We start from the raw sequence: 72,089 nt of genomic DNA, 5'->3' as shown, positions 1-72,089 counted from the left end.
CCATGGACCGCTGAACGAGGAGAAGAACATTCGGTCGCCCATTGCTGTATATTGTAGTCATTTCATAAACTATTTTTCTGTTGTATAACAATGAACATATGGTAAAACAGCACTGTCTAATGCAAAAACCTTCACTTTATAAGTACTTTTTGGTCACCAAATTACCACCATGAGTCTTATTTAGTGCTAATCCAGTGGCACCCCTCTTCTCACGCTGGGGCTGAATCTCAAACAGCTCCTTGCTCCCTACATAGTGCACTACGTTGGAACTTCAATACCAGATCCTGCAGCCCAACAGTGCAAAATACAGCTAAGAAATGGTCATTTGGGACTCAGACACATCAACACTCAATAAATAATGCACTATTTGGCTGTAGAGGCTAGAATGTCTAAACTCTTATAGCTAGAACACTGTTTAGGGAGTATGGGGCTGTTTGGGATTCAGCCTGGGTTTGACGTGACTTCTGACTGAAACACGGACATTTGAAGCGTGTAGGCATTCAAGTGACATTTTCAGACTTTTATACTGCTGTTTTACAGTGAATCATACTGTAAATCAAGTTCAAGTACTTTAATTCAAGCCTGTGACATTAATGATGGAGTTATTTAGGCTGTTGACTCTTTTTCTAGCTGACCAGCCTAGTTCTAGTTAAGAAAGAGAAAATGGGTTCTTACTTCATCGTTATGCTTGGTGGTCCACGCGAGCAGCATGAGAGTCAATGATTAATCCATTAACAGCACAAGGTTTTTTCATGCCGTGGCGCGGTAAGACAGTTCTTGTGAAGTGGCCATAGGTGTGCGTATATCATGGATTTTACCAAGGCTTCAAACGTGGCTCAGCCAAGATTTTAGAACCGGAACAAACCGTTATTGTAATATACATAATTCTATGTATAATGATCTCTAATTGCCCATTTGCAACATTATAATTGACATGTCTCTGAGCCAGACCAGTTCTTTTGGAAAGAAAGAAATCTTTCTATGTGCTCCTCTGTGTGCTTCTACACCGATCAGGCATGACATTATGACCACCTCCTTGTTTCTACGCTCATTGTCCATTTTATCAGCTCCACTTACTATATAGGTGCACTTTGTAGTTCTACAGTTACAGACTGTAGTCCATCTGTTTCTCTGCATACTTTGTTAGCCCCCTTTTACCCTGTTCTTCAGTGGTCAGGACCACCATGGACCCTCACAGAGCAGGTACTCTATGGGTGGTGGATCATTCTCAGCACTGTACTAACACTGACGTGGTGGTGGTTGTGCTGGTACGAGTGGATCAGGCACAGCAGTGCTGTTGGAGTTTTTAAAGACTGTGTCCACTCACTGTCCACTCTATTAGACACTCCTACCTTGTCAGTCCACCTTGTAGATATAAAGGCAGAGACGATAGCTCATCTGCTGCTGCACAGTTTGTGTTGGTCATCCTCTAGTCCTTCATCAGTGGTCACAGGACGCTGCCCACAGGACGCTGTTGGCTGCATATTTTTGGTTGGTGGACTATTCTCAGTCCAGCTGTGACACTGAGGTGTTTAAAAACTCCAGCAGCACTGCTGTGTCTGATCCACTCAGACCAGCATAACACACACTAACACACCACCACCACATCAATGTTACTGCAGTGCTGCTCTGTGAGGGTCCATGGGGGTCCTGACCACTGAAGAACAGGGTAAAAGGGGGCTAACAAAGTATCAGAGAAACAGATGGACTACAGTCTGTAACTGTAGAACTACAAAGTGCACCTATATAGTAAGCGGAGCTGATAAAATGGACAATGAGCATAGAAACAAGGAGGTGGTCATAATGTTATGCCTGATCAGTGTAGATTTTCCTTTATCCTACTGAAGTATTTAGCATGTTAGCACACGTGCTACAGATGCAACTGGCTAAAAGTTTGATAGACGTAGCAACAGTAACTCAAGGTGGGACTTAACTGAATTTTGGCTTAATAGATATTATAAATTACAAGGTTATTAAGGAATCAAAACGAGAACATTATTAGCCTTATCCATGCTAATAGCACGCTAACATGGTTGTGCATTGAAATGTGAAAAATAACACTGATGATGTCTGGATTTAATGTTTGGAATCTGCTTGTTTAAATGAGCTGAAGGTGAGAAATATTCATTCATATAAAAGTGCATTTTTCATTATTACAGTTGATGCAGCTTTTCAGAGTAAGAAGATCCTTTGTATTCGTCTTCGTGCTCTTCGACTGACCCCTGCAGCGACTGTTCTTCCCTCTGAGCAGTAAGGTGCGTAAGGCTGGACACACTGGGGACCGACTGTGCTGAGGTCAGTCAGGCCGGCGTGTAAGTGATGTGGGAGCTGCTGACCCACACAGGGGGGCACTTAGTCTCTGCCCAGGGGGACCAGCTCAGCGCCCAAGGTCAACATCCAGAGCCTAGAGCTTTACATAGGAGAGCTGCAGAGTGCAGAGGAGACAGAGCAGCTCTGTGTATCCCTCACTCTCTCTCTCTCTCTCTCTCTCTCTCTCTCTTTCCCCCTCTCTCCTGTTATATAGTGTCCTCTTATATAGTGTCGCTGTGGTAGTGTTGCATTTCTCTCTTCTCTCTTCTCTGTTTTCTCCCTTTCATTTCTCACTCTTATCACTATGATTTCTCTCTCTCTCTCTCATTTCTCTCTCTCTCTCTGCTCTTCTCTATATTCTCTCTCTCTTATTTCTCTCATTTTTATTGCTATGGTTCTGTTTTTCGTTTCTCTCCCCTCATTTGTCTCTATCTCTCTTTCATTTCTTTCTATTTCTCTCATCTCTCTCTTATTTCTCTTTTATTTCTCTCTCCCTTTCTCTCTTGCATCTCTCTCTCATATCTCTCTTCTCTTCCTCTATTTTCTCTCTCTTGTATTTCTCTCATTTTTATCACCATGATCTCTCTCTCTCTCTTCCTCTCTCATTTCTTTCCTCCTATTTGTATCTATCTCTTTCTCATTTTCTTCTATTTCTCTCGCTCTCATTTCTCTTATTTCTCTCTGTCTCTTTCACTTCTCTCTTCTTTCTCATTTCTCTCTCATTTCCTTCTATTTTTTAATCTCTCTCTTTTCTCTCTCTCACTCTCACTCTTATTTCTCTCTCTTTCTCTTCTCTCATTTCCGTCTATTTCTCTGTTCTCTCTCTCATCTCTCCCTCTTTCTCATTTCTCTCCTTCTCTCATTTGTATCTCTCTCTCATTTCCTGCTATTTCCCTCACTTTTACTTCTCTCTCTTTCTGTCTCTTTCATTTCTCTCTTTCTCTCTCTCTCTTCCGTTTCTGCCTTCTCTTCTGTCTCTTCCATTTCTCTCTCATTTCCTTTTATTTCTCTCTTTCTTTTCTCTGTCTCTCACTCTCATTTCTCTGCTCTCTCCTTTCCTTCTATTTCAGTTCAGAATAGCTTGATTAGCATGACTGTGAGGTACAGTATTGCTAAAGCATCACAACAGTAGCAGTGAAGAACAAAAACAATAATGAAAACAGAATAAGATAAAAAGAACCAACATAAATAATAACCATATTAATTAATATAATCACAATATTACAACATTATTATTGTCACTGTAATTATAGTAATACTAATTCATAAACTAATGAAATTAGCAATTTTTAACACAAATAAGTTGTGTAATGTTGGGGTAAGTAGAGTGGGGTATGGAGGGTGGGGTAAGTAGAGTGGGGTATGGAGAGTGGGGTAAGTACAAATGGGGTATGGAGGGTGGGGTAAGTACAAATGGGGTATGGAGGTTGGGGTAAGTACAGTCGGGGAATAGAGGGTGGGGTAAGTAGAGTTGGGGAATAGAGGGTGGGGGTATGGAGGGTGGGGTAAATAGAGTTGGGGTATGGAGGGTAGGGGTAAGTAGAGTCGGGTATGGAGGGTGGGGTAAGTAGAGTCAGGGTATGGAGGGTGGGGTAGAGTTGGGGTATGGAGGGTGGGGTAAGTAGAGTCAGGGTATGGAGGATGGGGTAAGTAGAGTCGGAGTATGGAGGGTGGGGGTAAGTCGAGTCGGGGTATGGAGGGTGGGGGTAAGTAGAGTGGGGTATGGAGGGTGGGGTAAGTAGAGTGGGGTATGGAGGGTGGGGTAAGTAGAGTCGGAGTATGGAGGGTGGGGTAGAGTTGGGATATGGAGGATGGGGTAAGTAGAGTCAGGGTATGGAGGATGGGGTAAGTAGAGTCAGGGTATGGAGGATGGGGTAAGTAGAGTCGGAGTATGGAGGGTGGGGGTAAGTCGAGTCGGGGTATGGAGGGTGGGGGTAAGTAGAGTCGGGGTACGGAGGGTGGAGTAAGTAGTGTAGGGGTACAGAGGGTGGGGTAAGTAGAGTCGGGGTACAGAGGGTGGGGTAAGTAGAGTCGGTGTATGGAGGATGGTCTCTCTTTCTGTCTCTCTCTCTGCTTGACCTAATCACCTCCCTGTCCTGCTCCTGGCCTTCCTGGTCTCAGGTCAGTGTTAAAGGGTCCATATTCTACACTTTTGATGCATGTCCCCCTGCAGTCCCACTCTGATCTGCTCATGTCTCTTAATTTATCTCCGTTTTCCATCCTCACTTTGTCCCTTAGAATCACACAGGCTGTTTTAAAAGGCTTCTGCTTGCTATAATATCAATCTCTCAATCTTCTGTCTAAATAATGAACCAACATGGCTTCATACCCACATTTACTGAACTAGTTCAGTTACAGCATGTGTGTAAATGTGTTATAACACTTCAAACTGGCTGTTTTAGTTTCATGTGTGGGCTGTGTGGACTGGAGAATGACTGTGCTCTGAAATTTTAACAGTTTTTGCTCAATGCCTCTCTTTTATTTTAGAAAAGTAGGGGAAACTCATTTTTCCTTGATACGGGCCCTTTAATGACCGTCTCTCAGGCCGCGTTCAGGTCATTGAATGTAGCTTCACTGGGTTTGCTAGCTCTGCTCCACTTTCCACAGTCAGCAGGGCACTGAGCTCTGTCTGCTGCTCTACTTCCATCACTGCCCTTCTCTCGCTCCCTCCATCCCTCCCTCCTTCCCTTTCACTCGCCTCCTCACTCTGCCTGCTCAGCTTATCTTCTTTTCAGACATTTCTCCTCTCTCACTCTCTCTCTCTCTCTCTCTCTCTCTCTCTCTCTCTCTCTCTCTCTCTCTCTTTCTCAGTTCAGTTCAGTTCTCTCTCTGTCTTGTGTACGATGTTGCCAAAGCATATAAACTTCAAATTGAACATACTTTGTAGAATTAATAGCAGAGGTGTGGACTCAAGTCATATGACTTGGACTCGAGTCTGACTCGAGTCATGAATTTGAGTAGTCTATTTTAGTAGCCCTGTTCTTCAGTGGTCAGGACCCCCATGGACCCTCACAGAGCAGGTACTATTTGGGTGGTGGATCATTCTCAGCACTGCAGTAACACTGATGTGGTGGTGGTGTGTTAGTGTGTGTTGTGCTGGTACGAGTGGATCAGAAACAGCAGTGCTGCTGGAGTTTTTAAACACTGTGTCCAATCACTGTCCACTCCATTAGACACTCCTACCTTGTCAGTCCACCTTGTAGATGTAAAGTCAGAGACGATAGCTCATCTGCTGTGCGTCCTTCACCATTTGCCATTTTTCAGACTGTTTTAAAAAATCAAGAAATTTAATTTCAATTTTTCACAGGAAAAAGAGGAACCACAGTAAAGCAGGAACTGTGTGGTCACCGCTCTCACAGTGACCACTCAGTCTTCTCTCTCTGGGCTGCCAGGATTTTTTATATCTGCCCGTTTCTATGGCCAGACTGTGGTCACTGAGCCTGTACTTGGTCAGGATCTGACTCTGCCGTGTGTCTCTTATGGTGAAGAGATGCTCTGCCGATTTATTCTCTCTGTTCAGGGCCTGACGGCTCTGTAGTTCACTCTGAGTTCTGGTTCACTGTTCTAGTCAGAGCTCCTGATAGGACTTTTACTCTGTTTGGTCACTTGGTTTACTCTGATTGGACTTTGGTCAGCAGTGCTGGACTGAGGCTGCTGGGTGTTGGGGGTCAGTTAGTTAGTCTCATAAGCAGCTGACAGAGAAGATTTCCCTCTCTCTCTATCTCTCTCTCTCTCTATGTCTCTCTCTCTCTCTCTCTCTCTCCCTCTATGTCTCTAAATCTCTCTTTCTTTCTCTATGTCTTTCATTCTCTCTCTCTTTCTCTCTCTCTCTCATTCTTACTCTCTCTTTATCTTCTTATTCTCTTTCTCTTGATCCTTCTCTGTCTCTCTTTCTCTATCTCTCTGTTTCTGTCTCTCGCCTCTTTCTCTGTCTGTCTTTATCTCTCTCACTCTTTCTTTCTCTCTTGATCTGTGTCTCTCTATCTCTGTCTTTTTCTGTCACCTCTGTCTCTCTCTGTCTTTCTCTCCATCTCTCTCTTTCTCTCTGTTTCCTACTCTATCTCTCTCCTTCATGTTCTCATTCCTACACTCTCTCTTCTCTCTCTCTCTCTGTCTCTCTCTCTCTCTCTCTCTCTCTCTCTCTCTCTCTACCCCCTCTATCTCATTCTTACTTTCTCTTTATCCTCTTATTCTTTTTCTTTCGATCCTTCTCTCTTTCTTTCTCTGTATCTCTTTCTCTTTCTGTTTCTCTCTCTCTCTCTCTCTCTCTCTCTTTCTGTCTCTGTGTTTCTGTCTCTGCCTTTTTCTTTCTCTATTTCTTTCTCTCTCTCTGTCTCTCTCTCTCTCTCTTTCTGTCTCTCTCTCGCTGTCTCTCTCTGTGTCTCTCGCTGTCTCTCTCTGTGTCTCTCTCTACCTCTCTTTCTCTCTCTCTCTCTACCTGTACAGCCGTGGAGTCTCAGATAGCTCTATCTCTTTTTACACCAACCTGTCAGCTCCCGCCGTTGCCGAGGCAACGCACCATTGTCATGGCAACCCCAGCGGGTTGGGGGAGGACAGAGAGAGAGAGAAAAAGAGAGAATGTGAGAGAGAGAAAGAGAGTGAGAGAGAGAAAGAGAGAGGGGGTGTACTGAAGAGAAAGAAGAAAAATGAGAAAGGAAAGAGAGAGAGAGAGAGAGAGAGAGAGAGAAAGAGAGTTGCCCATCTTTTCTCATTAAGCGATAAAGAAGTCGCCGTGCCTCTAATCTTTGTTCCACGGCGAGTTTATCAGCGCTAAACATCGGCCGCCTTCCTCTCCGAGTAAATAACACAGGCCCAGTCCATTTGCCAGCATAATGACTGCCATTTATTAATAGTGATGCCGGTATTAACTCGGCCTCGGCCGCCACTCGCTCTGCTCCGCTTTTCTCCCCCTTCTTTCTTTCCTCTTTCTCTCTTTCTTTCTCCCCCAGCGTGCTGTCAGAGCGGGAGAGAGCGAAGGCCGAGGGGGGAGACGTGCAGGAAAAACACTCGTCACGTTTGGTTAGGGTTCTTTTAGGTCTTTTTTTCTCCCTCCCGTTAAAGAGCGTCGAGGGTTCCAATCGTTCTGTAACAAGCGAGACGGGATGCAGGTCAGCGGCTCTGAATAAATACATTTAACCCCATTACTGGCCAGCGTGTGAAGGCGAATACAGCCAGACTGATTCAGCAGGCGGAACACACTCCTCCCCGGGGAAAAGTCCACACAGACACTAATATATTTGATCAGAATCAGATTCAATTTATTGGCCAGCTAGACTTGCATGTATGAGGAATTGGCTGCGTAAATGGAAAATACAGAATTCAAATAATGAACAAATAAAATTTATGCTGAAAATCACTGATGTTTCCAAAAAATGTCTGTATTTTAACTTAGCAAGTCAGAATTGTTCACAGTGGTGATGATAGGAACCAGATGTCCACCTAGAAGCTCTCTCGCAGAAACATGAAATACTTACATTGAGACCTGAAACATTGTTTTATGGTAGCTTTCAGAAGGTTTTGGTCTGAAATATATGTGTTAATATACAGTGGTGCTTGGAAGTTTGTGCACCCTTTAGAATTTTCCATATTTCTGCATAAATGTGACCTAAAACTTCATCAGATTTCCTAAAAGTAGATAAAAAGAACCAAATTAAACAAATGAGACTAAATATTAGACTTGGTCATTTATTTATTGAGAAAAAATGTCCAGTATTACAGATCTGTGAGTGGTAAAAGTATGTGAACCTTTGCTTTCAGTATCTGCTGTGACCCCCTTGTGCAGCAATAACTGCAGCTAAACATTTACAGTAACTGTTGGTCAGTCCTTCACATCGGCTTGGTGGAATTTTAGCCCCTCTGTACAAAACAGCTTCAACTCTAATGTTGGTGGGTTTCCTTGCATGAACTGCTGCTTCAGGTCCTTTCACAAGCTTTCTATAGGACTAAGGTCAGGACTTTGACTTGGCCATTCCAAAACATTAACTTGATTCGTCTTTAACCATTCTTTGGTAGAACGACTTGTGTGCTTAGGGTCGTTGTCTCCCTGCATGACCCATGTTCTCTTGAGTTTCAGCTCACGGACAGATGTCCTGATGTTTTCCTTTAGAATTAGCTGATATAATTCAGAGTTCATTGTTCCATCAATGATGGCAAGCCATCCTGACCCAGATGCAGTAAAACAGGCCCAAACATTGACACTACCACCACCATGTTTCACAGATAAGATAAGGTTTTTATGCTGGAGTGCAGCGTTTTCCTTTCGCCAAACATAACACTTCTCATTGGAACCAAGAAGATCTATTTTGGTTTCATCCATCCACAAAACACTGTTTCAATAGCCTTCTGGGATCTTCATGGAATCTTTAGCAAACTGCAGATGGGCAGCAATGTTCTTTTTGGAGAGTAGCAGCTTTCTCCTTGCAGCTTTGCCATCTACACCACGGTTGTTCAGTGTTCTGCTGATGGTGGACTTATGAACATTAACATTAGCCACTGTGAGAGACTTTTAGTTGCTTAGAAGTTCCTCTGGGAAGTAAATACTGGACTTCAGAAATGGTCAAGCTAACTCACTCTTATACATCAAATTGTAATTCATTGTTTACTAATTTATTCACATTTCTTCTCACATCAGTTCATTTTCTGAATTAATAAACACAAATAAACACTGCCCAGATAAACGGTTTCACATATCAGATTTTTTCCAGAATACTGTATTTATTTTGTGTGTGCTGTATGTTTTATGGTAGTCAATGCATGCTCCCTCACCCTGCCAACTCACTAAAGTGTGATCCAGGCATGGAAAATCGATGTCAGATCAATTTTCCTTATTCCTTACAGCAGATGCAACATGCATGGCTCAGCGGCCCTCTCTCTCTCTCTCTCTCTCTCTCTCTGATGTAGGCCCTGTATGTTGAAATAGTGCTCTGATAGAAATGCATTAAATAGACTTCCGCACAACGCGTGGCTGTGGACTAAAAACAGATAAGCTATTACCGAGACTGATGGCTACACTCAGCAAACAAGTCTATTCAGTGGCTGTCCTGCGTCCGGTGACGCAAAACGCCCACAAAGCCTGTTTGCCTGTTCCCATCTGCTCTGAGAGCTCTTATAGCTTCCAGCATTTCTACACTTCGAATCCATGTATTGACCGTTACAGGTCAATATAGTCATAAATGAGTTATAGACATTTAATAAGCGCCACCAGCCAGAACATGTTCTGGTCAATTGTGTTGTTGTTTACTGTACAATCTACGCCAAAGCTCGGTACAGCATCCACTATTATGTCAGCATCGCTGCTGTGCTGAAAATGGTCCACTACCCAAATAATATCTGTTTGCGGTGGTCCTATGGTGGTCCATTTCTATTTAAGGCAGGTGGCCTAAAGTGTGTAACCGTAAACCCACAAACTATGTCTAAATCGAGTCAGTTCACTTTGTTTAGTATGCTGACCTGTATATTGAATCCAGGCCTGGGTCTCGATAGCCTCTTCTACTCTGGCCGTCATTCCAGAGTGTGCAATTAAAATCCTCATGTCCAACAAGGTCAGGCCCTGTGCTCCTTTTGATATGTTAACGAGGTCAGCTTGAAGGACAACAGGACACATCTGGCAGCTCAGTGTGGTGTTGCAAAAGCATGAGAAAGACTGAAAGATGCTCTCTGTGGGTTTCAATGGGTTATTGTGGGTATTTTGGCCAGATTCGAAGTGGTCATATGGTTTCCGGAATTGCCGGAGGATCCTCCACACGGGTCTGGTGAGTGGTGCTGTCAGAAGCACTGCTCAGCTGAGTGGTCAACGAGGGCCAGATGTATAAAGACTTTTCACCAGTTTCAGGTGTGAATAAGACACATTGTGCTGGTGTGTTATGTATGAAACTGGCTTACAAGCAGCACTATTGTAACATTATTACAACACAACGACAGTATAATAACACATGTAACGCTGTCACAACACATTTTCATTGCATAATAAGACAATTATGACAACATTACAACACAATAACACTACTGCAACACAATAAGATTATTACAACACAATGACAGTATTACAATACAACACCACTATTACACCATATTAACTCTTTCACCCTATTAACACTTTTGACACAATAAGTTTATTAATAAACCTCCCCTTCTGACATCTACGCAGCCAAAGCAGCAGCTCTACTAAAGATTAGCTGGACCACAAGTGATTTTTTTTGTGCTCATTGTGGCAAATTCCATTTAGATGAATATAATTTTACTATTACAACACTATTACAACACTGTTACAACACAATCATAACATTTCAACATAGCACAATTACTGCACAATAACAGTTACAACACTATAACACTATTACAACATAATAACATTACAATACAGCAACACTAACCTAAGATTATTACACTGTACAAAACACAACACTTATAAGATAACACTATTTCAAAACAATAATTACATACTGTAACAATATAATAATACTATTACAACATATTATCAGCATTACAACACAGTATCTAATAAAATACAGCACTTACAGCATAATAACAGCATTACAATACAATAACACTATTACAGTACAATAACACCATTACAATACAGTCAAATTATTACAATACAGTAACACTATTAAAATATAATAACACTATTATACTATAATAACAATATTATGACACAGGAAGACAATTACAATGTAGTAACTCAAAACATACTACATAATGTACTATTATGCCACAATAACACAAATATTACATAACACAATTGCATTATAACCCTATTACAGCATAATAACACAATACATCAGAATAACCCCACTGCAACACAATACTATAGCAACAAAATAACATCATCACAACACTGACAGTTTTACAGCAACAACAACATTATTACAAGATGATAACACTGCTACAACATAACACCACTGCAATACAATAACACCATTACAACACAAAAACATTAGGATAACATTATCACAACACAATGCCAATAATACTACACAATAACACTGTCATAATATAACATTATTATGGCATAATAACACAATTATGACATAACACAATTTCCCAACCAACACTATCGCAACACAATAACATTATTACAACACAATGAAAGTGTTATAACTCAATAACAGTCACAACACAACATTATTTTGGCATAATAACACAATTGTGACATAACATAATTACAACACAATGGCACTATTACAAGAGGATAACATTATTACAACACAGTGACAGTGTTATAACACAATAACATTGTCACAACATAAAACTATTATGATGTAATAACACAATTATGACATAACACAATTACAACACAATAACATTATTACAGCACAATGACAGTGTCATAACACAAAAACACTGTTATAACAACATTATTGTGACATAGTATCATAATTATGACGAAACACAATTACAGCACAATAACACCATTGTAACACAATAACAGCCACAACATGACAGTACACACAATAACATCACAATATAATAACACTATTACACCATAATAACACTATTACAACACAATAACCCTTTTAACACGATATGTTATGAGTAACCCTCCCTTCTGACATCTACACAGCCAAAGCAGTAGCTCTACCAAAGATGAGCTGGACCTTAAACTAAAATAAGTCACAAGTGAAATTCTTTCAAGTCTTTGACATGAAAACACCTTTTGTGCCAAATTCCATTAGATGAATAGAATTTTGCTTGCAAAATTTCACTTACAGGCCTAAACTAATGTCACTGGGCCTTAATAAGCATTTCAGAACAAGATATAATTGTTGAACGGGAAAGGAATGTGACGTTCGTGCTATCATGTCTTCAAAATGTATTCAAAGTCATTTTCTTTGGTGTAACACATTTGTTTTGGCTGCTGAGCCAATTTTAACCACTGTGTTTCAGACATGTCTGTTTTTATCATGGCACAGTGTTTACAGTTGCTTGTCATGGTAAAAACAAAGATCTATGATTGGTAGTTGTGTCAGTCAAACGATCCCTTTCTATCACAGCAGGCAGGTCTTGGTCACAGTGAGCGATGAAACCCACCAGCTAGAAATCGGACTTGCGAGACGGACCTTAAGCACGAAATAAGATTTGTGCCGCTTCAACCCTGTAATGTGAACACAGCCTAAGCGCATAGCATAGCGCATTCTTGCGGATAAGGTTCCGGCCTCTGCATGACCAGACACTCAAGCCGTCTTGCACCAGCAAGGTGGGAAAGCGCCGGCCGCGTGCGTGCAGAATCCGATTTGTTCTTGTATGTTTCCGCTCTCCCCTTGTGGACCGGCGCGCCTCCTTTCATTGGGGCTGGAAGTCGGAGGCCTCCCTGAACGGCGCGTTTGGAGTACAAGAGAGGATGAAAGGCTTTGGAGGTCAAGCGGAATGTTCACGCCGGCACTAACACTGCAGCGGCTTACGGTGATCCGCAGAGCGTGAAAAAACAAGCCAGAGAGAGGGAGCGAGGGATGAAGGGAGGAGGAGGAGAGTGTGGAGGAGAGCGAGAGAGCCCCGGCAGGGTTAATTTTTTGGGCCGCTGTCGCACGCTGCTTTCCGGTACACTCTGCCTTTTGATGTGTCTGTCATGAAAGACGGAGAGAGAAAAAAGCCCCACTGTACCAAACAGCTTTGAAGGAAAGTAATTATGCTCACATGCACAAACTGTAACGGCAGAAATCAACCAGAACCGTCCAGGGCCTCCTTACACACACAAAAACACAGGGTTGTGCACTCGCTGCCTACGTGTAGGAGTAGTAAAGGGCCATTTTCGTCGTTTTTTCCTTCTGTAGTGGAAAAATACTAAAGGTTATTGTTGTTTTTTTGATCCACACTGTTTTCCAGACCACTGGACCAGTGGCATATGGAAAAGTAGATTTTTGGGTAGGCCTGTGAAAAAGTGGGTAGGCCAACTTGGTAGATACAATGCCCAATGCAGTAATGTCCCACAACATCATATCATCCAGCTATAGGCTATTGCTGACAGCCATGCAGTCGTCACCCTAAAGGCCAATTTAAAGTCCAGACGACAACATCGCTCTACAAAAAATACTGTGGTGGACAGATGTTGCAGCGCTGCAATGCAAAAAAATAGTAACTCATCAAGTAAAATTTAAATTCTAAATTTAAATTTAAAATTTAAAAATCTAAATTCTAGTCAATATATCTAATACTTCTTATTTTGCGATGGTTGTGCACTTATTATAAGATTATCTTATTTCTAAAACATTTTTACCTGTTTTAAGTAATGTTATTAAGTAAAATTATCTCACTATACTGGCAGATAATTTAGCTTGTTTTGAGCCCATTTCTTAAAAAAAATATCTGCCAATATAATGAGATAATTTGGTAACACTTTCTATGAATGTCACCTTTGTAAGCATCTATAAACACATCCATAACATGTTATAATGCATTCATAAGACATTATAAACATAGCTATAAATATTTATAAAAATGCATTATATGTTATAGCCATGTTTATTATGCATTATGAATTGTTAACATAATACATTATAAGTACCGATCATAACAAATTATAAGAGCTCATACATCGTATTTGTCCGCTCTAAGTAAAGTGAAGCGTACTGTACTAAAGCCTCCTCCAGTGTTCAGAGTGAGGCTTCAAGTTGAAGTATTTACTGAAGGATTTACTGAAACACTAAAACATACATAATAAAGCACATTACAGGCTTCAAATGTCAGAGTTTAAACTAGAGCTGCCATCAGTGTTTTACCCAATGTGGGAAAGGTAATGTACACCACCGTTAGCTTGGTATTTGTCTTTACTTTACGCTCTCCAAGCTGGGACTGACTTCTTTGGCACGGACATTATAACATATTATTAACACTATTTATAATGCATTATTTTAACAATTCATAATGTATAATAAACGTGGCTATAAAGTGCAATTCAGTGTAATTCTTTTTTATAAATATTTATAACCATGTTTATAATGCCTTATGAATACATTATAACATGTTATAAATGTGTTTATAGATGCTTACAAAGGTGACATTCATAGAAAGTGTTACAGATAATTTTACTTAATAAAATCACTAAATGTTTGGAAATAAGTTCAATGAGCTTAAAATAAGCTTACAACAATATCACCAGGAGAAATATTGGACATATTGACTAGATTTAAGATCATTTTACTTGACAAGATACTATTTTCTGCATTAACAGTGGGATTTTAAGCTGCAGGGTTGCTACAGCAACCAGAAATACTCATGAGCTCTTTCTCCATGCAAGGTGGTGTATTATCACTTATGGCAGTTGTGACTTAAACATGAACATTTGAAAGGTTGTAAGACATTTAAACTTTACTGTGAATTCTAATGTAAACATTGCACCTTAAGCTTACTTTAATGAAGGGAACTGGATTCCTCTCTTTCACTGAATCACACAAAACCTACTTGATGGAAAAACAATCTAAGAAACTCTACTTAAGTGGAAGTACAATAACTTGTTAAAAGATTATAATTGAAAGTAGCAAAACAGAGCCAAAAATATAATTGAGCCAAATTAAAACCATATCAACATTAAAAAAGTCCCAGTGCTGGTCCTGTTATACATCTGTACCGGCATTTCTTCCAGGAAATTTTGGTGACATTTTGGTGCTGGACAGTTTCCCAGACAAATGGCTAAAATTCCGGTTACAGGACATTGATGATAACATACAAAAGCATTTTCAGTGTGGGCTGTACAAGAATTATAGTGTGAAGTAAAATGAATTATAAGTGTTACACAGTTTTGAACGTAGCCAACGTAAATAAACATATGACAAAACAATAAATCACGCCTTTGCTTTTGTTTCTCTTGGGTCCATTTTTGTTGATTTCACTAATCAACCGTAAAACACACACTACCAAAAAAACTGTTTGTGAATAGTCACTTTCCTGTCAAAGTAGGTGGTTCTTGGCAACATTAAGCAATGAAATATACATATATATATATATATATATATATAGCCTAAAATAAAACTCTCTGGTTATGAAAACATATTGCTTGACTTCTATGTGGCTGATAACAGAATTGTATTTTTTCTGTGTCTTCATTGCTGCCAACTTGCCAACTCAAATGAATCTCAAGAGGTTAGGACGACTAACATAGCACACAACAGCCAATCATAGCACACTGTATTAGTTTGGAAACAAACCGGATGTCGGCTCCATTTCCAAGAATTCCAAGTCCCAGAACTGCCCTGAAAAAGTTTGTCAGCTGTCCCAAATTCAAAATGAATGCTAATATTACAGAGGAATTCCCATTGATGAGCTAATAGAAATTAGCATTATGCTAGTGGTAGATATCTGATGAAGAATGTGACTTATAAAGTGAATTTAAAACAGTTTCTGGAACAAACATTGTAATATTCAGAGTGGATATTAACAGCCAGGATATATTACTGATTGTATGACCATATTTTATGGGCATTAAGTTAAATCGTCCGTGAAGTGTCCCAAAATGGTTCAAATATCGTCCCATTTTTATCATCCCTGGGACGATGGGATGGCATTACTCTGGAGCCTCATCATATTTATTACACATTATTATTAAGACATGCATTTCATAGATATGTATTTCATTTTTTTAACAACTTATATGTAGTTTGGATGAATTTCACCGACAAGATTTCAACTTGCCGGAGTTTTCATGTTTAAACACATTTAGTGGCTAATGAAAAACTCTGATCTGTGCATTTGCACTTCCTTGTCTGCCGGCTTTGCTTTCGAACATATGCCGACACTTCAGCTCCTTTGCATCCTCTTCTCCATTCCCTCATTTCCTCTGCTTTTTTTCTCCAGCATTGATGAAACACTGAGAGTACTTGCCCACCGTTACCGACCGGCCGGCTAATTAGAATAAATTAGGCCCGCTGATTTAATTAACCTTTTTGGAATTGGTTTGCTGGCAGTGTAGCGGGCGAGTTTTACATCCTGTCGACATCGGGCACGACAGCAGAGGACATCGGTCAGGGTTTGGAGGGTCATCCACTCGCGGCCTACATGTAGGGACAGCTTCTGTGGCAAAAGCACAGCAAATTAGCCGCATTTTCAGTCACATTCAGTTACCGTATAGAATTGAGTGCAAATGTATTTTGCCATTAGAACAGTTGGCTTTTTGTGTTTCCTGTAAACACTAAGCATTAATGTTGCACACTGTTATGTATCTATACTGTTATTGCTCATTGTTTCCTTGTCAAAAACACATTACCATTAGTGGCTTGCGCTATTAACATAAGCAAGCTCCTGATCCTGTTCCCACAGATTTGAAAGCAGGTGCTAACGGTGACAAATAACCGTACTTGGCACAGTTTGCTTTCAAATGCCATTCAAAACGGATGAGGCCTTGGGGGTCCCTCAGTTTGTCATGAAACCTGAATGAATGGAACTGTCCCGGTCCATCACTGAAACACCCCTCCACCATCTCCAGCTATAATATTTACTCATTTGCTGTGAGGGATGGCCATAAGACCTCCTCATTTGTTGGGCCTTGGGGGCTATGCATCTTCTAACAGAACCCCCCACCCCACCCCCTGACACCTTCCCCCACCGTTGCATGCCTGTGCACAGATGATCCATTTCAAACAGCATCAATTGCATATTACTTGAATGCTCGTGATGCATTGGGCCTCTTTAGCCAATCTCTTACATATTTATCACGACGCATACGTGTCATGTCGTAACCCCTCAAGTGCGCAGACGCACGGCCGATCAGGGTGATTGATTTTACGAGGCTATGTTAATTCGAGGTTGTGGAGTTTGCTGGTGTGTGCGGTGGGCTCGAATGGTCTAAAACATTTTAGCACAATGCTGACTTTTAAGAGCTGATGATATTGGCTGATATCATTTTAGATGGTCAAACAGACCCAGCAGGTTTCATCAAACAGTGCTTTACTGCAATATTGATTGATATGACTGTCAATTGTTAAATATTTTTGTCAATTTATAAAAAACTACTCATAATATCACATTTTTCAGCATTTTGAGTGTCCACCCTTTACCTTTATTACAGCCTCAATTCTTTTCAGGAGACCCACTTTCAGCTCTTCAAAGAAATCTGCAGGGATATTTTTCACACCTTCAAAGTTCAGTCTTAGAAGCTGGTTGATCATTTTCTGAAGTAATCAAACGCATTCAGTGATGTTGAGGTCTGGACTCAAGGTCTGGGTGGTCAGTCCATTGTTCAGCTTCTTTGTTTGATGTGTCCGTCTCCTTTTCTCAGTGAGTCTTCTTGATCTGAAGCAGCTTGATTTTCTCCTCTCTCTCAAATATGAAAGCTTTAAGTGCTGTTTACCTGGTGGTGGTAGTTTTTTTGTGGTCTACCAGGTCTTCCAGATGGTTGTTAGGAAACATTTTTTCTCTGTAGCTTTCAATTCAATTTTTTAATTTTTGGAAATGGCCTGTTTTTTCACTTATATTCCTTTGATTTTCCGCTTCCGTAATTAGGTGAATTATCATCTATTGAATCTCCTCAGAAATATCACCTGAAAAATGTATCATTTTAAACTTAAATGGTTCTTTTCATTGGAAATTAATTAAATAAATGAACAAAGGTGGTCTATGACTTTTGCACCATACAGTACATATAAAAACAAGTGTTCTCTTCGTGCCTATAGTACGTTGATTTGTTTAAAATAGCCTAACATCACATTTCTTTTTCTTAGACACCATTTAAAGAGGCACTATCACTGCTTTTTAAAGGAGATTTCTGCATATGCAAATAAATCCACGCAACACAGGCGGGTTTTATCAGCCAAATCGTATATCTTTTGCTGTGCGGGGGGTGTTGGGCGCTGCTGTTTCTGTCTGTTTGGAGGTGCTGTGGGTTTGCTGAAACTGAAAATGCCACAGAGCTACCCAATCTGCAGGGTTCCTCCGAGAACACAAAGCGTCTAATGGGCCTTATTGATCGCCCGACATGACCGAGTGACGGATGGCAAAATAAAACCCTCTCCATCTCCCCCTCCCAACCCGCTCTGCTAACCTCTGATCAGCCTGAGAGGCCATCCGGCGTGTCACCAGCAGCATTTTCAACCCCCTTATCACCTCCAACCATGAACCTCCACCTCCAACCCCCCACAAACAGAGCAGTCAGAGCGGTCCTAATTGGCAAACTGCTCCGATATGCATATATCACAACAATGTATGCTTAAGCAGGATGGTATTTAGTGGCACCTAAGCCTCTGAGCTTTAGTGTTGGAGATTTATGCTGGCTCCTCTGCAGGCTGCAGGAGAGAGAGTGTGTATCCATAAACGCACATAATGCATTAAAGCAATCTCACTTTAACGCCTTTAAAAAACTGTCGTTAACACAGGTTGTTTCTGACTCTGTGAATCATCCATCATTCAAGCTGCAAACTGAATGCATGCCACTCCAGCCTCTGAGTGAATCAGATTGTATTGGAAGTCACTCTATAGTCCTTGAATTGGTGAATAATGGAGAAAGACCTCCTGAATGGGAAGTTCTATTTGCAAACTTTGCTAGATGGCTCGCTCAACAAAACTAAGGCTGTGGTTAGTCACCGTTTATTTATCACCTACGATACCATATGCAAGCCAAGAAGACATCTAACACAACAGCGATAGCCCTGGTAATATGTGACACAGCACATTTGACCATGTTTGGTGGAAAACAATGGACACATCAACCTCTAGCAAATTAATGGCAGCAATTGCAAAATGGATGTCCACAGCATTCAGGCTGGTTTATATAGTAGAGGATGAAGATCTGCGTGACATAATCTGGACTGTCTAACAACTCAGGTCATGAGTTGGTCTTGAGATCCACAGTCGTCACTAGATACACACACATAACTTTACAGGAGAAGGAAAAAACATACTTTACGTTTAATGTAAGTAAATGGAACCTGATGTTTTTTCAGATTATTTTGGGCCGTTTCTTTTGGTCCATTCATCATGAAATTTACATACAATGTAAAGGGAAACAGACATTTTCAAATTATGTGGAAAACTGCAAAACAGCACAATTTACCTGATGGTGGTAGTATTGGTGGTCCACCAGTAGTTGTTAGGAATCCCATTTTCTCTGTAGCTTTTAATCATTTTTTGAAGTCTAGTTTTGGAAATGGTCTGTTGTTTCACTATATATATATATATATATATATATATATATATATATATCCTTTTATTCCACAAGCCCAGATTCAGCAATGTTGCAAATACACAGTACATTCACATTTTGGGGTAGGGGCTCCTAAGAAGGCACTGTATACCCACTATCCACTACCCCAAGCTCCTCCTGGTTCCTATCTCTCCTATCTCCATTCACCAAACTCCAGCCCAAGTTCTTATTGTTCCCCTTCAGTTATCCAATCTCTTTTTAGACTACCATCAAATATTGAGACTTGGTATGAACAACTAACATTTTCCCAAATCCTAAAAAGAGTGGTATATTATGATAAATCAGCCTCTACTGTATATGTATGTTTATATACTTCGCTACTACAAAATGAGTGGCTTAACAGCTCATTCTGGCCGATTGAGATATCGCAGTCGGTTCTGGAAAGTTCTCAGCATTGAAGGGCTATAAAGCCCCCAGCGTTGGGCTGTGAAGCAGTGGAACTGGTGTGATGGAGCTCCATCCAATACCTTTGAGATGAGTTCCAAGAGAGATCCATAACTAACCATCCAACATCAGTACCTGACCTCACTAACTCTCTTTTGGCTGATTGCAAACAAATCTTCACAGCAATGTTCCAACATCTAAAGCCTTCCCAGAAGAGTAGAGGCTGTTACTGCAGCAAAGGGTTGTAAACTCCATATTAATACCTTTAATTTCAGAAAAAAAACATTGGACAAGCAGGTGTCTACAAACTTTTGGACAGTCTAAGTCTAAGTCTAAGTCTAGGCCTATGTAAAATGCATAATGCATGCAGTTATAAAGGATGACTCATGCCAATAAAGCCATTCTGTATCTAATGCAGAGAGAGTGAGAGAGAGAGAGAGAGAGAGAGAGAGAGAGAGAGAGAGAGAGAGAGAGAGAGAGCATCATCACATACACCATTTGATGCAATATGTCCATAACGTTGCTGAATAGGCAGAGCTTGGTGGGGGAACCTCAGGTTTCATCATAAAAAGCATCAACAGTCACCTCTTGAAGCAGCCAGGTCACGCGTTGTCATGGCGACAGGGATGCGCTCTACCTTCATGCTACCCGTCTCTCGGTTGCCGCCGCTGCTGACAACAGCTTCATGACATTCAAAGCATGACTCAGGCACCGCCGCTCATATGGCGATAAGAAAGAAATACACATTCTGGATGAGCGAAAAGAGGGAGCGAGAGAGAGAGAGAGAGAGAGAGAGAGGAAGAGACAGAGAAGGGAGGAGAGAAAATTGCATTGTAATTGAGATGATGGCTGGAACAACAGCCCGCAAAAGCCATTATGTTTGTTGTTGTGGAATCAGGCTTAATGTTATCAGATGAGGGAACAGTGCCAATTATAAATGTAGCCTCTCTCTCTCTCTCTCTCTCTCTCTCTCTCTCTCTCTCTCTCTCTCTCTCTGTCTCTCGGCTTCTTGCTTCTTTCTCTCTTCTCTGCACTTGCTCTCTTTCTCTATTTCCCTTGGCTGCTGATGCCTTTAATTCGGAAATCAAATTAGCAGGGTGGTATTACACAAACACCTAAACACACACTCTCCCTCTCACTCTCTGTACATCTGTCTCTCTCGTTCTCTCCGTTTCCCCGAGTTCTCCACTCCTACCACACAGTTTAAGAAGTGTACCCTGCCTGTCAAAAGTTTGGGGACACTGCTGTTTCAAAATTGATATAGTGTAACAGATGAGGAGTTTGTTTCCACTGCATTGGTAGGCGGCGCTCTTGTGCTTGAGACTCTTGATATTTCAATTATATCTACAATGATACATATACTACTTCATAATCATTTGAATCTAAGATCCATATGGATCCTGTCAAACTATGACTGTACGATTTACAAACCTTTTATAACCATATTATACAACATTTGCACAACGGAATAGTATATCGTTGTACATTAAACTCTACTGTATATTATGTTTATGAACGTTGCTACTATGAGTGTAAGTGCCTTAACCCTTTAAAAGGCCTAGGTCTACCAGCAGGCCCAAAGTTTTATTACACACTTCTATAACCTAAGAATAGCTCAGCCATTTAGCATTGAAGTGCCTGTAATAAGCCTTAGTATGTAAACAGCTTGGGATTATAAGAGGTCAGCAGCGCACTGTTGTAAGATCAAGGTCATCTGTATCAGCTGACAGTCTGAATTCAGATACTGGAATTGGTATTGGGAGAGAAATCTGTATTGGATGTTGGATTGGTCCAAAAGGATCCAGATGCCTCTATTAATTAGTAAATTCAGCTACTTCAAGCTTTGGGGACACTTAGCTTAGAGCGGAAGCTGAGAGTTGGGCCGTGTGGTTGTGTGCTTCATTTCTAAGTGGCACATGATCCAGTGTATAGCACTTTTGCCCCTGGAAAGGTCAGAAGATGAATTTGCATCATATCATAACAAACGCCATGTGGGAAATCACAGCAAAGTCTGGCAAAGGACGGTAAAATTGAAATGTACTTTCTGAATTCACAAGTGCGAACTACAGCATTTTCTAATGACATTTTTATTGTGGATAGCTTACAATTGAGGTAAGAGCCACTCCATTTAAATGGGTTTCTCCACCTTTGCCATGATGTGAAAAGCAGTGAGCTGGCACAGGTAAAGTGTGTGCATCCAGTGAGTCCATAAAGTGGCTGCAGGAGGGTAAGATCATGAATGGGACTGGACAGAGCCAATCCAAACTGGGCAAATCACAGAGGGGAGACACTGCGACATTAGCATGGTTGATCTGAAAGTGAAGATTCAAATGTCCTGAATTTGGAATGTTAGTATCGATTATAATCAAATATAAGGATATTTTAATATATTATTATTATATCCCAAAATGTAATGTAGGCTACTATTGGCTCTCTCTTCCAGGTTTGGATTCTTCACTGTTTTCCTGTTTCTGTCTGTTTTATGTGGCATTGTCTCTCTCCAAAAGAACATTGCCAATGTTTGTGGGTTGGGTGTAGCTCTTGTTTTGATGATGTCTCTCATAGCACTAGCTGTTTCCTGATTGGCTAACACTTGTATTGCCTTCTGCTTAAAGCTGCATTATGTAAGATTTGGGGATTTGGAGACCTCTCTGGTTATAGGTAGTGCCTTGGACCCCTTCACCAAGTGGATGAATGTGATGATTGCAAGTGCTTTGAATAAGTATTCAAAGAGAACTCAGTCAAAACTTGGTGAATGATGTGTCTTTGTCAATGTAAGTGAATTATCTACTATTATCATCATATCTTTGTCAGCATAAGGTTGATTGTGCATTTGAGACCTAAACATCAAGCTGGACCTTATTTTTGAGCCTGTGCATGTGGCATTAACATGTCCTTAAAGCCTCTGACTTTTGAAATATTGTTTCAGGCTTTACAAGGCATCTCACAGCACAGATACCATATTTTACCATGATGCTACTTAATGAAAAATATATATTTATCTTTTTAAAGACTCTTTTTAGCCTTTTTTTCTTTTGTTTTGGGGGTAAGCTTTGGAAATAATAATGCATTTTATTGTCATTTTTCTTTGAGAATAGTTGGAAACTGTAGGTTAATTTTATTAATTTGGGGTTTGGTTTGTTTTTTTGGTGGGAAGCAACCCTACTGTTATTAAAACAGGATGTAAGATTAAAGAAAGACAATATAAAATATAAACAGCGCTTCTTGAAATTTTATCTACTTTGCTTTTGTCTCTATGTTGCTTTCTTTTTAGCTTGAATCATAACATAAACTGGGGGCTCATCCGGGATTTGAACACAGGCCCTCTTGTACCCCTAAATCCCAGACGAGCCCCCAGATAATAATATAATGATATACCTCAAGATCCTGGACGAGCCACCAATCATAACGAACAGTAGATGAATGTAATAACATTTTTGGCCTAAATAAAATTGTATAAAATAAAAAGTAAAATAAGCCTTGTTTGTCTATATACCACCACTGGGTAAGTATTTCCGCTTGTTGCATTCGATTTTTGAGCGTATTCTGAAGAATTCTGAATCGTGCCAAAATAATCAAATTAAAATCTAATCATTGTGACATTTGAGATTTCACAATACATTGAATCAATTCTTAAAAAAACCGTAATCAAATCGTGAGGCAAGAGATTTACACTGCTAGTTCTGCCCTTGACACATGTGCGCCCACAGCTGGCACTGCAATCACACAGTCCTGCGATGGCGGCCAGCAGATCTGTCCATTTATCCCCGTTCACCCCGAGCTCGCATGACATTAACTTCCTCCGGTTTCATGCTAATGAGGGATCCGGTTCCCACCTAATAGCTGCTCATGCTCCAGCCTGCGCCAAAAATCAATGTCCAGTCTTTTCCACAGGGCGCGTCTGCAGCAGGCTCTCTGGGAGGAGCGGCCACTGTGGTGTCAGAGGCAGAAATCCATTAGAGCCAGAGATGGAGATAAGAGTGGAGAAAGAGCGAGAGAAACAGAAAGAGGTGGCATTTATCACGCTAGCGAGGAGAGCACGGACAGAAAGCGGTGGTGGGACTGAAAGAAAGAAGAAAGGGGAGACTGAGAGGAGAGAAAAAGAGAGTGAACACGGGGCATTAATCAGCAGAACAGTCAGAGCGAGACTTGTGCAAAGGGACATAGAAATGAGTATGGAAAGAAACAAAAAGAGGGATCGATAATAAGGGGCCGAGTTAGGATGCAAGCAGTATTTGGAGTAGTTTGCGGGCAGAAATGGAAGAACTTGATTGATGAGAGACTCAGGGGGTGAAATCCAATAGAAAATCTGCGTACTTGTATGTTGCTGCATTCTTGTGGGCTTGCTGTTATCTTTTACTGCCAAGTTCGGTTCCAATACTGAAGAATGCGAATTTGCTATACTGTTTAAATAGGTATATAACTAAGTACATAGTTAGTTCTGTAAAGAATTACACTGACATTCAATTTGCTGTAGCGACAGGTTCGGGTCCATTTGTTTCGTATAATATACAAGGTCATTTCTCCTGGAAAACAAGATTGTATGCATTCTAAGATACCCTTCTCTGCTTGTTTCTGGTGAAAAATAATAAAAAAATCTACATCATGCTTCTGTTATCGCCAATGACGTCTGAAGATTAAAACACCTGGACGTTTTCTTGATTCCATGTATGTAGACAGGTATCAAATTGAAGGATTGGAGTGGTTCTCAAACCAGACCCCCAGACGGTCCAGATTTTAGCCCAACCAAACTTGTGACCCTTACAATAGAGCCAAAATGTGGACCTTCTGAGGGTCCCTGAGGACTGGTGGTGTACTGCATGATACAGTGACACACTTAACATCCCACTAAGCTCTGCAGCATATATACAAATGCTGAACAGGCCAAATTTGCGTCCAAGTTCATGAGGTTTTATTGTCATTTCAGCTATACAAGTATGCAGTGAAACAAAACAGTATTCCTCCAGGACCAACACAGGAACACAAGTGCAAAACAATACAATATACACAATGCAGACAATACTGTCCAAAAATACAATAGACTGAATCTGAAGACTTGTGGAAAGAAACTGTTGCACCATCTGGCTGTGAGGGTCCAAATGCTGTGGTACCATCTACAATGCTAGTGGCTTTTCGGATGCAGCATGTGGTGTAGATGTCCATGATGAAGGGAAGAGAGACCCTGATGATCTTTTCACCTGTCCTCACTACGACGGCGGTGCAATTCCTGAACCAGGCAGTAATGCAGCTGCTCAGGACGCTCTCTATAGTGCCTCTGTAGAAGGTGGTAAGGATGGTGGGATGGTTGTCTTCAAAATTGACCTCAATTTTGGAACAAGTCCTCAGTTCTCAGTGAATAGAAGTTTGCAATAATATCTGGATACATGTGGAGAAACAGTGACTAAAGTGGCATCACTGCACATTTAGATCTATGGCAAAGTCTTCAGTAAATAGGGCTGTAAATTGTGGTCAAAGGTGCACATTTAATGACCACAATGCTCATGTTTTAGCACGATATGTAAGGAAAGATGAAAGGAAAAGCAAATGTTCATCAGATGACTGAGAATGTCAGTGCAGGACGTGATCAGAGTGGCAGCAAGAACAGTCCATCAGCTACACAGAGAGGGATATTATAGCAGAGCTGCAGTGCATAAACCCCTCATTGCAAGGACGAATGCATCTTTGAGAGTTCAGTGGTCCAGAAACCATCTACTGGTCTACAGAGATGTGGAAAAATGTAATAGGTCAGATAAGTCATTCTCCACAAGTGGGCAAGTGCATGTGCAGTGTACATCAAGACAACGGTACAGGCCTGAATGGTTGACCCCTACAGTGAGGTAGTCCAGTGGCTTGGTTATGCTGTAAGGAGCTTTTTGCTGGCATGGTTTGGGTCTTTTTAGAGGAAAATCTCTCCAAAGTTATTCCGATGGATCACCTTTATCCTATCTTGATAAGAGTGGTCTCTTCTAGGATACCCCTCATCCACAGGGCACAAGCGGTCACTGAATGGTATAATTAGTATAAAAATGATCATTTGCTACAGCCACCAGATCTCAATCCAACTGAAAACCTATGGGTGATTTTGGGTGGACGTGTTAGCCCGCATTCTCCACCATCATCATCAGGCTACCAATCGAGGGAACATCTTTTAGAAGAACGCTGTTCCATCCCTCCAGTACAGTTCCAGACCCTTGTAGAATCGAAGGTAGATTGAAGATGTTCTGGTGTCACACTTTACCAACAAACTTTATGTTCTTTTATCATTTAGTCCCCCAACTGTATGTAGAGCATATATGTTTTGGCCTGCTCGAATGCAGAGTGCCAACTGTAAAGCTGGAGGAATTCAGCTCAGTGGGACTCACCTGGATAAATAAAGGAGAACCGAATTGTAGGGAGAGAGAGAGAGAGCGAGGGAAGCCACACTGAGAGCTTTCTTTCTCTGCCCAGTTCATACTGTTCAGAAGGCAAAGACCCAAAAACACAGTGCCGACTAGAAATGAAGACAGAGAAAGAAGCAGAACTAAGATTAGTGGTGACTGCAGCCAGGTTTCAGTGGTCAGAGATCACTGGGTTGACATGGCAGCGCAAAATGATCTCTTAAATAAATATGTAAAGGTGCGCTGAATGGCTAATGGTAAGAAATTTAAAATAGACCAGCTGGGAAACAATGAGTATTTAAAAAAAAGGAATGTGTGACACACGGAGGTGAAATAGTGGAACATGGAAAGTAATTGTCTACTGGGAACCATTTTCTGTCAGATTCAATTCCAGCTCAGGCTGAACTGATAGCAGCTCGTTGTCTCATATTAGGTGCTGAAGGGTAGCTAACTTTCACAGTTTCTAATGGGGGGATTTCTATGAGGCACCAATTGGAATTAATGACACAGTGGGAAATTTGTAAAATCATTTTGCCATATCAAAGTATCAATGAATCACTGAAATGAGTTGAGTGGTTCACCATGACGATCCCAAACCCACCTTAGAAGTACTTCACGTGCTAATTTTAGCTGGAAATGTCTAACTTGGTTCACTAAGCCATTTTTCCACTGCAGAAAGTGTCAGAGCCTTTAGCACCAGAAAACCAGAATTGTACATTTTCCGTTGGTAATTCGTCCACAGTACCAAAGGTTCCAGTATTATGGTTTTTGGTACCTGCTCAAGATTGGTACCAACAGGACCTAGTGGTGCTCATAGGTGTTCTGCTTTGTCTTTGGTAACACTTGCATCTGAAGCCAATAACATAAAGTCATCAACCTCTGTTACATCACCAATAAGTGCATCAGAATGTAAATCCGGAAGGTATATTAATGTGTCAATAACTATTTTTAGAATTATAACTTTTTAAAGCTCTGAGGTGACATACAGTAAGCTGGTTAGGAGGCTAACATTAAGGCCCAGTCCCATTTCTTATTTTTACCTAACCCTACTCCTTGTTTTTAAGTCACCTTGCCCCTTGGAACTGAGTTACAAGGGATAGTGATTGAAATCTTCCCCTGTAAAATGGGACCTTCAAATAACAAAAGAGCATTACTTCATTAACAGCTACTAGCACTGCTCTGTAGGCGACCCTGCCAGTCTGCAGTGACAGCAGAGGAGGGTAAAGTTCAGCTCCTCACTGCTGGGCTTTAGTTACATTTAGGGCATCATATGCCTTCAAAGAGGGGGGCAATTATTTATTATCACCCACCCCTAATTCTTCAGTGATATGAAGCTGAAGTCAGATATTCACCAGCTTCTTGTTTGAATTTTCCCAGAACTGCTGCACTATTTAAGGTGGAATGGGAAATTTAGCTAGCTAGCTATCGAGACATCTCCACAGTACTATTGATTTTTTATGCTTGTTATGAAAAAAAGGACCATAATACACTGAAACAACACTAAACTAAGATAATACAGTGGTTATCATAATTTTTAACAAAGAAAATTCTCACATTTGTGGGTTTCTCTGGTCTCTTGTTCAGCCATCTTGCTGTTCTTCTTTTTTTTCTCATATCACTCTGTTTGGAGTCTCTGAAAAACCTCCGTTTGGAGGGCCATGTAGCCCTAACACTTCACCCTACCCCTCTATCTCAACAAGAATCAGGACACCCTACCCCTAGGTGTGAATGCGCAAAACAGAAGGGTAGGGCTAAGTGGTAGGGTGAAATGGGATTGGGCCTTTAACCTTATGCTAACCTCCAAAGCACTAGTGTTTTTCCTCATAGTTAAAGGCCTCATAGTTAAAGGCCTCATAGTTAAAGGCCTCATAGTTAAAGGCCTCATAGGTAAAGGCCTCATAGTTAAAGGCCTCATAGGTAAAGGCCTCATAGGTAAAGGCCTCATAGTTAAAGGCCATATTCCTCACTAGTGTTTTCCTCATAGTTAAAGGCCTCATAGGTAAAGGCCTCATAGTTAAAGGCCTCATAGGTAAAGGCCTCATAGGTAAAGGCCTCATAGTTAAAGGCCTCATAGATAAAGGCCTCATAGATAAAGGCCTCATAGATAAAGGCCATATTCCTCACTAGTGTTTTTCCTCATAGTTAAAGGCCCAGTCCCATTTCTCACTTTAAAGAGAAAAATATAAGCTTTTCTGATTCTACAGATGATTCTGTTTAACTGTAGACATTGTGCCAGTGTGTGAGCACAGTGACCTTAGTGTTAAGCTGTAGTAAACAAGACAGCTAATGCATCGGTTCACTCTCAGCAGGGAAAAACTGAAGCTTTGCTTGGCTCTACATAAGAGTCTATATAAATGTAGGCAGTTTTGTTAATGCACAGGCATAACAGTGCTGTTTATCATTTCATATCAACCAATATGTTAAGCACTTAACTAATTAGCCAAATTAGATGCTTAAGAGAAGGATAAAATGACCAGAAAGGCTATGAAATTGTTAATCGTGGTTATTACTATGATTCTAGCCGTCTCTCAAGCAGGTGGAAAAGGAGCTACTACAAGAACCGTAGGTTCTGATGGTTTCTATAGGGATCAGTTCTTGTTTTTGAATGTACAGTAGAAGCTGTAGTGTGGAAGATCTAAATGGATACGTTTTCATTTTAATTTGCAGCTGTTGCTAAGCATCTTGAAGAAAGTGTCAAGGTCTGTTTTTTGTTTGAGGGAAAGAATCAACTCTGTATTATTCCATGAACATATTATCTAATGAATATGATATGATGTGTGATATAACGTCTTATATAATAACACATGTTCAAAAGTTTGTAGACACCTGCTCGTCCACATTTCTTCTGAAATGAAAGGTATCAAAAAGGAGTTTGTGCCCCTTTGCTGCAATAACAACCTCTACTCTTCTGGGAAGGCTTTACACTAGATGTTGGGACATTGCTGTGAAGATTTGATTGCATTAAGCCACAGGAGCCTTAGTGAGGTCAGATACTGATGTTGCATGGTTGGTTTGGAATCACTTCAACTCCAGAGAACGCAGAGTCACTGCCTTACAGCTCGATGCTGGGGTGCTTTAGACCCCTCTTGCCCACACTTGGCATTGGGCATGATGACGATAGGCTCATGTATGGCTGCAGAGCATCCCATTCTATTGGTCAATGCTTTTCTGATGTCTGATATCAGTGGGAGCACCTTAAAGTAGCTGAATTTACTATTTAAAAAGGGTGTCTGGAAACTTTTGGACATACCTTATACCTTAGGAGCAAAGCTTGCCCTCTACTGACAAAGATTTGATTACAATGCCCAAAGAATGTCTTTATCCCTCAGGGCTCATGAAATCCATGTCCCATATTACCATATAACACAATGTTTTAGGTATATGCCTCATGTGACCAATGCACTGGCCATTGTTTACATTATAATTCTTAATTTGGGTGATTCATAGACCTTTGGCCATTCATAGACCTTTGTCTCGTCCTTCGTAAAAGCAGGTTTACCTGTACAATTGTCACCAGGATGATGCTGTCGCAGAGAAGACTTGCAATTCATCAAAAAAGGCTATTTAATTATGCATTAAAAGTTTGCATATAGAGTGACCTGCATTGAAATGGATTAGCCCACTGACCTCAAGCTCACTTTGGACAATGAGCTCTAACCTCTCCTTCTTATTCATTTAACTAGAACTTTTTTGGGTCACACAGTTTCACTTTACAGCAAGAAAGTTATGGAAGCCCATGGTCAAATATTAAAATTGTCACTTAATTTTTTTAATTAATGTCCTTTTTTTCTAAAATACATAAAACATCAAAAAACTTACTTCTTCTTTCAACAAAATGATCAAAAAAGATTTTGAGTTATTAAGATGACATTCCAATTTACTTTGTCAAAATACTGAAATATTACATTTTATCAGAGTAATTAAGTAAGTAAAGTAATTAGTAAGTAATTTTGAGAAGTCAAACACATAGTATTCACTCAAAATTTGAAGAAAACATCATTATTTTGAGATACTAAATCATTATTTTGCCAGGGCAAGTGATTTTTTCCAGGAGAATTAGTCATTAGGATGGCGAGTCAATATTTATAATAAAATAAGTCATTAATTCAACATCATAAATCAACATTACAGAATAATATACACACATAAATAATTAATGAATTATTTGGAACTAATAAGTCATAATAATAACATAGTACGTCGATTTTTTTTAGAAAATAAGTAATAATTTCAACATAAGTCAACATTTTTAGAAAACAAGTCATAACTTCAGCATAGTAAGTTAACATTATGAAAAAGGAGGTCATTATTTTCACATAATTAGTCAATATTTGGAGCTAATACATCATAATATCAACATAATAAGCCAACATTTGTAGACAATAAGTCATAATATCAACATAGTAAGTCAACATCTTAAGAAAAGAGATTATTATTTTGACATAATTAGTCATTATTTGGAGCAAATAAGTTATAATATTAACACAGTAAGTATTTTTTTAGAAAATAAGTGATTAATTCAACATAGTAAGTCAACTTTTTGAGAAAGGAGGTCATTATTTTGACATAATTAGTCATTATTTGGAGCTAATGAGTCATAATATTAACACAGTAATCTACTTTTTTAGAAAAACAAGTCACAATTTTGACAGAGTAAGTCAACATTTTTAGAAAACAAGTCATAAATTCAACATAGTAAGTCAACATTTTGAGAAAGGAGGTCATTATTTTGACATAATTAGTTAATATGTAGAGCAGATAAGTCATAATATTGACATTTTTTAGACAATGTCATAATATTAACAAAGTAGGTCAAGTTTTTTAGAAAACAAGTCATAATATCAACATCCTAAGTCAACATTTTGAGAAATAAGTGAGTACTTTGAATATGGTGATTTTTTTTTAAAGAAAAAAGTGATTATTTTAAGATATGAAGCCAAAATATATGACATACTGCTTCCAGAAACCAAGAAGGGAATTTCAGAAAAACAGAAGCAGCGAGCAGAATGTGGTCATTTTATTGCATTGTAGGCCCATCGTCAGAAAATCCTTATTATACAATCTGACTTTAGATGTGCATAAGCATAACTGGTGTTGTACAGTCAGTTACAGAACTTTGAGTTTCATCTCTTCCAGTATGATGTAATAAATGTATAAGGTGGCTGTCACACTGTTTGCTGTGTGCTCTGTGCTGCCTTTGTTGTTGGATGCACTGCGATAGATTCTGAGTGACCATTCAGACGTTCAGAACACAATTCACACTGTTATATAATCACTTGGTTATGAATGAAAGAGAAAGGGAACAGACTGTCCTGCGTTACCTGTCCTATGATATCTGTGTACATTAAGAGTGTAGAACAGCCTCCTGCCTGTTAACACCAGTGCTGATGTGTTTGCTGGTTAGCAGCAGGCAGGGAGGAAATGGCACGGCAGGACACGTGTGATTGTGTGTGAATGCACACGCGTGTGCGCATGCGTGTGCCGGCGGAGGTTTGAGACAGCACTCAGGAGACCCTGTTACACAACAGTCACAGCCGAGCTCTCACAGCGTCAGTGCTGCCGGGGTCTGCGTGCTATCGACCCTGCTGGTTCCCAGCTCTCTCTCTCTCTCTAGTGAAGAAGGGATGGAGCTCGCTCGCTCACACACGGGCTTAATGTTAAATAGTGTCTTACTGCTGCTGCATTTTACAGCAGGGGTGATTGATTCAGAGGCTGCGTTAGAGCTTTAATTGGGCCTCAAATTTTGGTCAAAACACATAAAAAATCTGTTCGTATCCGACTCAACCCACAGCTTCAAGTTTTGAATCCGAACTTGACCTCAGTCAGGCAAATATTCTGTCTGCCACCAACCACAGACCAAAGAAAACTCCACATTGGTAATGATCTCTTAGCTTGTAGCATAGCAACAGTCTCAGCCATCGTCAGAGCATCATCAGGTTGTCTTATTAGCAGCTGTTAAAATTCCACTTTAACTAATGCAGAGCGAACTGAACCCAATCCAAGCCTGACAGATAGCAGAGCAGGGGCCTCAAACTCAAATAACCTGGGGGCTATCAGCCAGGTGGTCTTCTCCAAGGGGTGTCTAGAGTTAGGGTTCGGGTAAAGAACACCTCCTTTTATCTACAATTATTGTCCATTTTATCAGCTTTGTAATTCTACAGTTACAGACTGTAGTCCATCTGTTTCTCTGCATACTTTGTTACCCTGTTCTTCAGTGGTCAGGACCCCCACAGAGCAGGTATTATTTGGGTGGTGGATCATTCTCAGCACATTCTCAGTGTTGTGGAATTTTAAACACTTCAGTGTCACTGCTGGACTGAGAATAGTCCACCAAACAAAAATATCCAGCTCACAGCTGTGGGCAGCGTCCTGTGACCACGGATACCAGAGGATGACCAACACAAACTGTGCAGCAACAGAGCTACTGTCTCTGACTTTACATCTGCAAGATGGACCAACAAGGTAAGAGCGTCTAATAGAGTGGACAGTAAGCGGACACAGTGTTTAAAAACATTTATCGTGAGTGAAAATTTTGGCAAACTTACCGAGTCAGAACTGTTCACAGTGGTGGTGATAGGAACCAGACGTCCATCTCTAAAAGCTCCCTCACAGAAAGTTATTGACAAAAAGATTATAAATGTTTTACCTGATATGTGAGAAAAAAAAATTAATCCATTCATGCTGGACGGGAACCTGCAGGTCATTACAAGACAAAATAGTCCCTTAACAAACTTTTTTCCACTATTTTACCATCATCAAAACTATAAGGACTTGTAGGTTCACTGGTGGTTTTGGATGGTAAATAAAATGGCTATATTTGTGTTGCAGTCATCTCAACACCTGGTCCCTATCACCACCACTGTAAGTCAATAAGCTGTATATATGCAGCAGGTCAGTAGTTTGAGGCCCTTGTATTACAGAAATGATATTAAACCTGATGTAAACAGTCATGTCTCATCAAGTTCTGCCAAGTATTTCAAGCTATAGGCTACATTACAGAGATCAGAGCCTGAAGGCCTGCGTGGCCATCCAGCTCGGCTGTCAGGGCTTAGTGACGTGCCAGTAATCCTATTGTATACCATACACATCCTATTGAATACTGTAAGAGGCGTATGTGCATGTTCGCTCAAGGCTAAATCGACTTCATACCGCACTTTTTTGATATGCTTAATGATTTATTCCTGCACAGCCAGTTAACGATGATGACTTAATAACTTTGCAAGCATGAAATTATTGTGAGGTTCAGATTCATCACTTACTCAATCACAGAATATAGCGTGCGGCATCTACAAATGGCCTGTCAGTGAGTATGACAGATGTCTAGTCAGAAAGCTGGAGCGTACAACATCAATCTCATTATCTTATCCCCCCCTAATTACTTTAACCCTTTGAAGTCACAGTTATCGCTTGTGATAACATGGTGTAATTTCATATTATTTCATTATTTCTGAAGCGCAGCTCATTGAGGCAAGTGAGGACGTTCCAAAGTGTAGATTCTAAAATTTTAATCTATACCACGTTTGGTTTATTGAGTAGAAGATTCGATATTTTGTGGTGATTTGAATTTGATAAATATGCAGAAAGAAAGAAATCCAACTACCTAAGCCTAACAACACAGTCAAAAAGCATTGAATAATGTATTTGTAAAGCAATACTTGGGTATTCATAACTAGCTTATGCTATTAATCACAAGACGACAGAAGATGTTTTAAAGAGAGAAATGACAGTGTACTGATTTTAGGGGCCTTAAACGTAAAGTGGTGGACATTTGTTCTATTTATAACACTGTTATGAAGCTTCATTCCTGAGTAATGGGCCTTATAAGCAGAGGCTCCATATGTCAATATAATGTTATTCACTTCATAAAACATCTTATGTCATCTTGCGATCGCTAGCATGAGCGGTAACACTTTACTGTAGGGTGCTGCTCATAAGGCAACATGATACCTACATAAGCTTGTCATGACAACTGACATAACCCTGCATAACTGTTTATAAATGCTTGTTCCAATAAGCGACATTATTTATAAAGGTTACATTTGCCGATTTTGATCAAAGTCAGCTAAAGTAGCCTTTATGACAGATGACGCCTGTTGTAATAAGCATTTATAAACAGTTATGTAGGGTTATGTCAGTTGTAATGACAAGTTTATGTAGCCATATGAACACCACCACACAGTAAAGTGTTACCACATAAGCTCTTTAAATGGCCAGGACTCACTGGCGAGCCCAAAGTTTTATTATACACTTCTATAGCCTAAGAATAGCTCAGCCAGTTTGCATTGTAGTCCCTGTAGTTACTGAATAATAAGCCTTAGTATGTAATAAGCCTGGGATTATAAAGGGTTAAGTATCGCTTTATAAACACATCAGTCAATGTGTTATGAAAGCCCTGTGTAGATAGTCTTCAAAGAAAGTTTTCCTAAAAATCCTTTACACTGTTGTCATCAAAACTAACTGAAATAGTCAGAAATGTAGATTCAAACCTGTCATACTGAATAGAAAGTGAATATACACCAATGAGCCAAACGTTATGACCACTCACAGACCACTCATAGATGGGAAGTGAACAGTTAGTTCTCATAGATGACCTGATGAGTCGCAGGAGAAACTGGCAGATGTGAAGACCTGAGTGACTTTGACAAGGGTCAAATCATAAAGGCCAGTCAACTTGGATGGAGCATCACAAAAACGGCAAGGCTTTTGGGATGCCGTCAACAGTGGTGAGTACTTACCAACAGTGGTCTGAGGAGAGACCAGCCACAAACCAGCCATGGGGTTCATCCATGCCCCAGAGTAACGAAGATTAGCCTATCTGGTACTAACCAACAGAAGGTTGGTACCTACCAACAGTGGTTTGAGGAGAGATCAACCACAAACTGGCAACAGGGTTCATTGATGCGCAAGACCAACAAAGACTATCCCATTTGGTATGAACCAACAACGAGCACCGGAACTGGACCTTTGTGCAACAGGCGAAGGTCACTTGGTCCGATGAGTCCCATTTTGTTTTACATCTTATGGACGACCGGGTACTTGTGCGCCATTTACTTGGTGAAGTGATTGCAGGATACACTGTGGGTAGAAGATAAGCTGGTGGAGGGGGAGTGATGCTCTAGTCAATGGTCTGCTGGGAAACCTTGGGTCCAGGCATTCATGTGGACGTCAACTTAACACATGCCTTCTACCACATCATTGCAGACCGGGTACATCCCTTCATGGCAATTCTATTCCCCAATGCCAGACTCCACACATCGTTCAGGAATGGTTTGAGGAACATGACCAGGAGTTCAAGGTCTCCAAATTCCCTAGATCTCAATCTGGGTGAGCATCTGTGTGATGTGCTGGAGCAAGTCCTATCCAGGGTGGCTCCACTTCGCAACTTACAGGACTGCAAAGATCTTGGTACCAGATACCACAAGGCATCTTCAGAGGTCTTGTAGAGACCATATCTCAGTGGTTCAAAGCTGTTTTGGCAGATCAACAGCATATTAGGTCATAATGTTTTGGCTCATCTGTGTAAATGTAATTCATTAAGTAGCTAACTTTGTAATTACGTTTAAATACTTTAGCAAAACAACAGTAATAACTAGTTATGGTGTGAGATTGTTTAGTACACAGTTCACCTCTCTTTTGCTCAGCTATCAGCCTCCAACGAAAAAAAAAAAAACAAAAAAAAAACATGCAGGCTCCCAGAACCGCACCGCTAATAAAATGTCAGCCTCACCGCTTTGCCCTTTTCCTCTAACGCTAACACAAGCCTAACGACCTGCGCCCCCAGCTCCCAATCCACCTTCCACCAGCCCTCCATCCTCATTTAGAAGATGCGGGAAAAGGCCGAGTTGCTCCTTTCCTCTCAGCTACAGAGCTCAGTAGCCTCAGGCAGAGTAAATTTGCTGCCGAAACATCTTTCTCGCATCCTCTTCCACATTGTGGTCCAGGAGGACTGGCAGTAACGGAACGCTCGGCGAGTGGAAGCTGAAAGCCTCAGTAATGTGTCCATCACTGCAGCCTCGGTGTCCCATGGTGAACTCCTTCACTTACTCACTCAGTCTTTCTCTTCAGTCCACACCGCAGGGCTCCTGCCAAGGGGCCGCACTTTACCGTTGCCTCCTGCTGGGACCCTCGCTCTCAACACAACAGCAAGAACTGTTCAAATAGCCATTCAAAAGTTGGAAATCACAGTTTTCCAGAAGTAATATACACAGTTAATAAAAGTTAGTTCAACTTAAAATGACAAAGTAACTGATTACACAGCATTTTTGAGTTAACTCAACTTGAGGACACCCAGTTCAAACATCTAAGTCGAGTCAAAAGTTTTCTTAATGTTTTTTGTTCTTACTTAAAAAATATAGATTTTGTATTTGTTATTCAGTTTCTTCACTATCTTTTCATCACACAATCCTATTAAACATTTTCTACTCTTGGGTGTCCATTTACAGATGGCTATTGCATCACTGGGGATCAAATGCCATCTTCTATTGGGGTGAAGGCTTAGTGCATTGCACTACTTGGGAACACCTGAAGTTGCTCACATTTCTTGTCCATAAATGTTTAATGCTTTGTAGCATATTTGCTGTTTTAACTTTGAAAAGAAGCATGGTTGCCTGTGTTGCAGCTGTCTAATAATTTACCTAAACATCAGGAGATCGTGAGTTTGAAGCCCATTGATACAACAGCTGTCCATATCTGGAAACCTTATTATATTAATAGTAGTATGTATGATTTTCACTTTCCCATAAAACAGTTTTTAATTTAGTGTTTGAGATGTGAAGACATTCAGAATGGTTTGATGTCGAATGTTTTTTTGTAGAGATACTTACTGACTTCATTACAGTGGTGGTGATAGGAACCAGGGGTCACCATGTCTAAAAACAATTATGGTCAATTTATTTGCTTCCAAAACCACCTGTGAATCTACACTTCTGAGACAGTATATGAGACAGTGTAGCATTGCTGTCTCCAAAATGTCAAAAATTGTCTTAAACTTTTAATGTAAATTAATGTAGAAACATTTTATTCCAAGTAATATTGGATCATTTCTATTGGTGAAATTTGTACACATACTAAAAGGCAGCTGCTATGTTCAAATGATCTAGAAAAATAAAAATGGAAAAAAGGATATATATATATATATATATATATATAGTTTGTTTGTTTGTTTGGTTTAAGTAATGTTGACAGTGTCAAAATAGCAGTGAATCTGAAGTTCTTTTTGGGCTATTTTGCCTACAATGTCTTGCATGTGTCTCTCTGCCATGGATGGATTTTAAACATACATTTTAGGACAAAATCTGATCTCAAAACTATCATAAAAACAAAAAACATCAGGCAGCTTATTCACAACCATTTTATATAATAACTTTCTGTGAGGGAGCTTTTAGAGGTGGGTGTCTGGTTCCTATCAGCACCACTGTAAACAATTCTGACTAGAACAGGATTTCATATCAAACCACTCTGAATGACTTTGACATCTCAACCAGAAATTCTGAAATAATGTTGGGCAGTAAACACAAACAACAGTAGCAACAACAGAGGAGCTTCAAGGTTCTGGTTTGGCACGTTTGGTACCCTGGCAAGAAGTGTAACCAAAATCAGCATGGGGACTCATGTACGGTGTGGTTCACTTGGCAGAGGAAATGACCACAAAATGCCTAATCATGGATTTGTAACCGTACCATGCCTCACTGGAAGAACACCAATTGAGAATGGAGTTATAATAGCATCAACACATAAACAGACTTCCCAGTGATTTTTCTTATTGAAATTTTAAACAAAACAATATTTCAACAAAGTGGAGCCCTAAGCGCCTTCTAGGCCTCACAACAAGGCCTAGTGAGTTCTGTGATGTAATTACATGCTCATAATTTTTAGTTTATTTTTATCTAACATCATCACCATGCTTGTATTTAAATAATGTAATTATAAGAATACTCTTATTTTATTGTTAAGTTTTGGTCGGAAACAAACGTGTAAAATTCTTGAAATATCCAACGGAAAATGTCATAATCAGAGGTTTTTATCCCCCATGGTACCTAAGATATAGCCAAGCAAGCTCTCCCATTGGTTAGGACTTCAGAGCTGAACTGAAGGCCTTAAACATTAGATTAACTGCCAACAAAATAACAAGTAAAATTAGGAAGTGGAATCAACCAATCATACTTGGATTTCCAATAGGATTAAGAAGAAAAACATCACTCTAGGCTTTCTGGAAGTTACCGACTGTGAATTCAAGCCATAATCTGACCAGGTTTTAGGTAGATGTTACAAATGGAAAGCAGTGGCTCTATATCTGGGCTCTTTACTGAAACATGCAAGATAAATATATGTTGATTACAGATTCAGATAAAAAATATGGAAAGTCTTTTACAAGCTTCAAATATTCCTGTGTAATCCAGAACAAACAAAACTACTCAAGGAAATTGGCATCAGCTCAGTGCTCACATAGTACTGTAATCCCTTCAGTGTACTAGCAGCAAGTAGCATTTTTGTAGATTTGCTTTTTTCCTCATTTTTAACCAAGTTATGACATTACGGCCTGAGATGAAGGCCTAACTCTAATTGCCATGGTTATTATTTAATAAAATAGCAATCATTGTCATAAGTGATTCCAAACTTTTGAACCGTTTATACTTGGCTCCTATCACGCTTCTCCGTCTGGCAATCCGATGGACAAGTCTGGATTTGGCAGTTGCCAGGAGAACGGTACTTGTCTGACTGCATTGTGCCAAGTGTAAAGTTCAGTGGAGGGGGGATTATTATAGTGTGGGGTTGTTTTTCAGGAGTTGGGCTCGGCCCCTTAGTTCCAGTGAGAGGAACTCTTAATGCTTCAGCACCAAGAGATATTGGACAATTTCATGCTCCCAACTTTGTGGGAACAGTTTGGGGACGGCCCCTTCCTGTTCCAACATGACTGCGCACCAGTGCACAAAGCAAGGTCCATAAAGACATGGATGAGCGAGTTTGGTGTGGAAGAACTTGACTGGCCTGCACAGAGTCCTGACCTCAACCCGATAGAACACTGTTGGGATGAATTAGAGCGGAGACTGCGAGCCAGGCCTTCTCGTCCAACATCAGTGTCTGACCTCACAAATGCGCTTCTGGAAGAATGGTCAAAAATTCCCATAAACACTCCTAAACCTTGTGGAAAGCCTTCCCAGAAGAGCTGAAGCTGTCATAGCTGCAAAGGGTGGGCTGACATCATATTAAACCCTATGGATTAAGAATGGGATGTCACTCAAGTTCATATGCGTGTGAAGGCAGACGAGCGAATACCTTTGGCAATATAGTGTATATTATAACGGGGGTGATGCATTGCAGCGTGAGTGCTATCGGCGTAGCTATTCGTCTTCTGTAATCATCCCTCTATTGTAACCATGCTATGTTGTGTCAGTCCTGGAAAATGAGATTCAGGTCTTACCTTGTTCTAATGCCGTGTAATTGTGTTATAGCTTTATATGTAGCTGCATATATTGTAATCTCATAGCAGAGGTTCATAGATCAGCGTGAGCTGCACTGTCTCCCCATAGCTTCCGCAAGCGCTCTCCGCCCACACCTTAATGAGCGCATTAGCATGATTTCCACCAAAGACCCATTTCCCCATGACGAGCATGCTTACAGGAACAGGCCTCTTGTTCCATTACAGAAACATTAAAAAAGGACGCTTGGATATTCATGCCTCAAGATTCATGCCTCGGGAATTTCTCCCACCACATGAAACAGCCAGACAAAAGACATCTGGCTTCACAGGTGCCCCAAGGCCTATTATAGCATGTTCTATGCATGCGTTACTCAATAGCATTGGAAGAGCCCCATTAGATAGTTGAGTGGAAACTGTTGCACTTGAAACACTGGGCATGAATTCTTTATGTATTCCATAGAAACAGAACTCTAAACTGGGCATTTTGGCCTAAATCCAGCATTTAGTGTGTTATTTGTCATGCAATGTGGCACAGTCTTGCATCCTTCAGCCTCTCCAGTCTGTCAGAATTCCCAAATTTGGATGCTGTCTTCTCATCCGTCTCTCACTGCAATACCCAGCATGCATTATGCAACCGTTGGGAATCCCCGAGTGCTGATAAAGGCTAAAAAGGCTAAAAATACATGTGATATTCTGCTTTCTAGCTGTAAAATTAGCTCTCTGGCTTCCTTCTGCATTGGCCAGCAGAAAAGGAAAAAAAAATAGCCCACCCCAAAGTGCTTGCTGTTTCTCCTACCTTCAAGATACATCACCAGAAGGGGGATTTTCTGGTCTTTAAACAGGAAAAGCTCACTCTCGAGACCACTGCGGCACCACTTTAGTGGGTGAGTAAGCATTTTTTTAAATGATACAGCAACGGCTAAAGTTCTTCTGTTGGCTAGAGTTTCTCTTTACCCTTCCAATCCAGCGGCCACATGAGATCCAGCCTGTCACACAGTCGCAGCTACAGGACCGCAGAGATCTTAAGGGGAGCAGAATCTTCTCATTTACAGTCACAGGAAAAGGTTAAGTCTGTTTCCCTCATACATGCTGGCATTTGCATGCTCCCTCTAATCCATGGCCATCTGTATCAGCTTTGCACCAAGAACACAAGGCTGCATAGAAATAAAGCCATTAGAACACTGATTTGTAAAGATTTCCATCTGCTCGCGTTACAGCATGAAAAAGGTTTTGGGTTTAGTTTAGTAAAGCAGCGCATTTTTAATAAATGTACCAAAGTCGTTTTGTATTGTATTTTGGAAGGGCTATAAAATGCATAAGCACTGTGTGGTGTGGATCCTTATTATTCTATATATTCTATTTATTCTATATTTATATCTATATATATTCACTTCAAGAATAAAGGCTCCTACATCGTACTTATATGGAAGCCCATTCCTGTTGGTCAAAAGGAAAAAAAAAATGTACCTACATTTTTTTCTCTTTTTCTGTTTCTGGCAGAAAAACAGATCCCATGAATATTTTGATTTACTATGTTGAAATAATGACTTATTTTCTCAAAGCATGACTTATTATCTTAGAAAAATGATTTATGTTCTGTACATTTTGACACAGTTTCTCATAATGTTAACTTAGTGTGTCGATATAATGACATTTTTAGTAAGTAATTACTTTTGTTCTCACAGTTTTGACTTAATATCTTGAAATAATGTTTTATTTTCTTCAGCCTTTGACTCAGCATCTCCAAATATTTCTCTGAATATTTGATTTAAAATATGATCTCATAAAATAAAAATATGACCTTGAAAAAATGATTTCTCAAAATTTTGATGGAGAAAATGATAATGATTTATTTTCTTGAAAATTTTGGTTAGTATCTCGAAGTGATTACTTATCTAAATTTTGACAGTACCTTGGAATAATGACATTCTCTGAATTTTTAATTGGTATCACAAAATAAAGACTTATGTTTTGAGTACTTTGACGTAATGTCTCAAAATAATTTATGTTCTCAAAATTTTGACAGTATATTGGAATAATGACTTATTTTTCTCAAAATGTTTACTTAGCATCTCAAAATATTGATTTTTTTCAAAAACCTTTGATACAAAATTATTTGTTACCCTAAAACAATTACTTACTTTTTTATTTAATAAATCATAGTATGTTCGTATATTAGTATTAGTATGTTAGTATATAAAAGTATATACATTTGAAAACAGTCATTATTTTGACTTATTAAGTAAAATATTTGGGAAAATGAGTCATTATTTCGAGATACTAATCCAAAAATAACAGACTGCTGCCAAAAACAGTGAAGATTTCCTTTTTTTACCTCTACCTGGCTGGAATGGGCTTCCATATTGTTGGCTTGGACAACAAAAACTCACAGTTGATACAGAACCTTGACATTATGTGGTTCTAAAAGGTTCTTCACCCTCTCACATCTCATTTAAAAAAGAGTTCTTTAAAGAAGCATTCACTGAAAGGTTTCTTTAGGGAGCCTTGAGTAGTTCTTCTACGGCATTGCTTCGAAGAGAGTGTGGGCTGCTTTCATACAGGTGATGTGAAGAACCGTCTAGGAATGGTTCCATCTGGCACTAAACCAGCAGAGGGATCACCTTTTCATCTCAACTCAGAGACATGCTTCATTCAGGAATGTGACGACAGAGCGTGATGGATATCAGGGCCTGCAGGTCCGGGACATCTAATCTCGTTTCTTTGATGTGCCATGAAGGGATTCAAACCTGCAACTTTGTGAGGCACCTGCCATTTGGTCAATACAGCGTCCAGAATTGCGTCCATTGTTATGGGTATTGTTTTCCAGACTGTGAGGAACCCTTGGGCCTTTTATAGCATTCTCATCAGTTCATTCTCATCACTCTCATAAAGGGCTGATGTTCTAATGGTGCATCTGTTTTATGATAAGTCATTATAGAGTGAGTGTTATGAGTCATAATAGGTGTTTATATATAAGTTTATGTATAAGTTTTTATAAGAGATTAAATTCATTCAGTCTGTTCTATGAACTCAGATTAAGACCTGATTAGATTAGATTAGATTAGATTAGATTAGATTCAACTTTATTGTCACTGTGCAGAGTACAAGTACAGAGCCAATGAAAGGCAGTTAGTGCAAAATACAGTATTATTTATATACACCGGTCAGGCATAACATTACGACCACCTCCTTGTTTCTGCGCTCATTGTCCATTTTATCAGCTCCACTTACTATATAGGTGCACTTTGTAGTTCTACAGTTACAGACTGTAGTCCATCTGTTTCTCTGCATACTTTGTTAGCCCCCTTTTACCCTGTTCTTCAGTGGTCAGGACCCCCATGGACCCTCACAGAGCAGGTGCTATTTGAGTGCTGGATCATTCTCAGCACTGCAGTAACACTGACGTGGTGGTGGTGTGTTAGTGTGTGTTGTGCTGGTCTGAGTGGATCAGACACAGCAGTGCTGCTGGAGTTTTTAAACACTGTGTCCACTCACTGTCCACTCTATTAGACACTCCTACCTTGTCAGTCCACCTTGTAGATGTAAAGTCAGAGACAGTAGCTCATCTGCTGCTGCACAGTTTGTGTTGGTCATCCTCTAGTCCTTCATCAGTGGTCACAGGACGCTGCCCACAGGACGCTGTTGGCTGGATATTTTTGGTTGGTGGACTATTCTCAGTCCAGCAGTGACACTGAGGTGTTTAAAAACTCCAGCAGCACTGCTGTGTCTGATCCACTCAGACCAGCGCAACACACACTAACACACCACCACCACGTCAGTGTTACTGCAGTGCTGAGAATGATCCACCACCCAAATAGTCGTGGGGGTCCTGACCACTGCAGAACAGGGTAAAAGGGGGCTAACAAAGTATGCAGAGAAACAGATGGACTACAGTCTGTAACTGTAGAACTACAAAGTGCACCTATATAGTAAGTGGAGCTGATAAAATGGACAATGAGCGTAGAAACAAGGAGGTGGTCATAATGTTATGCCTGATCGGTGTATAAAGTGCTGGAAGTAACCATGGAAGTGATGACAGAATGGTAAAACAAATATAAATATGCAAGTATAAATATAACATATATATATATATATATATATATATATATATATATATATATATATATATATATATATATATATATATACAGAGTGAATGCAAATGTAGGTAGCATGTTCTGTGAGAGCAGCACGTAAAATAATACGTATGCAGAGTAAAAACGTCTGCAGAAAATATGAATAGTGCAATAATACTTAGACATAAAGTACAGATCAAAGCATAATCACATTGTAAAGTGTCAATTGACATTGTAAAGTAATTAGTGATGCACCAATCCAATAAACTGGATCAGTATTGGCAATGAAACTAATCTTATTAAACGGATCAGATATCGGTAAGACAAGATTGATCTACATATTGGTCAGTATGGTTACTAATACTAATTTTATTAAAAGAGTGGGATATTATTCACATTTGTTACAAAATAAAACTGTAACAGTTCGATTTTTATAAACCTAATAGGACATTATCATTTGAAAACTTGCACAATCCTAAAAAGTTGATGTATGTATATCTCCTCTATGGTATATTGGCCTCTACTGGATATACCTGCATCTACTTTACTACTACAAAACGCTTTAAACTGACGCTGTGGCCAAAATAAACATGTACCCATTGCTATATCTATTGTAAACATGCCTAGTGGTCTCCTACAGTTGTGCCACTGAAGTCTATAGAGTGAGAGTTTCTGGTTTAAAGACTAGAAAAACTGTTTTGATGAAAATCTGGGAGAGAATTTTGGAAAACTACAACAACTTCAGAGTGGATTTTTGTTTAAATGTTTTTGGCAATACATAAAGAAGGCAGATAACTAATATAACGGCTAGGAAGGCAAATATTCTCCTGTCGTTTTACTGCAGTAACTGCCTTCAAGTCTTTATTCCAATACAAAGAATGGATTCCGTAAATGCCAGAAATGATTCATCAAATGAGGAGGACGAGAAGCTAAAGCTAATGTTAGCAAGGTAGCTGGTTCTGTTTTCGATCTGAAAGGGTAAAAAACTTGTATCTGGCTTAAGAACTCACCCACTTATACTTTCCACATCCAGCCATAGTGCACTTCGCAGATGTAGTATCACAAAATAACTTATATATAAAATAAATTTTGACTTAACATCTCCAAATAGTAACTTATTTTCTCAAAATTAAAACTTAGTATCTCAAAATATTGACTTATTTCCTAAACATTTTGACACAAAATTATTTGTTACCCTCAATTACTTTTTTATTAAGTCACAACATGTAGACACTGCATTTTAATAAGTCAGTTTTTTTGAGAACACATTTGAGGATAGTCATTATTTTGACATATTAATTCAAATTGGTTGTGAAAATAAGTCATTATTTTGAGATACTAAGCCAAAACAATTACTGACAGCTGCCAAAAACAAAGAGGATGAAAGGGGAAAAAAAAATTAATTAATCTAATTTATTTTTTCTACATCCAGTAGTACAAATACGTACTTTCCACCTGGAAAAACGTATTTAAGGTGCAGAATTGAACCTTAAAACCACTGTTGTACCTTTGAGGGAACATTTACACTGTTTGTACCTTGATGAACGAGAAACGTACCTGCACAGAACCTTCATTTCTAACAGTGTACGTGTTACACTAATGCTAGCTTGGCTGTATTTATTAGCCTACAGTTCTGTGGCAATCAATTACGATTGGTTGACACCACAGGGATTCTCATTGGTTGTACAATATATTTGTGCTGGGTACTAAACACTGTCAGAAGGTTCTGTTGGTACATTTCCCATTCATCAAGGTATAAACAGTGTAAATATTCCCTCAAAAGGTACAACAGTGGTCTTAAGGTCTGATTGTGAACCTTAAATAAGTTTTTCCAGGTGAAAAGTTCGTATTTGTACCTTTTCATAACCAAACATTTTAAAACAGAGCAATAAAATAAAAGCCTGGAGACGAGACGGGGTGTGTGGAGTCAGTACAGCTTAGAACATATCATTTCAATGGTTTATGGTTCAGTTATGTTCCCTGACTAAAGGTACTGAGATGTACCTTTGAGGGTCCCACCCCCGTGACAAGAGGGGCACTGCCCCAGCGACAGTTTCAGACCTTTATTTCTGAGAGTGCAGTGAGAGAACATGGACAAATGAAAACATGGAGATCCAGAGAAAATGGGACTCCTAACATCTGTGCAAGACCTGGCTGACCACCAAAACTACCACCATCAGGTAAGCAGTACATACAGATTTCATCTTTGAGAGAGAGGAGAACATCAAGCTTTTGCTTTTGAAAAGAATCCACAGTTCATCCATTCATCGTGAGAAGACCACTTAACAATATGTAAAATAAATGAGGGGTGGTCTCGGACTTTTGCACAGCTTTGTGTGTGCACACAGGTGCGGAACGTGGAACATTACCCACGACTGAAAAGGCTCAGGCTACAGCTGACGCAGTATTTCTGAGGAGCGAATAAAACGAGCCAACCAATCTTGGCCCGAACTCGCCGGAGTAATTCCCAGTAGCATGATGTGGCCGTATCTGCTCTTCAGCGCAGGCTGACTAACTGTGGCTTCGGCAGTTTACTTGCAGAGGGAGACGGGTGTGAAGCGGGCCATGTGGTGACCTTGGGACGCTCTCCTCCACATGCCTCCCATTCTGTCCACACCTGCCTCCGTCCCGCTTTTCAAACGCCATTGTTTTATGAGGCTTTGTTGAATTTGCAATTCAATTATCTCGGAGCATAACTCGGGGATGGAGGATTCAGTTTGGGGAGACCTTGACGGCATTCAAGATCCTGCTCTTCATATATGTTTGAATAGAGACACAAACCCTTACAATGCAGAAACAACCTTGGGCGCGCGGAGAGCCTTGTTCCTTATTGATAAAGACATTCGAATGGCGCATTTTTCATACCTTTGTGTTTCAGATTGAAGCGCTGAAGTACAACCTCTTGGTTGAAAGAAACAGAGAGAGACAGAGAGAGAGAGAGAGAGAGACAGAGAGAGATTAAACGACTTAAGAGGTAGATATTACTTCATTTCAACACTTTTCACACATTGTGTTTTCCAACAGCGCCACCAAATGGCCGTTGATGGCAATACATATGCATTATGTAAAACATTATATTCCTTAAAGTTGTGCACATCATGTCATATATGTAAAAAGTTATTCTCCCACATTGATTCCTGTAACGATGCCATATATTTCACACCATATATCAGCTCTGTATATCTTTCCTATAGCGCCAATGCCGCATTCTATTCTGTGCAGTGCAGCAGTGCCATCTGCAGGCCGGACAGGGAACAGCGCCAGGCCTTAATAAAACAATTTACAGTCTATATTTCTGCTTTTATCACGCCAGCAAAACGTTTACAGCCGTACATATTACGTTGGGGAAATCTCAGCAACATCCCACATCAGTTCCCGGCCTGATAAATCCAGCTGCTGCTGTTTTGCGGAGACAGAGATTTATCCCGGTGATGAGCACTAAAACCCTCCTCAGTATGAGCGGAAAGGGCATTTTAAAATGAGTTCATAAACACCACTGAAGGCTCTCTTAAAGTTCACTCGAGTGTGATTTACACAAAAACAGGCCGATTTTTAAGATTTTCATTAAATGTGATGTATTTTGACACCGTTTTATACATGAGTCATTCTATGGAAACGTCTATTTCTGTGTCCCTAGCATTTACAGATATATTACACTTAAAAAACATGTTAGGGTTACAATTTATTTATATTTTAAAATAAAACAATATGTTATTTTATACATACAGTTACACCTTCTTGAGCCTCAATTTAGCAATACTGGTTTTAAATCAATCATTTAGGATTCCAAGCACCACAGAAGAGCTCGTCCCCACAGTCATGCGTAAAAGGTGAGGCTGTATTTTGAGGGGTTTTTCTACAATTTTAACTGAAGTAATCAGTGAATAGCTCTCCAGGACCAGATTTGGAGACCACTGCACTGCACTATCCCAACCAGCATCATCCCTTTGTCAAAGATAGTGATTCAGCAGGGCAACTTGTTGGATGGATATTTTATGTAGACTGTCAGAGAAAATGTGAAGTTATTTCTCTGGTTTGAAGGCTTTATTTGCTCAAAAACAACGCGAATGTCAAAATAAATACAAAAACAAATAAACAATGCATTGGGATTCGATGTGTTGGTGTGTTAGCTTAACCATTTACAAATCTCTCCTCAAGGAAGGCCAGTATTTACAGTTCTTACCAAGTTGATCTAATCAATCCTTCATCCAACTATAAACAATGACTGGAACTGCATCGAGGGGAAGAGGAAAGATATAATAACGTTATTGTGAACGTTAATATTGTAACAAGAAATTAGTCCGATTTTGTACTATATATATATGTGTGTGTGTGTGTGTGTGTGTGTGTGTGTGTGTGTGTGTGTGTTTATTTGTATTTATTCTAATGTTATACAGCATTTTAACAAGCAAAACACAGGGCATAAGCGATTAATTTAAATATTTTTTTTAAATATTTGTGCAAAACTGATCTTTTTTTTATTCAAGCAACCCTCTCCACCACAAACCAGCAGAACAAGTCGTGAATAATGTTGCAACTTGTTACTAACTGTGGGGTTAATTGTGACAAACTGAAAGCTTTGTTGTAATATTCACTGTAAAAAAACAAAAACAGAAAAAAATGTTTGAAAGTTTGTGCACCCCTGTGTTAAATGTCTATTTTCTGAGTGAAAATAAGTTAACATACCCTCTCCAGTGAATACATTTCTGCACATTTCAATGCAAAGTTACTATTTATTAGCAGAAATTTTAAAAATGTGACCTGTGCACAAGTTGCATTTTTTTTCTGATATGTTAAATTCAGCAAAACAAATAAAAGCTGTGCAGTAAAATTTGCAGAAATATGTCATACTCATGTTTTGCTGCCTGTAGAGTAAGTGTTAACTTATTCTCAATTAGAAAATCAACAATGTCATCCAACCAGGGGTGCCTAGACTTTAGCACAAGGCTGAGTGTAACGAGTACAATGCAGGAAACTCACATCTGTTCATCCATTTTTACAAATAAAAAAAACACAGAAATGAAATTACACTAAATAACAAATAAAACTCAGGTTAGTTTCTTGACTGTACATCACAATAACATTAGCGCTCAGGCTCCTCAGCCGAAGTTGACAGTAGAGTAGATGGTCGAGTCACTGGTACCTGGTGTCTGTGTAAATGAGAGAGGAGATTAAGGCACCAGGAAACATGGACAGAATTGATTATTCTACCTACCAGACACCTGTCATCTCAGTATTAAAGCAGTATTATTAGTACAGATTAGATTTCCATGCAGCTCATGTAAGAATACTCATGCTCATGAGCCGCTGTGCCGGTCATAAAATCTAAAATCTAATGTACGTACGTTCTTTCTGGAATTCCCTCTGGCTCCTGAAAAAGATTGTAATGCCATTTAGAACGTCACTGCGGGACCTACAGTAGCGACTGTATTGCTTATTATGTAAAACAGTACAAAGACCCACTGACAGGAGCAGAAAAGAGTAATCCACTCTAATCCGATCTCCAGGCTTACCATCACAGACTCCCCTAACAGTGACAGAGGCATAGTGAAGCTCCTCTTCTTCCTCCTCTGCTTTTGCCATGGCAACGTGACCACCATCTAGAGGTAGAATGACCGCTAGTATGAGGTGCAACAATGTTTAGACCTAGATTACTACACAAAGTTTGGAATCAATGTTTTTAATGTTTCAGCCGGCCCTTTGTCAGGATGACCTACCTTCTGTTTTCACTCACTGACCATTTTACTTGAACACCTACTTTGTGTTTCCACTCACTGGCCACTTTATTAGAAACACGTACCTTGGTTTCCACTCACTGGCCACTTTATTAGTAACACCTACCTTGTGTTTCCACTCACTAGCCACTTTATTAGAAATGTACCTTGTGTTTCCACTCACTGGCCACTTTGTTAGAAACACCTACCTTGTGTTTCCACTCACTGGCCACTTTATTAGAAACGTACCTTGATTCCCACTCACTGGCCACTTTATTAGTAACACCTACTTTCTGTTTCCACTCACTGGCCACTTTATTAGAAACGTACCTTGGTTCCCACTCACTGGCCACTTTGTTAGAAACACCTACCTTGTGTTTCCACTCACTGGCCACTTTATTAGAAATGTACCTTGTGTTTCCACTCACTGGCCACTTTATTGGAAACACCGATCCTTGTGTTTCCACTCACTCGCCACTTTATTAGAAACACCTACCTTGTGTTTCCACTCACGTGCCACTTTATTAGAAACACCCACCTTTTGCTTCCACTCCTTGGTCACTTTATTAGAAACACTTACCTTGTAGTTCCATTCCCTTGTACTGGCCAAAAGGAATTTTATTTGTTTTACTCAATATTTCAAGAATTCAGTGAATAAAAACTTATTAAATGATGAATAATGTACTGTAAATACAAACTTGGGATAATAATGTACCAAAAATATAAAATTGGGACATTTTGTAAAATGCAATATAAACAAGAATCTTTGATCTGTTAATTCTCTTGAATCTTTATTTATTTAACTGACAAAAGTACAAAGAAATTACTTTTGATGTTTTGGCTGACCAACGTGATCGAAACATTCTGCAATAAGCAGGTGAATTGGTAACAGGTGAGGGTATCATGACCGGGTATAAAAGGAGCATCAACCAAAGGCTTTACAAGCACAGATGGGTCGTGGCTCAGCACATTGTGCCAAACTTTGTGGGAATATTGTCAAACAGTTCAAAAAGAACATTTCTCAACACAACGTTGAAAAGAATTTAGGTCTTTCACCATCTACTGTACATCACACTGTGAAAAGATTTAGAGAATCCAGAGAAATCTCAGTCCATGAAGGGCAAAGATGGAAACCACTGTTGAATATGCATGACCTTCGAGCTCTCAGACGGCACTGCATGAAAAACCATCACACTACTGTGTTAAATGTAGCTACATGGGCTCGGGAGTACTTCAGAAAAACACTGTTACCTGACACAGCCTACTGCTACATCAAGAAATGCAACCTGAAACTCTATTTCACAAGAAGAAAGCCATACATCAATTCTATACAGAAACGCCGCCGAGTTCTCTGGGCCCAAGCTCATCTCAGATGCTTTAAAAGACAGTAAAAATACATGCTGTGGTCAGACGAGTCCATGTTTCAGCTTGTTTTGGGGGAAAACAGACGTGGAGTTCTCTGTGGCAAAGATGAAATGGACCATCCAGACTTTCATCAGCGAAAGATGCAAAAGCCAATATCGTCACAGTATAGGGGTGCATCAGTACCCATGGTATGACTGACTTGCATATGTGTGAAGGTACAATTGATGCAGAGGCATGTATTGGGATTTTAAAGAGACATATGCTGCCATCCAGACAACATCTTTTCTGAGGAAGTCCATTGTCATTTCAGCAAGAAAAAACAGGCCTCATTATGCACAACGTGATGTGTCCCAACATTTTTTTGAGTGTGCTGCAGGCATCAAATTCTAAATGTGTTTACAAAATACAATGAAGTTAAACCATTGGAAATCTTTTCTTCGTACTTTTGTCAGATACATAAAGGTTAAAGAGAATTAACAAATGACAGATTCCTGTTTTTTGTTGCATTTTACCAAACTTCCCAACTTTTTCCAGAAATTGGGTTTGTATGAATTAACATTTATGATTCCGACTGCATCTTCTCTTTTGAAATATGATGAAGACTGTATGATGAACTTAATTCTCAATACAATACAGCATTCTCAGTCAATTCTACAGCTCTGTTCATCATTCTGGACACATTTGTTCATTTTTATTCATAACTAATGTCCAACTACACTGCAAAAAAGAGTATCTTGTCAAGTGAAATTATTATAATTCTAGTCAATATATTGAATATTTCTTATCTTAGATAGATATAATCTTATTATAAGATTATTCAGGTTATTTCCAAGCATTATTTACTTGTTTTAAGTCATTTTATTAAGTCAAATTTAGAAACAAGCCAAATTATCTGCCAGTGTAGTGAGATAATATTACTTAATAAAATGTTTGAAAATAAGTTAAATAATCTTAAAATAAGCTTAGCACAATCTCAACAGGAGAAATATTAAGTATATCGACTAGATTTAAGATAATCTTACTTGACAAGATACTATTTTTGCAGTGTAAAGGTTTGATATCTGTGAAGTTAATCTGGGTAAGGATATTAGAATCACTTTATACATGTATCTGCAACTACATTCGTTTTATATTACTGAAAACACTGATTCCAAACTTCCAAAATCCATTGGTTCCAAACGGCATGTGTAGCACATATCCATTCTGTGTACACCAACACTGTAAGTAAGTGATACCTCTGTTCACGTAAGTAAGAGCTGAATCAGAAAGGCATGGATCTGCTCCGGGTTTTATCTCAGTCCTTGGTTGCCCACCTACAGTGAATACACAGAAAAGTGACACCGAGATATTAGCAACATTCAGACCACTGGTTTGCAAATGATGTTGTTTCATAATTTGATGCTGAATGTTCTGATAGAAATGATGGCAAGTTTTATTTTTTTAAGTTACTTTTTTTCTGAAGATGGGGTTTTGATATGACAGTGACGATATGCAGCTATAAACTATGGCTTGTTTTCTTTTGGTAACAGCAGCACTATCAAGAGCAGGTGAGCTTACCAGCTGCTGACTTTCTCTGAAAGTAAAACAGCAGAGCTCCCAGCAAGATGACCACACACGCGGCCACAGCACCCGCCGTGATGATCACCACGCTGCTCTCCACTACACCGTCTCCTGCAGAGATACAGTACAGCCAGCCAATGCAACGACACGAGTCAGCATATTAGTGTAACCACAAACATTTTCAAGCTTTTCCTGTTATCTTCTTGTGAAAGGAAACAGGAAGTGCTTTACTGAGCCAGTATGAACAGTATGTTTGAAGAACGTCACCCTGTTTTGTGAGAGTGTAACGATAATACTATTCATGCATCGACACTACATGGCCAAAAGTATGTGGACACCAGGCCATCACTTTCTGTGATATCTATTTGTTAGGTTTCACCTTCAGCACACTTGATTTAACATAATGAAGCACGGGTTAGTCCAGGGGTCGGCAACCCAAACGTTAAGAACCATTTTGTCCCGTTTCAACAAAAATCAAACCGCCATGGGAGCCACATTTTTATGTCCATTTTATTGAAGTAATGTTTCACTTTTTTTCATCTTGGCTGTAAATATGTCTCAGTATGTGCTGATGTCTTAGTATAGGATAAAAATAATAATATATTTACTTTGCTCTGCTTTAAGCTTTAGCTCAGCTATAGCTGTTTTTCTCACATCTCTGGCAGGAAACTTTTCCTCAAAAGTAGAAGTGTTGGTCAGTTTCTCGTTGCAGATTAAACGTATCAGGAAACCAGCTGGAGTGATTATAAATGCAAATAAGTCCATTCGTCTCTAAATTATCGATGTTCGTTTTAAATCTTTCTCTTTGCCTTTTCATTAGCTACTAGCTAGGCGAGATCGTTGTCTGTGTTGCTATTGCTGTGTTGCAGTCTGCGTGCCGACCTTCAGGGTTAAAGGGTGAATTAGCAGTTCTACATTAACTCCAGCATTTAAGAACATTTATTGTTAAACTGTGTTGAACGATCAGCAGAGCTTTATTTTACTGCAAAGGATTATTATTTTATTTTTACCTACAAATCTAATTCTGCTGTGGAGCCAAAACAGGGCAGTGAAAGAGCCACATGCGTCTCCAGAGCCACATGTTGCCGACCCCTGGGTTAGTCAAACCAAGTATTGGAAGATAACTGCAGTTAATACTGGGCTTCCTTAAGTTGTTTTCATTAAAATAGTAAGGTTTTCTGAGCAAATAACTATGAAAATGAATTGAAAATTGTTACGATGTCAACACAGATCAGACGCTCGCAGATAAAAGGACAAGGTTGAAGTTTACTTGAGGTTTTGATGGATGTACAGAGGGCATAGTCAAAACAGGCGAGGGTCAGAACCAGAGAGCTAGAAAACCAAAACAAACGGGACATCCAGGGAGTAGTCAAAACCAGTCCGAGTTCCAAAACCAAAATCTCATACAAATCCAGCGAACACACCGAAAAAGGGCAAAGGACAGGTCATACACAAAAGAACTTGCAAACAAAGAACGCTCAGTACGCAACAAGGGTTGGCAATACTTCGCAAAGTTCAGAGCTGAAGCCCAGGCTTTATATACAAACTGGCTAATAAGCTGTGATGAAAAACAGGTGTGACAGTTTAGAATTCTGGTGAGGCTGAACGCTGAAAGGATTGCTCATTGGTTGATGGCGGTGGAGTAGGAGTCACGTGGTCTCCCACTGATTCATGGGAGTTGTAGTCCTCTGGGCCGTTCAATGACTCAAGGGATCTGAGCAAAAACGAACAGGTGGAGGAGGCGTCCTCGGCAGAAGGCGTGACAGAAATAAGTTAACACATTTGCTACTGGGAACAAACCAAATATGGCATTTTTCTGAAAATTTCAATGCACAATTTCTATAAATTTTCTGAATTTGAAATATAAATCGTGCCATATATTTTGCACATTTGATTCGTGCTCCTCTATGTTAAATTCAGCAAATAAACAGTAAGTGTGCATTAAAATGTGTTCTCTGTAGAGGATGTGTTCACTTATTTCCATGTAGAATATCAGCAAAATGTAATTTGAGCAGGGGTGCCCAGACTTTTGCTTATGACTGTATGTAGTTATATGCAGTGCTTTTTAAATGTAAGAAATTTTATTCAGGGTCAAAATGCAGCAAATAAGGCATTTTATTGCAACCAACTACACAAAACAATGCAAATTAATTGAGATGGATCACAATCAACAACACAAAATAATGTGATTAATCTCGATCAATAAAATTTAGTTTTTGACAGCCTTAGTAGTTTATTATGTCAGTAGATTTGGGACACTTAATACATAAAATATCGAGAATCAAATTGAATCTTGACCTTAGAATTAAAAAATATATCACCCCTGAAAATACATATATAGTGGGCTGGTAACACCTCTACGCTGTAGACTGGGGTTCAATGCCCCACCTGGGCAGGCAGCCTACACTAAACCAATAAGAGTCCTTGGGCAAGACTCCTAACACTACCTTCGCTTACCTGCGTAGAGGCGGAGTTTTATCGGGGCCACTGCTCGGAGTGTGCTCTCAGTGAACAGGGCACACTGCCACAGGAGCTGCCCCTCAGAGAGGCTCTTCAGAGTCACACTGAGGGTCCTCTTGCTGCCTGTCAGGACATCCTGTTTGACCCACGCTGCCCTGTTCCCCTCCATCCTCAGCCAGGCCAGGGTCGCTCGGTCAGCCCCCCTGGACACCTCACAGGTCAGAACCACTGACTGATTCCTGAACACACCATCAGGAGGATCTGCAGAGACTGAAGTCACCAGATCCAGAACATAAGAACAAGACTCCGACAAGAACTGGTCGATTAAACGTGAATGGACAGGTTAAGTACCTCTTACAGTGTGGAGTGTTATGGTTGAATAGGTGGTTTGATCATCCCCAACACATTTATATATTCCACTGTAGTTGAACCTCACAGGTGAGACGTGAAAGATGAATTCACGTCCATTGTAGGATGTGGACGTATGTGTCCCTGGTTCAATTGGTCCATTAACTATAGGTTTTTGTCCCTTTTCTGCAGCGATCATTATCAGTTCTGGATGGTGTAGCTGCCACCTTATCCTGTTGTAAGTCTTCTCTGACTTGCAGATGAGTGTTAAATCACTGCTGTTGGAGGTCTCTCTGTACAGAGGAAAACTCTTTTTAGAGTACGTATCTAGAAAGACATCAATAACAGAAGGTATGTTAATTTTATCAGTGGTAATATAAGCAATCTTGGAGTAAATCGCTGCTGTCAGAACAAAACCTTGCATCTCCAAAATAGTAACTTTACATGAGATAGAAAAAAACATACTTTACTTTTAATGTAAGTCAATGGAACCAGACTTTTTTCCAAGTCATTTTGGCTCATTTCTTTTGGACCATTCATCATGAAATTTACACACAATGTAAAGGCCAACAGGCATTTACAACTTATGAAAATCAAAACAAAAGGGAAAATCTGCAAAAATGGAGAGACAAGGTTTTGTTCTGATAGCAGCAATTTAAGGATGTGTATTCTAGTATATATAAGAGTTCATGAATAGATACTGGTTTAAAAAAAATAAACTGCTATGAACGTATCGTGTAGTCTTATGCAAAAGTTTGGACACCCTTGGTCAAGTGTTTTATTGCTTTTTTAAGTGAACAAAAGACATTCACTACAGGAAACAAACTTATACATAGTATGTTTTGCCACGATTCCATAAAATATTGGAAAAACATAAAATCTAAAAAATTTTGCACAGGCCACATTTCGTGTTTTAGGTTTTCCCCGATATATTGCAGGTAGGAAGCGACTCTGCTAGAAAATCACCAACAAAACCAGCATATCGGTGTTGTTGGAACAAAACCTTGGACCTCTAAAATACTAACTCTCCAGCAGAAGGAAAAAAGCTTGAATGAAGGTTAATGGAACAGGATTTTTTCTACATTAAACCCACCTTAAATTCACTGCTACCTTAAATCCCATGCTACCTTAAAGTCACTCATACCTTAAATGCACTGTCACCTTAAATTTACTGATACCTTTAATCCACTGCCACCTTACATCTCCTGCTACCTGAAATTTGTTGCTACCTTAAATATTCTGCTACCTTAAAACCACTGCTCCCTTATATCCAATGCAAAACAAAACACAAGATACAATACAAGACGAAAACAATAAAATTTAACCATTGCTACAGCTTTTGTAAACATGCTTACTCACTGGTGGTCAGAGGGTTCAAAAATCTAGGAAAACCTCCTTTTAATGATGAATCTTGAAGGTGGGAAAGACTTTCGAAAAACTACAAGTGACAGATACATGAAGATGGGCTGTTTTCAATTGGCTGTAATGCCTGGAAATGCAAAAGGGATGCAAAATTGTGATTCTATCAAATCAGTGAGGCTGTAACATGCAATGCTGCTCTGTTAAATGCTAGTTTTAGGCTGGAATGCCCCCTTTAAGGTGTTTTTTGTTTTGAAGTGGCAAAGTATAATTATATATTTTATTAATAGATCATTAAAGGGAGCATGTTATCACAAATAACATCACAGCTGTGATGATCTACAAGCCCCTTCCCATTTATCTCAAAATGAATAGTGTCCTTTTGATGAGCTCTAATAATGCTTAATATGCTGCTGTGTAAAACCTGTTAAACTTAACTGTCCCTGGAGGGCAGGCAAGGTTTGGTTGCATCTGCAATTGTATAAAACGGCTTTAAAGCAGCCTGATTATAAAGTGCTGCTCTTTCTCTGTCCAAACTGTTTTTGCTTGCTGATTTCAGTGTATGTCATGTGGCAGCATCAGCACCAACTTCAAAACACACAGTAATGTCAGCTTAAATTTCACAATGCACCAGACTATGAGGTATTTCACTCACTAGAGGCTCAGGAATGGGGGGAGGGGGTTAAGCCTGTACTAGGGCCCAAAATGTCTGTTTGTCATGAACTTTTAGAGTAGGAACAGCCAGAAAATGCATCAAAAATGGCTATTTAGACAAATTGGCACATAGTATATCTGTCTCTTTGTAGTTTGTATGAAGCACAGAGCTAGTATGACTTAAATTCTATGTTTATCCACTTACAACAGGTACAGATCAAGCAAAGGTACTGAAGTCAAGTAATGCTCTCTCGGCCCTCTTAGATAAGATTCAAGGCCCTAAATATGTTATTCAAAAACATATTTAGTTCAGTCTCAGTTAGTCCAATCAGAAAGAGTGTGATTTTGTTCTGTAGGCAGGTTTATAAGCTGGGTGACAGAATTTTATAGTCATAGTGACAAATATTACATTTTCCCAGTTAAGATCAATGAAATTCAGTATTAATTTTCACTGAAAGTTTGAATAGCTTTCTCTCAGTCTCCTTCAGCTTCTTTCTCTCTCTCCAGAGACTAGAGACCCTCCCCAGTGTCTCATATTTGTGGCAAGTAGTTATGATGTCCGATATGCTTAACTTACAACTTACTTCTGATATGATTGGTCGAGCTGGGGGTTCCACTTTTAACCTTTCATGTCCACTTTACATTAGTAAATCTCTGGTAGCACAGCAGAGGTAGTGCTGCATTAGAGCATCAGCAGCACCTCCCCCAGTGAATGAGAGTAAACTAAAGTAGATGATTTGAACTAGTAACATATATTTATTTGGGAATTAAATAAATTGGGAATAGAGGAGATAAAGTCCCCAAAAATGGCCTAGCAACACCTATGCATCACCCTTATTTGGCAATAAATATATGTCATAACAAAATGTCAACATTATAGACGCAATGTAAGATGACACTAGTATCAAGAAGACGTGCTTCAAGAGTCGAGATTTGTCTAAAACTGACAAAGCTTTGTGGCATTTTAAGTCCTTTACATGGCGAATTTGGATAAAGTAAAGTAATTCGAGCATATGTATAACTGATGAAATTTTGCATGCCAAACGTGAATTTTTGGCAACATTATTTTATTCGCTACTTAAGGCCATTATACACCAAACATGACACAAAAACAACACAAAAAAATGAAAAATATTTATAGATAATTTTTTTCACATCAAAACTATTTGTAAAACTGAATTCAGCACAATTTTTATTTTTTGGAATTTTACCTTTTTTTTTGCACAAGAGTGGTAGAATGTCTATTATAAGGTCCTTTGCTTTTCATGAAATGGCAAACTGTGACACTGGCCCACATTTATCAAACATCTCAGATTAAAAATGCTGGTCTGGTGTCAATTTCTGCCTTTGTAGCAGTGAATAGAACTACATGGACTGATGAGGCCTGATCTTAGACCAGTGTTCTCACACTGGGGTGCTTGATAAACAGGTTCCAGTGAGCAAGATGCAAGAGTTTCTCCACTTCATTTCAGGAGCTGACACTTTAGAACTCTTTCACTCACAACTTGGATCTCAGTAACTCAGTTTAAGATGATTTTGAAGATGTAGCTCCCCAAAAGACAAAGTACAAACCAAATGGGTAGAATGTCTTCAAGTGCTAATAAGACCTCCTTCACTCCTCACAGAGCGAGCAAACAGTGAAATTGGGCTACTGTCCATTTTGGAAAAGCGAAAGAAAAGAGTTTCCGAAACTGAAACTCTGAGGGCCTTCATGCAGACTAGAACACCTCTCAAGCAATCAGATTGTGCAGTCACAACTAACTGTTGTATAATATTATGTTATGATAAATGTTGGTGCTTAACATTATACTCACGTTCCGACACACTCACTGTTCGGTTCCAACACATCTGCACCTTTCCGTTCTGCTTCAGTTTGCAGGTGTATGTTCCCTGGCTCTGCTGGTCGACGCTGTGTAGGATGATGTAGGCGGTGTTGTTGAGGAACAGGGTGGTGTTAGATGTGGGAGCTCCTTCTCTCTCCCATTGCAGAGTGGAGGATTCTGGGAGACTGGCCACTTCACAGCTCAGTGTGACATCAGTTCCATGCTGGGCTTTAGGCATATGTCCTGAATGTCACGTGTATAAATACATGGTTTTTGCACGTTACTTGTCACATACATGTACAAAAGAAATGTGAATTACACATGATAGTATAAAACATATGTGGCTTTTTCTGCAGGAGATATTTCAACGTATTTGCTAACATGGACAAAAGTACAGGATGGCTGCTACCACTGTTTTTAGCTACCCAACACGCTTTGGTCCATGTTTGTAGGTTAAAGTATGTCATATAGTGTTAGAAACCGCATTATCTCAGTCTATTTGAGATTACATAACAACCGGACACGATTTGAGTCACGTTTGTGATGATTTAGGCATGAAGTTAGCAATATGCTAATGGGTAAAGTGGGGTTATTTGTTACTTGTTAGCTAGTCTCACGTGGCTAAATGTGATCTCATAACAAGAAAAACTGAATATAAAATTTCGAAACCAATTCTGTGCTTCATGAAGGTGGAACTTGAAGTAGGGGGTGATGGTATGATCATCAACACTGTCTGTCGGACAACCATGTCATTAGCCCATGGATGTAATGCAAGTTAGCGTGGCTGTAAAGTCCCCAAAAATCTCTAATTAAGCATGTAGATTTATCACATGTGAGGAGAACATATTAGATATGGTAAATATAAACATTAACTCTGACAATGAAAAACGTTTCCATTATGATGGTGTTGTGCTAGGTAGCACGTTTTGCTAGGTAGCTTGTTTGAGAACCACCTCTTTATGAACTAGGAAAAAGCAGGCCAAGCAATAAAAATGGACTTTACGATAATAACTAAAGATAAGTTATGTAGATTTGATGATCATTTTTTGCTACATTATGAGGCAAAAAATCATACAGTTGGGTGGGTCAATCAGGCTCTGTTTTGGTCATTTTAGAGAAAATTAGAGAGGAGTATATATTATGCATTATTACCATGAGCAATTACCAGCTAATCATTACACTGAGAGGGAAAATTTTAATGTGATCAAATTATTCAATAGTTAATAAAATAATTAAATATCTATATTAAGATTAACTATTGCTTTATGCCCATACTGGAATAAATTTGATTTACTATTTACAACTCTTTCCAAAAAAGTTGGGACACTGTGCAAAATGTAAATATAAACAGAATGCAATGATGTGCAAATCATTTAAACCCTATATTTAATTAAAGCAAAGGCAATATATTAAATTTTGAAGCTAAGAAATGTTATTGTTTTTTGAAAAATACTGTATATGCCCATTTTGAATTTGATGCTAGCAACACATTTCAAAAAAGTTGGGATGGGGGCAACAAAAGACTGGTAAATCTGTATGATGCTAAAAAAGTGTATATATCTCACAACTACTAATAACAAAGTAAAAAAGTATAAAAAAAGCTTCCCAAAGAGGCTGAGTCTTTCAGAAGTAAAGACAGGGAGGGCCTCACCACTCTATGAAAAACTCTGCAGGCAAATCGTGCAACACTTCAAGAATGTTTCTCAATGTAAAATAGCAAAGAACTTTTGGTTTCATCATCTACGATACATTAAATCATTTAAAAGATTCAGAGAATCTGGAAAAACACAATTTGTCACTGCATCCACAAATGCAAGTTAAAACTCAACTATGCAAACAAGAAACCATATATAAACAGGATTCAGAAATGCTGCCACCTTCTCTGGGCCCAAGCTCATTCAAAATGGACTGAGGCAAAGTGGAAAGTGTCTTGTGGTCCGACAAATCAAAATTTGAAATTCTTTTTGGAAATCATAGATGCATCCTCTAGTCGAAAGAGGAGAGGGACCATCTGGCTTGTTATCAGCACACAGATCAAAATCAAGCATCCATTGATGGTATTGGGATGCATTATTGCACATACCTTGGGTGACTTACACATCTATAAAGGCACCAATAATGCTGAACAATGCATACAGTGTTTGGAACAACACTTGCTGCCATCCAGTTGGCATCTTTTTCAGAGAAGGCCTTGCTTATTTCAGCAAGACAATGCCAAACCACAATCTGCACATATTATAGCAGCATGGCTCTATAAAAGTGTCTGGGTGCTAAACTGGCCTGCCTGCAGTCCAGACCTGAAAAACATTGAAAACATTTGGTGCATTATGAAACAAAAAATATGATGAAGGGGGTCCCGAACTGTTGAGCAGCTGAAATTCAATATCACTTTCACTTTCAAAACTACAGTTGGTCTTCTCAGTTTATAAACACTTAGAGTGTTGTTAAAAGAGGAGGTGATGATACATGATACACAGTGGTGAACATGCCCCCTTCCCAACTTTTTTGAAATGTATTGCTGGCATCAAATTCAAAATGGGCATATATATATATATATATATATATATTCAGAAAACAATACAATTTCTCAGTTTCAGCTACTGACATGCCTTTGTTGTATTTTCAATTAAATATAGGGTTAAATGATTTGCATGTCGTTGCGTTCTGTTTTTATTTACATAAATACATTTTACATTTTGCACAGCGTCCCAACTTTTTTGGAAACAGGGCTGTACTATGAGCACAAATCTGAAAATGAAATAATAATTGGTCAAATGGTTTGGCTACAGCATTTTCTCAGTGCACTTTTTTAGTCTTTGGTTCAAAAGGGTTATTTTTTTTTTGTAAGTGTTGCATATTTTCATAAATTTTATCTCAATTTGATCATTTCTCATGAATCGATGCACTAAGTGGCAGAAAGTATATGGACATTCCTTCTCATTATTGAGTGTTTTAGCCACACCCATTGCTAACAGGTGGATAAAATTAAGGTCATAGCCTTGCAGTCTCGACAGACTAACACTGGCAGTAGAGGGTCGCACTGATGAGACTTTAAACATGCCACTGTCATAGGATGCCACCATTGCCACAAGTCCGTGAAATCTAGGTTTGGCAGATCCTGGGAGAACACTACCTACTGGAACACATAGTCCCAACAGTAACGTTTGGTGGAGGAGGGATAATGAGGGGCTGGGGCTGGTTTTCAGGGATTGATCCCCTTAGTTCCAGTGAAGGGTGATGTCTTTGTGTGCTGTAACATTAACATTTAGACATTATAGACATTATATGCTTCAATCGGTTTGAGGAACACCCTTTCCTGTTCCAGCATGACGGTGCCCCTGTGCACTAAGCAAGCTTTCCTTATTTAAAAGAATATTACAACTAAGAAATATAAGGATTATATAAAGGTTAACATTTTCCAATGTTTGTTAGATTTGGATAGACTCCAAATTTGAGCTATTCTTGTCAAATTCATTGTTGTGCTCTTTTGATTATTTGGGCATAAATGGGCGCAAGCAGGTAACCGTGGCAGCAATAGTTGTTACAGTTGGGTGAATAGATATTATATCATTTCAAACACCAGGAATGCATTATATGTATTATCCCCCCATGTATAATACTAAAGTAAATCTCTATAAGACTCACCTTCAGCTTGACTTCTGCAGCAGAATACAGATATCAAAATTAAAAAAGTCCACGGCATGAGAGACATGACCACTCGTCAGCAATTTGTCTTTCTTGCTAAATTTTGCTTACAGGAAATGAAAGTGAGATTTGGCTGTTGAATAGCACTAAAAAGGAAGAACTGTGAGTGCATTCTTGCAAGAGGGCTTAAAACACCTGCCCTCTGAGAAATAAATTACTTAAAGGGGGAATTCCACCATTTTTTTGCAAAATTAATGAATAATTCAGTCTATGAGATGTAAACATAATCATTCAGAGTGGTTTGGTGTGAAATGTTTCGTTGTAGAGAAACTTACAGACTCAGATTTGTTACAGTGGTGGTGATAGGAACCAGGGCTCACGATGCCAGTGAAGCAACACGTGTCTTCAAATGCAAAATCAGCATTATGATGATGTGATGATAATGGTAAATAATTTACTTACATCCCTGAAAGGCACGTCCTTCACCCAGTTTAGACTGAATTCTCTTTGAATTCTCTCTCAATGCACTCACAGTCATCAGATTTATCCATTCAAGAAAGGCACTGTTGAGATTCCCAGCCCAAATCTGATTTTTGGCATATCCAGATTGGTTTTTGATAGTGTGGACAGCAAAATATCACATGAAATTAGATTTTTGCAAATCTGATCCAAACCAACTTTGAAATGCAATTCCAATTATATTTTTATAGATGCGTCTCAGTTTGGATGCTCTGGACACTCAAATCGGACTACAAAGCATCTTTTGCATCATATTTGCTACCTGATCACTCGCAAATCACAGTGAAGACAGTCGTCTCAAACACAAAAATGTTCTTCCACATGTTGCATGCTGTTATGTAATTTCACATTTCCACCAGAAAGTTCTCCAAAAGCACATTATGAAATATTTTTCTTGTTATTGCATTCATACCAATGAATATTTCAACTCAGTTTAGTCCTGTAAGCACTCGATATTAATATCTAAACTCAATATTTAGGATATGATTCGGATATGAACCTGTTGGGTCACAGTTTAAAAATAATTAATAAAAAGGTAATTAGAGCTTTTAAATTGAATGTGCTTAATTTGCTTAACTCTTATGTGGTGTTGATGTTGTTGTTACTCAGTGGTCTGGTGGACCCACCGCATTATTATTATTTTTTTTTTTTTAATTAATACGGCCATAACAATATATGTAAAAATACCAGATGTTTAAAATATCACAAGTGACCAGCGTAGGTTTCTCCTTTAGCAGCTGTAGCCAATCAGCAGCCTGTCCATGTTGTCCACCCTCACACACACACACACATATACAAACACAGACACACACAAACACACACACACACACACACACACACACTAACAGCAGGCCATGTAGGGGAGAACAGAGTGAAGGACACAGCACCTCCACACTTTTACTTCCTGCATGTTCAGCCCAACTCCACATGTGTAATATAAATGTGTGGGGGTTAACAGTGTGAAGACACTGAAAATGGGTTATTTTATATGTTCTTTACAGAAAATGAGCAAAGACCAAGAAATAATAATAAATCACATCATTTTTTCTTTTGGTAAACACTGAAAATGGGTCCCACAGATCCCAACACCACACAAGGTTAATAGAAATCCATAACATAACTAGAAATGCTTGTGGTGAGTTGGGGTGGAATGACCTGTTTACATGATAAATTAAGTTTTCAGCCATATGGCTTGACTGATTTTAACAAATTCTCAGATTTCTAATCAGGCAAGCTCTGAGAACATATATGCCAAGAAAACCTAAAATTTCAAATATGAACATTAATGAATTCACACAAAATGAGAGAGAAAATGACTGAAAAAAATGTGCTCACCTGAATCATCACCTGTTGTTGGTTTTCTGGTCATGCATGGTTTTGTCCAGCTTTCTGGGAGAAGACAGAGCTTTATAGGGGCCACTGCTCGGAGTGTGCTCTCAGTGAACAGGGCACACTGCCATAGGAGCTGCTCCTCAGAGAGGGTCTTCAGAGTCACACTGAGGGTCCTCTTACTGTGTGTCAGGATGTCCTGTTTGACCAACACTGCTATGTTCCCCTCCATCCTCAGCCAGGCCAGGGTCACTTGGTCAGTCACTTCGGACACCTCACAGGTCAGAACCAATGGCTGATTCCTGAGCACACCATCAGGAGGCTCTGCAGAGACTGAGGCCACCAGATCCAGAGCATCAACACATAAGTATAGCAACATCCAAATCAAGTCTCGAGTCTCTGGGGTACAAATGTGAGTCAATTCTGGGGTCTCTATGGTCTGCATCCAAGTTGATTCTTGAGTCTCTAGGGTGCAAGTTGAGTCAAGTCTGGAGTCTCTGGGGTCTGAGTTTGAGTTGTTTCTCAAGTATCTGAGTTACAAGTCCGAGTCGAGTCTGGAGTCTCTATGGTGTATATCTGAGTTGAGTCTCAAGTCTCTGTGGTGCAAGCCTGAGTCAAGTCTGGAGTCTCTATGGTATGCATCCGAGTTGATTCTTGAGTCCCTGGGGTGCAAGTCCAAGTTGAGTCTCAAGTTTCCGGGTTGCAAGTCTGAGTCAGGTCTGGAGTCTCTGGGGTCTGAGTCTAAGTTGATTCTCGAGTCTTTCAGGTGCAAATCTGAGTCTCTAGGAGGCCAGTTCAAGTCGAGTCTCAACTTTATGAGGTCTGAGTCCAAGTCGAGTCTTGAGTCTCTGAGGTGTGAATGTGAGTCCAAGTTGAGTTTCAAGTCTTTAGGGTGCTAATAGAGTCTTCAGTCTCTGAGGTGTCTGAGTCATTTCCTGGGTCTCTGGGCTGCAAGACTGAGTCTCAAGTCTCTGGGTGCGGCTCCGAGTTTCTGGGGTGCAAGTTTGAGTTGAATCTGGAGTCTCTTAGAGTCTCTCTACAAGTCCAAGTTGAGCCTCGATTGTCTGAGGTGCAAGTTCAAGTCACAAGTCAAGTCTCGAGTCTCTGGGGTGTGAATCCGAGTTGAGTGACCAGTTAATTGTCTACACTCTATGTGTGTTATGACTATGTCCATTTGAAAATTGGTTATTCAAAAACGTTTTGATGAACTACAAAGAAAGTGTGATATAAGCACCTGGTGCATATTTTCTTTTGAGATCCCTCAATAACAGTGATTTTAAACAGATGTCATTCTAAAAACCCCATTTCCATAAAAGTTGGGTCACTGTGCAAAATCTAAATGAAAACAAAATGCAATGATTTGCAGATCATTTAAACCCTATATTTCATAAAAAATACTATAAACAACAAATCAAATGTTGAAACTGAAAATTTTTATTGTTTTTGGAAAAATATATGCCCATTTTCAATTTGATGCCAACAACATGTTCCAAAAAAGGGTCATGTTTACCACTGTGTTTCATCACCTCTTCTTTTAACAACAATCTGTAAGCATTTGGGAACTGAGGAGAGCGACTGCTGTAGTTTTGAAAGTGAAATGTTTTCCCATTCTTGATTGATACAGGATTTCAGCTGATCAACAGTTTGGGGTCTCCTGTGTTGTATTTTTTGACCACAGGATACTTTTTCACTTCCCCTCAGTTCATTTTAAATGAGCTCAGGCCCAGAGAAGGTGGCAGCATTTCTGGATCCTGTTTATATGCATTTTAGAGTTTTAACTTGCATTTGTGGGTGCAGGATGAACTGTTTTCACAGCCAGTGGTTTTCAGAAGTGTTCCTGAGCCCATGCAGTGATTTCCACTACAGAATCATGTCTGTTTTTAATGCAGTGCCGCCTGAAGACCCAAAGATCATGGTCAGCAAATATTGTTTTTTGGCCTTGTCCCTTACGTACAGAGATTTCCTCAGATTCTCTGAATCTTTTAATGATATTATGTACTGTATACCTCAGTTTCAACATTTGAAATGTTGTCTTTGTGCTATTTTTAATGAAATATAGGGCTTAAATGATTTGCACATCGTTGCATTTTGCTTTTATTTACATTTTGCACAGCATCCCAACTTTTTTGGAAATGACGTTGTAGTTTTCTCAACTAAAAGGCCTGTACTAATTCATAAATCTTCATATTGGTGATTGTGCTTAGACTTTGATAATGTACTTTGAGTTTGCATGTATGTGGTTTAAGTTTAGTCCTGCTGGTAATCACTCCATTTTTTTATAATATACCTGTAATGTGTACTGTCTTTTTTACTGTAACCATAACAGAATTCAGTTCCTTTTTTTGAATTCTGATTACATAATGCCATAACATGTATCCTATCACCACCTCTGGGCTTCAAGTCTCAAATCTCTAAGATTCATATCCAAATTCAAGTCCAAATCTCAAGTCTCAAGTCGAGTATAGTCTTCTGTCTCCTATGACCGCCCAACTATCTTCACTTGCTCATGAGTTGTTGTGTTTTCAACATTTGGTTTAAATCTGACCTTAAACAGCCCCAACTTAATATATCATTACAAACCTCTCAGCATTCTCAGCCATATGGTGGTGAAAACTTTTGAGTCGCTCCTAACGTAGCAGCCATACTTCCCGCTGTCATTAAACGCAACAGGTTTGATGTGCAGGGGGAAGAAGAACCCATCATAAGCTTCCACTGTAAATCTTCCATGACTTTTCTGTTCACCTTGTTTAGCTGTCAGTACATTAACCATCCAGTACTGGTGGCTTTCCTTGAGTTTCCATGTCACAGTGTCATAATTTTTTTTTGACTGGCAGATCAGAGACACCGCACTGCTGCTGAAGTCCACTCGGTACAGAGTATGTGCAGCTTCGTATGTCTCTGGTGAAAATGTAAGAAGACAATGTCAGTGTTTGAATATGTATTTCATATGAATATTTATTTCATTTGAAACTACAGTATTGAGCAAAAGTCAGAGACCACCCTTCATTTATTCCATTTCCAGTTAAACCTTTTGCCCACCCTTTGTCTTTTTCACAGCTTTAATTATTTTCAGGATAGTTGCTTGCAGTTTTCAGAGAAATCTGCAGGGATATTTTTCCACACCTCCAAAGTTCAGTCTCTGAAGTTGGTTGGATTTTCTGCTTCTCACAATCCAAATAATCTCAAACACATTCAGTGATGTTGACGTCTGGACTCTGGGGTGGTCAGTCCTTTGTTCAGCTTCTTTGTTTGATGTGTCCGTCTCCTTTTCTCAGTGAGGTTCTCCTTGACAGCTACACATCCTTTCAGACCCACAGCGCTGAGTCGTCTTCTCACAGTGGAAGGATGGACAGAAACACCTGTGGATGTTTTCAGATCTGAAGCAGCTTGATTTTCTCCTCTCTCTCAAAAATGAAAGCTTTAAGTGCTGTTTACTTGATGGTGGTAGTTTTGGTGGTCTACCAGGTCTTCCAGGTAGTTGTTAGGAGTCTAATATTCTCTGTATCTATTAATAATTTTTTGTCCTCCAGTTTTGGAAACTTCATAGCCATTTGACTTTCTCCATCCTTATTTAAGTGGATTATCTTACATCTAATGTCCTCACAAATATCTCCTGAAAATGAGTGTAATGGTCAATTTGCCTGGAAATTCAGTCAATGAAAGGTGGTCTCTGAGTTTTGCATAGTACAGTAACTGTAGTTATGATAGTGAGAGATTGAAGGGAGGACCTGCTTAGGGGCTACAGTTTAACGGGTGGTGCCACAACAGTGTTTAGAGTGATATTTTCCAGTTTAAAGATTCAGAAAACCCCCATCTAATGACGTATCTTAAAGGTGGGAGGAATTTTTGAAAAATTACATCTGTTGCAATGCTTTCTGGGTAATGCAGAAGAAAGCCAATTAGCTAACATTAATGCTAGGAAGTGAAATATCAGTTCAGTATTGATTAGCCTATACATTAGTGGATTTCCTAATCACTGTGGGGGCATTCCCAATAGTTGTATGATGCATTTGCATAATGCATTATGGGTATTGTAGTGTTAGCAGTAGAGCATGAAAATCAAACAAAATGTTGAATTTCAAACTGATGATGCTGAGTATTATATATTATATAACATGAGAAATACTCCATACTAGCATTAGGCCAGAAAGCCCTTAAATACGTTAAATGTAAGGTCACAGAAACTCCTAAGGTCAGAAACATACCTGACATATTTGGGTCATTCTCCATTTGGAGTGGGAATTCAGATTTTTAAAAAAATCAATCTCTTTCATCCCAAAACTAAATAATCTCAACATGTCCATTAACATCTCATATTATCATATATGCAAAGAGGAGAGCTTCATTCCAAACATATTTTAGAGTCACTGGTGTTATATGAATATGGTGTAACACCAGTGACTGTGACTCAGAATGCAACTGAATGCACTTGTGTGGCCCAAAAAATTGCACGTTTGCATTTGTGTACTTGCGTGCAGTATTTCTGACCTAAGACCTAAAGATATTAGTATAATCGTCCTCAGTGGATAATTACTACAGTTTAAACTTACTTTCTGAGACGTTTAGAAAGTGCTGAACCTGATGTGTCTCATTCTTGCAGATGTATGTTCCCTGGCTCTGCTGGTCGACGCTGTGTAGGATGATGTAGGCGGTGTTGTTGAGGAACAGGGTGGTGTTAGATGTAGGAGTTCCTTCTTTCTCCCAGTGCAGCATGGAGGATTTTGCTTGACCGGACTGGACACAGCTCAGTGTGAGATCGGACCCAGGAGTGGCATAATGAGTAACAAAAACTGATGGAAAAGAACATGACAGTTAAATTTCTGTCTGTGTTACACTTTTGGTTAATTTAGCTACACAGTTATTACAGGAAACATAAGAGACTGCCCAATAGCAACAGCAACGTATGCACTATGGGGCAGATTTACTAAAAGAGGCACCAATTTCCAACTATCTACTGACATTTTGTTCCCCAGTTTAGTGGATTATCTACTATATTTCTTGTGTTTGACTTGGTCAAGAAGAGTTATTAATCACTGAGAAAGCATGCAATTATTCTAGTATAAAAAATAGTTATTTTGTGTAAATCTCCATAGAAAAGCATTGCCAATAGAATGGGATGCAGTGGAGCAGCTACACATGAGCCTATGTTCATCCTGCCCAATGCCAAGCATCAGTGAGAGGGGTATAAAGCCGCCCCGCACTGGGCTTAGGAGCAGTGGAACTGGATTCTCTGGAGAAACTGAGCAACACACTGAAAAAAATAGCATCTTGTCAAGTAAAATTATCTTAAATCTAGTCGATATTTTCAATATCTCTCCTGTACAGATTGTTTTAAGCTTATTTTAAGATTATTTAACTGATTTCCAAATACTTTTTACTTGTTTTAAGTAATTTTATTAAGTAAAATTATCTCACTATATTGGCAGATAAACAAGCTAAATAATCTGCCAGTGTACTGAGAATTTTACTCAATAAAATGACTTAAAACAGGTTAAAAATGCCTAAAAATAAGCTAGATAATCTTAAAATAAGCGCACAATCATCTTAAAATAAGAAAAATTAGATATATCTACTAGAATTGAGAATTTCACTTGACAAGAGTAGTTTTTGCACATGTATTCTAAATGGATGATTAGTGCCAATATCAGTGTTAAATAACCAGTTTCAAGGCATATTTTCTTCTCTAATAATTTTGTCAGTCCATTATTTAATACGTAAAAGTACAGATGACATAGTTGGTTATTTATAACTGTAACATTTGTTATAAAAACATTCTAATTATAGCATTAGATAATAACAGAACAATGGTTGAAATTATTACTATATTAAATTTACAAATGTCTCCAAGATCTTCAGAGTGACAGTAATAGGATGTGATTTTCACCTATAGCTGATGGTGCAACAGTTAAGGACAGATTATATTGTTGTGTATCTTCTCACTGAGGTTCTCAGAGATAAAGGTAAGGCTTACCTTCTCCAGAAGCTGTGAGACAGCATTGCAGCATGTACATCAAAATAACCCATACAGCCATGTTCACGATCTAAATGTTCTAAGCTGTGAGATGATGTGTTATTTTGCCAGGAACCTTTAAATATACAGTAGGAAGTCGTCTAGAGGAACTGAAGAAGTGTAAGATGACTCAGCTGACAGTTTGGGTGTCCAGCTGGGTTCCTTTCAGGCCACAGCTCTGCTGCCAGGGGTCAGCAGCCCAAATGTTAAGAAGAGTCATTTTGTCCTTTCAACTAAAATCAAATCACATTGGGAGCCACAACATTTTATGTACATTTTATTTAAGTAAACTTTTATCATCTTGGCTGTAAATATGTCTCAGTATGGGCTGATGTGCTAGTCTAGTATAGTGTATATGATATGAACGAAAACACAGACTTACTTTGCTCTGCTTTAAGCTTTAGCTCAGCTATAGCCGCTTTTCTCACATCTCTGGCAGGAAACTTTTCCTCAAAAGCGGAATAGTTTCTAGTAAAATGTCTCTTTTTATGAGGCTGAAGTCGCTTCTCATTCGCCAGCTTCTTGTTCGAATTTTCCCGTTCCACCTTAAATGCAATTGCTGCACAATTTAAGGTGGAATGAGAAACCTTTGAACAAGAAGCTGGCGAATGAGCATCTGACTTCAACTTAGCGACTTTTAAGTGTTTGACAGTTTCTTGTTGCAGATTAAACATATCAGAAAACCAGCTGGAGTGATTATGAACGCAAATAAGTCCATTCATCTCCAAATTATCGATGTTCGTCTTAAATCTTTCTCTTTGCTGTTTCGTTAGCTACAAGCTAGGCGAGATCGTTGTCTGTGTTGTTATGGTGACCAGCAGTCTGCGCTGATCTTCAGGGTTAAAGGGTGAATTAGCAGTTCTACATTAACTCCAGAGTTTAAGACCATTTATTGTTAAACTGTGTTGAACGATCAGCAGAGCTTTATTTTACTGTAAAGGAGGATTATTTTATTTTTACCTACAAATCTAATTCTGCTGTGGAGCCACAACAGGACAGTAAAAGAGCCTCATGTGGCTTCAGAGCCACGTTACCGACCCCTGGTATATACTAAAGTGTAGTAATAGTAAACAGCATAGTATCCAGTAGGGTTACACAATGAATTGTAGGTTCTGCGATAAAAACATCTTCAGGAGATGTGATGATAGAACAGATTGGTGGGACAAAGCACTAGATGCCTAATGACAGCTTCCCTGCACTGGACATGAATCCAGTTCTCATGTGTGGAGAGCAAGGAACTTCTACACTCATTGTCCATTTTATCAGCTCCACTGACCATATAGGAGCACTCTGTAGTTCTTTAGTCCCCTTTTACCCTGTTTTTCTCAGCAGTGCAGTAACACTGACGTGGTGGTGGTGTGTTAGTGTGTGTTGCGCTGGTACGAGTGGATCAGACACAGCAGTGCTTCTGGAGTTTTTAAACACTGTGTCCACTCACTGTCCACTCTATTAGACACTCCTACCTTGTTGGTCCACCTTGTAGATGTAAAGTCAGAGACAGGAGCTCATCTGTTGCTGCACAGTTTGTGTTGGTCATCATCTAGTGCTTCATCAGTGGTCACAGGACGCTGGATATTTTTGGTTGGTGGACCATTCTCAGTCCAGAAGTGA

General features: G+C 39.4%; 1 protein-coding gene across 1 annotated transcript; it reads right to left on the bottom strand.

Moving 5' to 3' along the window:
• Nucleotides 1–48,109: 48,109 nt before the first annotated feature.
• On the bottom strand, nt 48,110–62,847 carry LOC118810597. Its single transcript, XM_036574473.1, has 9 exons — nt 62,621–62,847; nt 58,967–59,218; nt 55,143–55,466; nt 54,789–55,061; nt 52,329–52,442; nt 52,007–52,084; nt 49,206–49,292; nt 49,038–49,063; nt 48,110–48,842 (listed from the first exon to the last, which is right to left on the bottom strand). The coding sequence occupies exons 1-9, from the start codon at nt 62,685–62,687 to the stop codon at nt 48,792–48,794; spliced, it is 1,272 nt and encodes a 423-aa protein (XP_036430366.1). The 5' UTR covers nt 62,688–62,847; the 3' UTR covers nt 48,110–48,791.
• Nucleotides 62,848–72,089: the final 9,242 nt, after the last annotated feature.

The sequence above is a fragment of the Colossoma macropomum genome, unplaced genomic scaffold, assembly GCF_904425465.1.
Source record: "Colossoma macropomum unplaced genomic scaffold, Colossoma_macropomum, whole genome shotgun sequence".
In the NCBI taxonomy this organism is placed as follows: domain Eukaryota; kingdom Metazoa; phylum Chordata; class Actinopteri; order Characiformes; family Serrasalmidae; genus Colossoma; species Colossoma macropomum.
The sequence above is the reverse complement of the archived record's forward strand: the minus strand, read 5'-3'. Positions and strand labels throughout refer to the sequence as shown.

What these genes read in the sequence shown, in the direction of transcription:
- LOC118810597 (XM_036574473.1), bottom strand. Translation starts at nt 62,687, where the DNA reads ATGTCTCTCATGCCGTGGACTTTTTTAATTTTGATATCTGTATTCTGC. An exon ending in CTGCAGAAGTCAAGCTGAAG is followed by an intron (nt 59,219 to 62,620) that starts GTGAGTCTTATA and finishes CGTGACATTCAG; the next exon opens with GACATATGCCTAAAGCCCAG. An exon ending in TCTTACTTACGTGAACAGAG is followed by an intron (nt 49,293 to 52,006) that starts GTATCACTTACT and finishes TTCTACCTCTAG; the next exon opens with ATGGTGGTCACGTTGCCATG.